The 72,089-nt window shown below is 43.4% G+C and overlaps 2 protein-coding genes and 1 non-coding gene across 11 annotated transcripts in view; 1 reads left to right on the top strand and 2 right to left on the bottom strand.

Moving 5' to 3' along the window:
* The window catches only part of TAL1 (TAL bHLH transcription factor 1, erythroid differentiation factor), an 11,510-nt gene extending 5,026 nt beyond the window's left edge, over positions 1-6,484 (bottom strand). Inside the window, exons 1-4 of one of the 9 annotated variants that reach the window (XM_055140247.1) lie at positions 5,705-6,137; positions 5,250-5,350; positions 3,704-4,016; positions 1-289 (exon numbers count right to left, since the gene is read on the bottom strand). The exon at positions 1-289 is cut by the window's left edge and continues 149 nt beyond it. In XM_055140247.1, the coding sequence (XP_054996222.1) occupies positions 1-289; positions 3,704-3,708 (294 nt within the window). In that variant the 5' untranslated portion in view covers positions 3,709-4,016; positions 5,250-5,350; positions 5,705-6,137. Of the gene's footprint in view, positions 290-2,106; positions 2,307-3,445; positions 3,603-3,703; positions 4,017-5,249; positions 5,678-5,704; positions 6,140-6,369 lie in introns of those variants that run through there. The other 8 variants (XM_055140251.1, XM_055140252.1, XM_055140246.1 and 5 more) reach the window with 8 other exon arrangements.
* Positions 6,485-26,427: 19,943 nt separating this feature from the next.
* Positions 26,428-71,846, bottom strand: STIL (STIL centriolar assembly protein). The gene is made up of 17 exons (XM_055139510.1): positions 71,773-71,846; positions 68,698-68,782; positions 67,199-67,306; positions 66,103-66,215; positions 65,707-65,894; positions 63,700-63,947; positions 60,835-60,918; positions 58,705-58,791; positions 56,512-56,662; positions 50,665-50,774; positions 47,576-47,690; positions 46,441-47,382; positions 41,972-42,134; positions 40,257-40,488; positions 37,318-37,528; positions 35,055-35,302; positions 26,428-28,110 (listed from the first exon to the last, which is right to left on the bottom strand). The coding sequence occupies exons 2-17, from the start codon at positions 68,739-68,741 to the stop codon at positions 27,324-27,326; spliced, it is 3,831 nt and encodes a 1,276-aa protein (XP_054995485.1). The 5' UTR covers positions 68,742-68,782; positions 71,773-71,846; the 3' UTR covers positions 26,428-27,323.
* On the top strand, positions 48,014-48,133 carry LOC129405430 (small nucleolar RNA SNORA26). Its single transcript, XR_008630575.1, has one exon. It is a non-coding gene; the product is annotated as a small nucleolar RNA SNORA26 (small nucleolar RNA).
* Positions 71,847-72,089: the final 243 nt, after the last annotated feature.

Below are 72,089 nucleotides of genomic sequence, written 5' to 3'. Positions count from 1 at the left end.
GCGGCACAGCTCGGTGGTGGGTACCGGCACCCGATGGCGCGCTTCGGCCGCTGCCGCCTCGCGGCTCTTGGTGTCCCGCGCTGAGCCGCCCCCGCTGGCTGGGCCGCCCCCCGCGCCGCGAGCGCCCAGCTCGATGACCGGGGGTTCCGCGGGGGTCGCGCGGCTCGTTTCCTTGGCGACGCCGTTGAGCAGGACCAGGTGCGGGGGGGCCATGCGGACCTCGGCCGCGTCCCGTCCCTCGAGCGGGGGGTCACTGCGGGCCGCCTCGCTCGGCGGCCGCTCCGTCATCCTGCGGGCAAACAGACAAGCGGACGCCCGTTCAGACCACCGTCCCCAGACAGCGTGGGTGCAGGCCAGGGGGAGAGACCCGGGCACCCAGACAAACTTAGGGCCACGTGTGCACACGCCAGCCCTCGTGGCCTAAGGTTGAGTGGAGGCCGGGCGCTAGGAATGGAGGGAGCCGGGACCTTTGGCTCGGAGAAGGGAGGGAGGGCGCTGGGAGACTCAGGGATGCCGCATGGGGAGCGCAGAGATGGAGAAGGGGACAGGCCGGGAGAGAAAGGAATGCAGCCCCAGAGAAAGAAACCCAGAGGGAAAAAAGGAAGGAAACGCAGAAAGGGGCGACAAGGCACTAGCGCCGTCCGCCTCACGGGAAGAGGAGGGGGCAAACCCCCCACCGTGTTCTTCCAGCACTACCCCCTCCCCCTTGGATTTTGGTGGGAAAGGAATCAGTCATCAGGAGGTGGGTATCTTTAGAGCCACCCTTCACCTCAACAAAACTTGCCCCCCACATACACCCAGATGCCTGGTGCAGTGCAAGAAGGGGACAGAAAGAAGCTCAGGACCTGTGCCCACTCTGCAGTGGTGCCAGGAAACCAGGCAAAACCTTGCGTGTTTGGCCATGCCAGATCCTCGGCACACTGCACAGCAGGAGACAGCGGGTATATGCGTGGAGAGAAGGTCTGTCCTCTGAACCCCATTCTCTCCTCTGCAGCTTTCAGAAGCCTCAGCGGTTCTGGAAGGGTCATAGAAGACACCTTGCAACCCCTGAGCCCAGAACTCCCCCCCTCCACCAGCCAGAAGGACTGATAGGAAGGCCCTGAAGGCTTCCTCCAAGCACCCAGCACTAGTCTCTGCCTCAGTGCTGTGCAGTCCCAGGAATCGCAGGCAGGGCACCCAGAAAATGTTTAAGTAAACATTGTTTGTGTCAGCAGCCTGGATCACCAGAACCGCAGAGCCCACGGCCCACAGGCCTATTGCCCTGGAAAGGGTTCAGTGCTCCCCTCCTGCTGTCTCCCATAATTCCCATGAGCTGAGGACAGCCATGCTCTGGGAGCACCCCACAGGCACTGTACCCATCCACCAGAGCTCATTTGAGTTCTAGCAGAGCATCTCCCTGCTCTGCTGTAGATGCTCCTGCACCCAGATGCCAGCAGAAACGAAAACCAAGACCAAGTCCAGAGTTTGAGGGATACTTATGAGCTTAATTAAAATATCAATGCACAGTCAACTAGATAAGGATTTATAAGGTGTTTAAAATATGATTCCTGCCCTGAGAATGATCAGGGTATTCTATAGCAGACAATTAACACATAAAAATTCATTTCAGTCCCCCTGCAAGGCCCATCTAATAAGGGAGCAGTCAGCATCCCGGACAGCCCCCCACACACACACACACACAGTTCTGCACAGCTCCTACCCTAGAGCAGACTATCCACTAAAACCTCCCCATAGCTCAGCCTGGCTGCACCAGACTTACAAGCCAATGGAGAATTCCCATTCGCCATTCAATATGGGCTCCCGCCTGGGGTCTGTCTGCACTCTGAACCCAGTCCAGAAACCACAAAGACCAGTTAAATACTTGCTGAATAGACTGTGGGTCTGAGACATTTTATCAAAAGCAAGTGTACATACGACTATGGCAGAGACAATAGATCGATGGCCACAGAACAAGACACCAAGGCACTGGCAGTCACTCGAAATGCACAAGATACTGTACACCAGGTCTGATCCTCCTGGCTCCCCACACCCTCACTTGGAGGTGAACTGCAGCCGAAATATACAGGCCCCCAGTGCTAGTTTCCCTACCCCACTCTCCCAACTCACCCTGGCACCTGCAGCACGTGCTTCAGTCCCAGCGGCAGCAGACACTGCAATGGCCAGACTGGGCTCCACTCTCCTTAGGGCACATTTATACCTTCTGGTTAATTCCCAGGCTCCAGGCACAGAAGCAGATCCCTGAGTGGGGGGCCCGAGGGAGCACCTATTCAAGATGAGTCGACTCTGGCCCCAAATGCCCTCTCCAGACACGCCTATAAATATCTATATGTGGGGACGCTCCCTGTGTGAAAGCAAAGATTGGTCCTCCGGGGTCTGAGGCCCGCCTCTCCCCGCCCCCCTATCCCCCATCCCACCCCCGCCGGGACCTCAGGAAAACCCGGCTAGCTGTTCTGCAGCCAGCCCAGGGGCTCTAGCTCGGCAGGAAGCCACCATAGAGGACTCACAAGTACGTTCCGTTCCGTTTGTTGAGGGCCAAGCTCCCCAATCGCCTGGTTTCGGTTAGATTACGAAAAGGCAGGCCTGGGTGATTGGTATTTGTGTGTGGGGAAGATGAAGTAGCCCGGTGGTTTCCTTGGGAATCAAACTAGAGTACGCAACCATTGTAATTCTTTGTGTGGCCAAGGCCCAGCTCAGACCTGCTGTACCTGGCCAGAACCACTGCTGCGGATGCTGTGAGCCTCTGACCAGGCAGCACCAGGGCCTGGGCAATCCAAACTCCCACACTGCAAAGAGCATTTTTATACGAAAACAGCCTCCCCTATACCCCTGGGGAGCCACCCGAGATACGGAGAGATACGCCCTCATACTGCCCCCATACCCCCATCGCCCCTGAGGAAGACTCAGACTTGCACAGTGACCCAAGTCAGCCTTTCCTGAATAGAACCATTTTCCTGCCACCTGGGGAGAAGTGGGGTGCTCCAGAGCACCCCACCCTGGGCTTTGGTCCCACCCCAGTTGGACTGCGCTAACACCAGTGACCTTCTTCCTGGGCCTTCCGTGGGCCTGCTGCCCACCCGGATACAACCAGCCCAAAGTTAGGGGCCCATAAAAGGGCTGCAGAACTGGACCAATGGGAGCGGCCTGGAGAAGACCAATGCGAGCTGTGTTTACAGGGCCAGGGAGGAAAAGGCCCAGCTAGAGGCCAAAGAGGCACCATGGGCAGCCAGAGCCAGCCGCAGCAGAGACCGGAGGATCCAGATCCCCAGCTCTGGGTTCCTGCTCCCCACTTCTCATCTGAGACTGGGCTCTCCTCGGTCCTGAACTCTCCCACCCCCACCCCAGGCCAGAAACCAGGGCCTTGCTGGACATTTCCCACCCATACCATTCTCCCACCCCTTCAAAACACACACACACACACACATACACACACACAAAATCACCTCACCTGGGGCATATTTAGAGAGAGGGACCTCTCTGAATAGAATCTCCTCTCCTCTGCTGAAGAGGGGGGGAGCCGAGGTCCAGATCGAGCCCCAGGTCTTAGCTTTCCCCCTCTCTTGCTGAGAGAGCAGCAGTTAGGCCGCCGTGTGGTCCTGGGCGGTCTGCCGCGCCCAAAGCGAGTTTCCAGGAAAGATGGGGGTGGAGAGAAAGAGGGAGGGCGAGAGGAGGGAGAGAGAAATGGGGGTCAATGGCTGGGAATTACCTCATGTCCTCGCCAACCAGTCCAGGGAATGGTAAACAGCTTTCTGGCCCAGCCTGCAGGTGTGGAGCTTCCCCCACCCCCTCCCATAAAAAGACCCCACACCTGACCAATCAGGAATAGCCAGGCTCGGACCGTGGCCACCCGTGGCCCACCGCCTGGAATAGCGTGAGACCCTGCAGCACGGATCTGTCTGGATCAGCGAGGCTGAGTCTGTTTCCCAACCACGGACGTGTCTACGCGGTTTGCTCCGAATCCGGGTCAGGCTGGAGCTTCGGTCCCAGAACAGAGCTGGCTGCTGCCAGACAGGAGTGGGCTGAAGGACGCGTGTCGGGAAAGAAGAATCCAGTCTTCAGACCCTGGTCCGTGGGCCAGAGCCTCCGAGGCCCCCACTTTCTCCATGACCCCCCACCAGCCCCCTCCAGCCCAAAGCGAAACCAGGACGCAATTCCAAAGGCGGTCCCTTCCCGTTCCCGGAGGAACGGAATCGGAATGGAGTCGGCGCGCCGAATGAGAGAATGGGGGAGGGGTGAGATGGCCGAGCGGTCCAGGTTCCTTCTTTTTCCCTACCGGTTAAGAGGGGGGAAAGAAAAGGGAACAAGGATAAGAAAGAAAGGGGGATTAAAAAAAGGAGAAAATTTAGGAAGTATCCAAAATAGAACGAAAGAAGAAAAAGAAGGAAGGAAGGAAAGAAAGCAAGATAGCAAGCTCTAACTATCCCTAAACCATTTTTGATTTGCCAGGGAATTCTAATCATTGCTTTCAGCAGCAAACAAGGCAAGGGTTTAAACACATTCGGTGCTGCTGCTTTGGCGGAGGGTATAGAGATCATCCCAACCCCAAGTCCTGTTTAATTTGTCTTGTCTAAATCATCGGTTTAGAACCACACATTGAAGCCTTAAATTAATTGCAAAGACTTCTTTCTTTGGGCCGTAGTTTTTTTTTTTTTTTGGGGGGGGGGAATCTAGGCATAATTCTTCCCTGCCGCTTGGTCCAGTGCTGGAGATTTTTATCCCCTCTGTTAATCAGAACGGAGAGAGGAGTGTGAAGATGCGGGGTCCACTTGTTAGGGGATGCTAGGTCGGGGTTCATTTCTGCTTTGTGACTGAGTCTCTGCGCTCTCCATTTTTTCTCCATACCCCAAACCCAGCAACTTAGAAAAAAAAAAAAGGGCGGGGGAGCGGCGTTGCTTTGTTATCCTTCCAAAGAAGCCATAAGGGACTGGCCGCTTAGCTCCTGGGCGATTCTTTTAATTAAAATTAAATGCTGCCGCTGATGAGTGATGGTGATATTAGCGACCACAATAACTGACTAAACAAAATCCTTTCTTTCTTTCAGAGTTAGGACAGCCCTGGCCGTTCTCTCCACGGAGCTCGGCCTGGTCGCCGACGCTCGAGGGAATGTCGCTCACCGCGGGGAAGGGATGGAAAATCGTTCTTCGGAGATGCTCCCTAGGGTCCCCGCTCGCGACGCGAGGCCTGGAGATCGCGCCCATTGTCTTTAGGGGACCCCTCCCGCAGATCCCAGCGGCCAAAACCGCGAAACTGACCAGAAATGGACGCAGCCCGGGTGTGGCGGGAACCGAAGTCGGCGGCCCCCAGCTTGAAGGCGCGGGCTTGGGCGGCGAGCGCTGCTCGGTTGGCTTCAAGCCTGCAAGAGCTTCCTACTCACTACCGACCCCCCTCAAATACCGAGTCATACAGTGGCCTCGAGACACAGCAGCCGCCGACAGGACTCTGCCCGTGCGAGCCAACGCTGGCTTCTGAATACATCATAATTTGGAATAAAAAGTGAAATCTCTCTCCCCGCCCCCAGGCCACCTCCATCCCTCGTTCGCTCGTTCTCCATCCCCTCCCCGAGACTGGTAAATGCACCTCTAAAGGACACCAGCACCCAGGCACCCAACAGGGTGCAGAGCCCCCCGCCCCCCCCCCCACCGGGGTCCAGCCCTATGGAAGGGAGGCGAAGGAAAAAACTCTATCCCACACTGCCCAGCCTGCAGACCTGGCGAGGTCCGCACTGCCCACCGCGGCACAACGAAATCCAAGGCCAGCGCTCTCGCGCGCACAAGCCGATTCCGCGGCGAGTGCACTCGCCCGGCTCAACAACGAACCGCAGCAAAGACGAGCCGCGCCAAGAGCACACGGCCCAAACGCACAGCGCCAGATCCACGTCGAGAAGGCCACGGTGCACCAGCACCGACGACGAGGAAAACGCAGAAGGGGCCCGAGGCACCCCGATCCGCGCACCGACCCCGCGCGGACACCAGAGCACGCGGACACGCCGCCTCCCTGCGAGGGGACCGCACCGGCGAGCCGCGGACATGGCCCACGGCGCGCGCACGCACTCGCACAATCTCACCGCATGCACACAACCACGAAGAAGAAATGAAAACCAACCACCGCCTCGCGCATTTCTGTATATTGCGTAAGGAAAAAGGGGAAGGAAGGAAGAGAGTCTCCGAGACGGGAGGGGCCGCGGCGGCGCGGGCGCGGCGGGCCAGGACGTCCGAGGAAAAGGCCCCCAGCGAAAGCGGCCCCGGGAAAGGCGCGGGCCCGCGGCGGCCAGTGGGCCCCGGGGGGAGGAAATGGACGGGGCGTGCCGTGGGAGGCCACGGGGTGCTCTCCCCCACCCACCCCAGAAAAAAAAAAACAGGCTAGAATGCTCACGTTTCGCCGCTACGGGGGGACGCGCGAGGCCATTTTGAGGCCCGGTCCTGCGTGCGCCGGCCCGCCCCCCGCCGCGGCCCCCCGCGCCCGCCAGCCCGCCCCCCGCCGCGCCCCGCTCCGCCGCCGACGCGCTCTAATCCCGCTCACGTTCGCGGCCTCGTTAGCATGGGCCGAGGCGCGCCGGGGCCGTGTGCGCCGCCGAGATAAGGCGCTGCCGCGGGCCCGCTCCCCCCGGATAAGCGCCTCGGCCATTATGGGCCAAATGATTCATTTTAATTTGGCAATTGCACCGCGGGCTGTGCGGCCCGGTGGCGCGGGCGCTGGGATCGGGCTCCTCGACGTGCGGCACAGAGGGTGGCGTGTGCTAGTCTCGGGCCCCGTCGCCCCAAAATCTCAGACCCTGGGCCTTCCAGACACCTTTTCTTCAGTGAGTCTCATTGCCATACTTTGCCCTTGCTTCCATCGGCCCCGACTCGGGAACCATCGCTCCCATCCATCCCTTCATCTCAGCATATACTCTTTCTCCACGTTTCAGCGGGCAGGTCTTCGTATCCCAGAAAACTCTCCAGCTCTTCCCTGCCCCTCCACTACTTCAGCCTGGTCCCCTTTCTGCTCTAAAACGAGCCTGCTTGCCTCGAATGGCAAGGACAGGGTTCAGACCAGCGGCTCTCTGCGTGCACAGCTTACAGGACTCCTGTGCGGAGTTTCAGCTGAGCGCAGAGTCCAGAACAGGATGCCTCGGTCCTGCAGTATTTTCACCATTTGAATCCTGCTACTGGAGCACCGTTCTTTTTGTTTGTTTGGTTGGTTTAGGGGCCACACCCGGCGGTGCTTAGGGTTTACTCCTGGTGGCGGGCTCTGGGAACCATATGGAGTGACCCGGATCAAACCCCCGTTGACCACATGCAAGGCAAACGTCCAACCCGCTGTACTACCACTCCACCTCACTGGAGCATTGTTCTAAGCACTCTACAAATAGAAATGAGTTTGTTTAGTTCTCATACAGGATCCTAAAGGATCGGTACTCTTTTGATCTCAATTTACAGATAAAGGGGAGGACGGCATGAGGAGAAAAAGTGATTGTTCCAATGTCACCTACTTATGAAGAGCAGAACCTGGGGTTGGATCAGTAATGGCACTGGGCAGTCTTTTTTTGGAACAGGTTCACTGGGTGAACCTGGAACAGGTTCCCAGGAAGGAGGGTCACTGGGATCTGGCCTGGGAGGAGGGTTCTAAGCTCCTAATAGCACAGGTACAAATCTCAGCACAAGTCACTTGATGCTGAACTTTAATTTCCTGTGTAAAATGGAGAGAGAATACCTACCTCACAGAGTCGTGGGGATTCAATAAAATGACCTTTAGAATGTGGTAGTGAAGGTGAAAATCTGTGGAAACCCCCCCTGTCCAGGTAACAGCATCTGCGCCCACATTGACATTTTCAGTCTCCCCTGCCCCTTTTTCTCTATTCTGCCCTTTCTCTTTCTTTTCTTGTTATAATGATGAGGGTCACAGAGTCAGTTGTGGTTTTCTCCAGGAGTTGTACACCTGGTTGTTGTGTCCCAGAAACTGTACACTCTGGGGCCGGAGAGATAGTATAGTGAGTAGGGCATTTGCCTTGCATGTGGCCAACCCTTGTTCAATCCCCGGCATCGAATATGGTACCCCAAGCACCTCCAGGAGTAATTCCTGAGTGCAGAGCCAGGATTAATCCCAGAGCATCACTGGGTGTGACCCAAAAAGCATTTTAAAAAAACCCTACAGAAACTGCACACTTTGTGGTGGCCCCAGAAATCCCACATAGCATGAAGCAGTGCCAGGGATCAGACTCAGGCCTTGTGGCTGCCTCATGGCTATACCACTGAGCTCTCCCCTGGCCCTTTCTATCTTTCTAGAGAAGGAAATGAAGAGATGTGTATCTTGGTCAAAGTTTCCCATGGCCAGGAGGGAAAGTACCCACATGTGAGTACTGAACTTCCCACCAGCTGTGTCTTTCAGCATCTCTGGCTGTGCCCCCTTTTTGGGCTTGAGAACTGGAGCATGTCTCTTGTCTGATTACAGACTGAGCCTAGTGAGTCCAGAATGCGTCCCCACAGGGTTTCCTCCATCAGGATGACTCTGAAAGTAAGCTTAGTTCAGTGCAGCCTCTCCCTCCTGCTTTCCTTGGGGAAATTGCCCCCAGGTTTTTGATAGAAAATCTTATTTCTGGTCTTGTTGCTGGGAGATCAGAGAGCCACCCATTGCTGGGCATGAGCTCTGGGTCACTTCAGTCCCATCTCTCACATTAACCCTTGCCTGACTCCAGCCCTGAGCCATCCTTACCAAGTCACCCTCTGCCCTTGTGCTGTAGCCCTCACGGCTGCCTCTCTTCTCAAAACAGCCATTTAAGACTCAACCTTTTCTGCCCCTTCTGCCCCAGGCTTGCTCATCACCAACACGCGCCCCCCCCCCCCCCCCGTCTGTCTCCGATGCCTTTCTTTGCTTTTATCACTTCATAGGAAGGGTGGGATGTCCTATGATTCAGAGCTCAGAGCTCAGAACCTGGGCATGGGATTCTGGTAGCATGTCTGACTTGCATGAGTGAGTCCATGAGTTTGATCCCCCGTAATGCTTCATTTCTCTGAGTACAATCCCCCCATTCCATCCCATGCAATGCAAACAACTGTGTGACATGCGCACACCACAACCCCAGCCTCCAGAAAGGAAGGGAGGGGAGCAACTACATTAAAGCAATGAGATGACTGTGTAGCTCAAAGCCCCATTCTGCCAGGTACCTATTGTCCACTGGGCAAGTCATTGTTGTTCTTTGAGTCTCTACCAAAAAAGGGGGACAGCTCCTGTATTTGGAGCCCAGCTAGAGAATGCTTCCTTGAGAAGTGGTGCCTTACTGAGGTGGGTCTGAGAGCTGAGAAGAGGTGGTACTCTGGCCCCTCGACAGGGACCGAGGATTGAAATGGGTCTTCATGAAGGGGACAGAAGGGCTCTGAACAGCTAGGGCAGGTCTGTACAATGGGTAGGATGGAGGGGGGGAAACGTGTTTATTTGTTTGGGATGGCTATTAAACCACCAGGATCAATGCACATTTCTAGGAAGTTCTATGGGTGCAAGTGGGAGTATAGGAAGGATGTGTAGAGACCAGTTCTGAGACCAATGTGGTAGTCTCGAGAGGGCTGATAGAAGAGAGGGCAAGAGATGGGTGAAGGGAGACATGTATATTGAATATTAAAGCAGATTTGTAAGAATGGGGTTTGAGAGGGTGGGGGAGCAGGAGAAATCCAGTGTCTAGCCCTGGTGCTGGCAGGAGAAGTAGTATTCCTGGAGAGGGCACCCGAATTGGTGAAAAACTTCTTCAACTCCCTGCCTTGTTGGAACTCCTTGAGGGCACCAGGGCTGCAGAAAGAGATGGCACAGGCAGACAGGGATCTGCACAGGCAAGAGGAAAGATCTGCACAGGCAAGAGGAAATGTCACAGTGAGCGGGGATGATACAGGTGAGCGGGGATGGCACAGGCAGGGCAGGGATGGCACAAAGTAGGTGGGGATGGCACAGGTGCATGGAGATGGCACAGGAGGATAGCATGGGGACAGGATGATACAGGTGGGAAGGGATGGCAGAGAGGTGGCACAAGGGACAAGGATGGCACCCAGGATGGGGATGGCACAGGGCAGATGTAGATGATGGCACAGATGAGCAGAATTGGCACCGGTAAGCAGATGGCACAGGTGAATAGGGCTGGCACGAGTGAGCAGGAATGGTACAGGTGAGTGGGGATGTCACCAGTGGGGATGGCACAGGTGGGTTAAGATGGCACAGGGAGTGGGATGGCATAGGGCGGGTGGGGGCTATGGTGCTATGTTCATGCCTTAGTCAGCCCTGGTGCAGCTGCGGCTCAGGGGTCTTCGTCCCCACCCCCTCCATTAGCGATTCTGATTCCGCCTGGACACTTTACCTGACTCTGCCTCACCCCCAACCCGCGGGGAGCGGGCTTATGACGTCTGCACCTCCCGGTCCCCAGTTTCCGACTGTCGGTGGAAAAACGGAAACTGCCAGAGCGGCGCCGCCCGAAATAGCATCTGGTGCCTGTTGGTCAGCGCAGTCCGAGCTGAGCTCCCGGAGCGGGTGACGCGGCCGCCAGGAAATGCCGCCCCTCCTCCAGTGCGGGGACAGGAAGCGGGGCTGGGGGCGCTGCGGGGTCTCCTGGACCCTGCAGCCCCGCCCACTGTATCTCCAGCCCACCCCGGGGGCTGCTTTCTCCCTACTCCCAAAGTCGAGACTTTTTAATGTTATTTTTGGGCTTCTGCCTCCCCTCTCTCTGGGCATCAGCTGACCCCTAAGCTTTCTTGACACCCCCCTTGTCCTGGGAAGGTGGTATATGGTGCACCCCTGTGTGACCCTGCCTGAGTCATCCAGTTAACCCTTACATCCCCAGGCAGGGACCCCCAGACTTCACTAGAGCCACTGACAGAGGTGTCCATGGGCCTAAGGGTACCAGGGTCAGTCTCTGGGTGGCCTGGTTCCTCACTTGCCAGTCACATTGTTTCAGGAAAGTTACTTCATCTCTGAATTTTATCTCCTCTGTAGAAGGGAGAGGGGATTGGCCTTGCATTGGAGCATGCTATATATTCTTTTTTTTTTTTTTTTTGCTTTTTGGGTCACACCCAGCGATGCTCAGGGGTTACTCCTGGCTTTGCACTCAGGAATTACTCCTGGCAGTGCTTGGGGGGCCATATGGGATGCCAGGGATCGAACCTGGGTCAGCCGCTTGCAAGGTAAACGCCCTACCCGCTGTGCTATCGCTCCAGCCCCCAAGAGCATGCTATATATTCTTAAACCCATTTAAATTTGATAATAATAAGCCCTGAATTTAATAAAATGTCCATTTCCCCCTTTTATCATCCATAACTGGCTCCATTTAGGGGTTGGCCCCCTTCCCTGGGTCAAACCATTCAGTTGGAGAAGGCCAAGTTTGGTGGAGGGTTGTACATTTTATTAAGGGGTTACCTTCTACACCTCAAAGAAAATGGTAACCAAAATACTAAGGCACTCCCCCCACAGACTGGGAGAAATTATTGCCCATCACTCATCTGGTAAAGGGGTAACTCCAAATATATAAAGCACTAATAGAAATATACAAAAAAAAGTCCAACCCCATTAAAAAATGGGAAGAAGATGAACAGAAACTTCCTCAAAGAAGACACACACATGGCCAAAAGACATATAAAAAATATATCACTAATCATCTATATCACTAATCATCAGGGAGACGTAAATCAAAATAACAATGAGATATCACCTCACACCACAGAAACTGGCACATATCCCAAAGAGCAATAACAACCAGTGCTGGTGTGGATGCGGGGAGAAAGAGTCTCTCATTTACTCCTGGTGGAAATGTTGACTGGTCCAGCCTTTCTGGCAAACGATATGGACATTCCTAAAAATACTAGGAATTGAGCTGCCATTTGACCCCACAAAGCTACTTCTTGAAATATACCCCAAAAACAAAATGGAGAAAAGACATTTGTACCTTTATGTTCCTTGCAGCACTATTCACAATAGCCAAAGCTCAAATGCCTAAGAACAGATGACTGAATAAAGAAATGATGGTGCAGGGGCTGGAGCGATAGCATAGCGGGTAGGGCGTTTGCCTTGCACGCGGCCAACCCGGGTTCGAATCCCAGCATCCCATATGGTCCCCCGAGCACCGCCAGGAGTAATTCCTGAGTGCAAAGCCAGGAGTAACCCCTGTGCATCGCCGGGTGTGACCCAAAAAGCAAAAAAAAAAAAAAAATGATGGTGCATATACACAATGGAATATGACTCGGCTATAGGAAAAAACAAAATCATGCAATTTTGCTGCTACACGGATGGATCTGGCAAACATCATGCTGAGTTTAGTTAGTCAGAGGGAGAGAGACCAACAGAGAATGATCTCTCTCATATGTGGAATATAAACAGTGGAATAACAAATGCCCAAAGACAATGGAAATAAAGAGCATGAGAACTGGTAGTCAGTAGGAAATATGCAATTGGGGGAGCAGAGGAATAGGACAGAAATAAGGTTACAAGTATGGTAGAGGGAAGTGTTCAACCAGGAGGAGGAGAAGTTGGTGCTGGCAGGTGGCAAAGTGCTATGCATAAAACACTATCAGTAATAGTGCTGTAAACACAGTGACAAAAATTATGTATATTTTAAAAAGTGCGTCTCATAGAGGCAGACTGGTGGGTGGAAGGGAAATGAAGGTGAAGGAAAGTAAATGGTGGTGAAGGATTGGTGTTGAAGCATTGTATGCCTGAAACCTAATCAGGAATAACTTTTTAAGTCACTAAAACTAAAAATATTTTTTAATTAGCAATTTGTGGTTTTTTGTTTGTTTTTAAAGAAGAAACTCAAGCTTGGAAAGGGGGAGATTCCCTTTTGCACTTGCAAATTTCAGGACTGCCACACAGCTTGCAACCAGGAAGAAGCCTCACTCCAGTCCAGTGATCAGCAGACTGACCTGCAGCAGCACCTGGGAACCCGGAGAAAGACAAATTCACAGCCCCACCCAGGCCTCCTACATCAGAAACTGCCAGTAAAGCCCAGAAATTTGTTTTGTTTGTTTTAAAATAGGGGCCACTCCTTGGTGAAGGAAATACAAAAATGGCTCAATCGCTCTTTGGAGAAGTCTTTGGTTGTACTTTATAAACACAGTTTACACATAAATACTTTGGTCTTTTGGGTCCCACCCAGGGGTGCTTGGGGGGCCACTCCGGACTCTAAGCTCAGGGGACCAGGTGATGCCTAGGATCACACCTGTGCCTCCTGTATGCAGTGTGCTCTCAGAAACAGCTCTCTCCAGCCCCACACAGATGTACTTAACTGGAAAATATATCCACAGGAACTCCTGTGCACAAATCTCAGCAACTTTATTCACAGTAGCAAAAAACTAGAAACAATCTAAATGCTCAACAGGATCTAAGCAAGTAAACAACTTTTGGTACATTTAAGTGCTGCTCTGCAACAAAATTTAAACAAACTATTGATATATATACAAGAATATCAAATAATGTCCAAAATGTGCCAAGTGAAAGAGGCCGGGCAGAAGGGTGCAGAGCATCTGAATCCACTTAGCTGGAATTCTAGAAAAGGCAGAGCTGGGCAGAGAGATGGTACAGGGGATAAGGCAGTTGCCTTCTACACAGCCAACACCATCATCCTCTGTACTGCATGAGGTCCCCCTAGCATCACCATGAGTGATCCCTGAGCAGAGTGAAGAGTAAGCTTTGAGCACCCAAGGGTACGACCCCCAAACAGAAAAAAATACAGAAATAAAGAGAAAGGAAGGCAGGGAGGGAAGAAGGGAGGGAGGGAGCAAAACTAATCCATATTGATGATGTTTCATCCGGGCGATAGGACTAACATACACTTTCTTGACTGTCAAGATGGTTGTAATTTACATGTCAAACTGTACATTTAGACTGGGTACTTTAGGGCTAAAGAGCGTATTGGGAATAAGACACTAGCTTCAAATGCTCCCAACTCCAGTTCAATTCCCCACACCCCATATGATCCCCTGAGTTTGCCAGGTGTGATTCCTGAGCACAGAGCCAGGAGTAAGCCCTGAGGACCACAAAAATAAAAGAACAAATAAAAATAATTAAGTTGAATGCAAATAGTATTGGTGACTGGGTTTGAATTTTATCCAGGAAGTCTCCCCTGCTCGATGCCGCTCCAACCTGTATTGATTTTTCCTCACCTCTTGCTGTCCCGATTAGCGTGATCTGGAGCTTTCCCTCAGTTTAACTCTGGCTGTTCAAGGGCCAGGCCCAGGGATCATTAGCACACATCGGGGGAATAGAGAGGAACTGAGCTGACAGAGTTGGAAAGGTGACAGACGTCAGCCAGGAAGGAGTCATTTCTTTCTCGGACCCTCAGTTTCCCCATCTGCACTAGGGCTGGGGTAAGGGAACCACAAGCCCATTCTCCCTTTTATCTCTTATCTCTACTCTGCTGCTCATCTCTACCATCTCTGTCTCAAGCTCTCTTTCTTTGGTTCTGCTCTTGTTCTTGCCTCTGGCCCTGTCAATCTGTCCCCGTTTTTAATCTCATTCTCATCTTTACCTCCTTCCTCTTTTTGGATCTCTGCTTGGGCTCTCAGTAAGAACTCCAGTTCCCCACAGGTACCCTGAAGCACTAGAGTATCAGTTCTCTGGTCACATGTCTAACAATTCGTACTGATAGAGACTCATCAGCCTGTGGGTCAGCTCTATGGGGCAGTGACAAGGGGACAGGACAGTGAAGATGGAAAGGAGAGGCTGAGTTTCTTTTATTAAAGGCACCACTCAGACCCTGCGGCTTTCTTGGTTCTGTCACACAGCTGTGTGGCTAGGAGGCTGCTCATCCCTATGGCTCTGGTCCTATGTGCCTGGCCCAGATCACCCATCATAGCAGAGTGCCTGATGGTGTGATCAGGATAGTCCCAAGCAAGTTAGATCACTTTCCTGGGACTCACTCAGTTTTGTCGTTTCTAAAATGTGGGTAAGGAGGCAGAGTGGTAGTACAACAGTTAGGACATTTGCCTTGCATGTAGCTGACCTGGGTTTGATCCTCAGCACTCCATAGGGTCCCCTGAGCCCTATCAGGAAAGATCCCTGAACACAGACCCAGAGTTAAGCCCTGAACACTGCCAGGTGTGGTCCAAAAACCAAAATAATTTTTTTAAAATTAAATAGGGATTAAAAAAAATATAAGAGACAGAGAGCCCAATGGACTGGAGCACACACTTTGCATGTAGGAGGCCTGGATTTGATCCCTGTCACTGCATGGTCTCCCAAGCACAGACAGGAATAACCCTAAGCACTGACAGGAATAACCCTAAGCACTGAGACAGAAGTAGCCCATGGGCACTGACACGGGGTCCCCAAACAAACAAACCAAAACACACACAGATTGGAAAGATAATGTTTTTATATCATGTGTAAGGATTCATATGGGGATATAGATGCTATGTCTGTAGATGAATATTTGTATATCATATATAATAGAAACTCTTATTTTTTTAAGAGTTCTAATCCACAGCCAGCTCTGTACTCAGGCTACAGAAACTGAGGAAGAGGCAGACCCAGAGTGACAGAATCACAATGCAGCTGCAAACAGGCTTGGCTGCAGGAGAAGAGTGAGTACTCTGGGGACCAGAAGAGACTATGCATGAGAGAGGACAGAGACAGAGAGGCAGAGATTCCCATCTGGAAGGATCAAATTAGATGTTCTACCTTTTTATTTTTTATTTTATTTATTTTGTTTTTGCTTTTTGGGTCACACCCGGCGATGCACAGGGGTCACTCCTGGCTCATGCACTCAGGAATCACCCCTGGTGGTGCTCAGGGGACCATATGGGATGCTGGGATTCGAACCCGGGTTGGCCGCATGCAAGGCAAACTCCCTACCCACTGTGCTATCACTCCAGCCCTGTTCTACCTTTTTAATTTAAAAAATTTCCTTACTTAATGTCTGGATATTCTATTTTCTGGGTGCCAGGGTGGGGGACACACATGACTGTTATTTATTCAAGGGCCATTTCTGCCATCTGTGGGGCCAGAATCAAAACAGAGTGGGCCCCAGGAAGGGCAAGCATCTTATCCCTGTGCTAGCTCTCTAACTGCCTTTCAATTTCTGTTTACTTTTATTGACCTTTTGGACAGGATATTCTTTAGCATGGCCTCTGTCTTGGACAGAGAGGAGAGTTCAGGTGTCAGGAGAGCAACGAGAGAAGGTGAACAGTGAGAAGTCAGAGTGTGGCTCATGTGAGGTGAGCATGGGGTGCCAGGGCGCATGGAATCCCTTGCCCTTCATTTCACTCATTTCACTCCACATTCACAGAGCATCTCCTTTGTCAGATAGCCTTGGTGTCTGGCCAGCAGAGGCCGGGAAGAACTGTCCTTTCTTGGCTCGGGTGCTCTGTACCAGCTCAGAACCCGGGTCCCGTCTCATGAGCACACTAGGCCAACTGCAGTCAACTCCATTTCCTGACACACCTGTGGATGTGTGCGCCATGGCACCATGAGGGCAGCTGGCAGGGGTGGCTTTGTTAACTCTCGTTCTCGGGCTGCTGTGCAGATTAGAGTGCAGATGTCCTGGTGCCGTCCAGTCATGCTGTGGGCTATGATGCAGCAAGTGAACAGTTTTGGTGTTGTGGTGAGTCCCATCTGACTTTCAAAGATCTCTCCTCTCTAAGAGGAGCCAAAGCAATAGTATAGCTGTTAGGGCATTTGCCTTGCACATGGCTGACCTGGGTTCAATCCTTTGCACCCTATATGATCTCCTGGGCCCAGGAGTGATCCCTGAGTACAGAGCCAGGAGCAAACCCTGTGCACTGCCTGGTGTGGCCCCCAAAACAAAAATCAAGCCACAATACAAACCTCTCTAGGGACAAGCCTATCTCCTATTCTCCAGCTCATTCTCATTCTACTTTCAGAACCCAGATTTGGCGTCTATGCCTTCACATGATCAATGAGAGAGAGCTGAGCAGGACTCTGGTATATGCTAGGGGACAATGATTTCAAGCATGGGGATAAAGTGCTTTTTAACAATGGTGGGCTATTAGTGTCTTCCCTTCATTATGCACCCCAGAATCCAGCACAAGACCTCAGAGAATGGTGAGAATATTCCACTTACCATGTCTCTGAAACACCACTGAACAACACAACCACGCATGGTCTCTACCCTGGGTACACAGAACCAGAAAACATGCTGACTATAAAAACCTATAAGTTCATCAGAAGACTAGAGAGGGAGCCATGGAAAGTACCCAAGAGGATTCTGGAAGGGCTTCTTCCATGACAGGGAGAGGATCTGGGGTGGGAAGGGAGGGGCAGTCTTTCAGCTGCATATTCAAGGGTACCTGGTGTTCTGAAACCAGGGAGAATATGGGGGCAAAGGGAGCAATTATAGCAAAGCAAGAAGGCTGAAAAGTGTGTGTGTGTGTGTGTGTGCCTGTGAGTTTGTGTGTGTATGTGCCTGTGAGTTTGTGCCTCTGTGTGTGTGTGTGTGTGTGCGCTGAACACTGTCTTTTCCTTATAATTAATATATAAGGGTAACCGGGAAGGAACTTAGCTCCTTGATACCTAATCTACTGACTCAAATGCCAGGCAGACAGTATAGTCTCTGGGGCTCAAAGCCAGGCTGCAGGTCCAGCTTGGTCCTTAGTGAACTGTGTAAACTGCAGCAAGCTCTTTCTCTTTGGGTTCTTGCACGTTCACTGGTACCATAAGGATGAAGTGATTTCTGAGGATCCTGCATCCTGGAGCCCCTCAGATACCTGATGTTATCTTTATCTCTGTTTTTAATTAGTCCCTCTTGACCTCTTGATCCCAGACCCCCCGCAGAGAGGCAGGACACATCACTCTCCCCAAATCCATCCTTTTCCTGGACTTCAGCCTTCGACCAGGAAGTGGGAAAACAGGATTTCCTTTGAGGATGTTCTCTGTGACCCAGACAGTTCCCGTTCAGGGAACTGAGAGGAGATAGAGAGCTTCACCCAGCCTTCCCAGACCTAATACCCCCTTTTATGGGGTTGGTGTTTTCTTTCCTTTCTTTTTTTTTTTTTTGCTTTTTGGGTCCCCGGCAATGCTCAGGGCTGACTCTTGGCTCTGTACTCAGGAATCACTCCTGGCAGAGCTTGGGGGACCATATGGGGTGCTGGGAATCAAACCCAGGTCAGCCGTGTGCAAGGCACATGCCATACCTGCTGTACTATAGCTCTAGCCCCGGGGTTGGTGTTTTCTTTACTCACATTGGACTTTGGGCTCCTCAAAAAAGCAGAATGTATGATTTAAACCTGATAAAGATATTCTGGTGCCTATTTTTGGGGGTGGGGGTGGGGGTGGGCCATACCCAGCAGTGCTCAGGGCTTACTTCTGCACTCTGCTCTGGTATCATTCCGGGTGAGACCCAAAGGAGCCATATTTGGTGCCAGGGATCAAATCCAGGAAGGCTGTGTGCAAGGCAAGGCCTTACTGGCTGTTCTATCTCTCAAGCTCCTCCTGGTACTCTTTTGAAAAGATATTGTTCAACATTTTGGTGAGGAAAATGGAATTCTTTTAAGCTCAATTGTGAAATAGAGTAAATATAAAAGGTGGGGGAAATTTATTTTATCTATGCCTGTGGACATCCTTCAAAACCCTTTAATGCCCACTCCACTGTCTCCTGCAAGGGCATTTTTCTCCTCTGCTCTTGCAAACTAGAGTGTGGACTTCTTTTGATTTCATTTCATACAACCACAATGTGTCAGGAACACAGGGGCTGATACCATCCCCTCAAGCATGTGACATTAAAGTCCAGTGCTAGGAAGTGACTTATTCAATGTCAGTAAATTTGGGGCAAAGCGATGAGAAGTATCTCATTGCTGTTGCTGGTTCTCAATTCAGTGCTTTTTTTGTTTGTTTTGTTTTTGGACACACCCGGTGGTTCTCAGAGGTTACTCCTAGCTCTGTACTCAGGGGTCATTCTTGGTGGTGATTGGGGATCATATGGAATGCTGGGATCAAACCCAGGTCAGCAATGTGCAAGGAAACTACCCTCCCCACTGTACTACGACTCTGGCCCCTCAGTGCTCTTCTTTTTGTGTACATTTTCCCTTTTCTCTCTTTAGGTCTCCTGTCATCAGAAAGATCATCTTTCTACTTCCTTATTGCTCCAGGTTCTGGAAAATGACACCTCCTTCTAGAAGACTGACAGAATAACTCTCCTCCTAGCCCCTTTTAATGTATTCTCACTTCCATTATTATTTAAGCTAGGGATGAGCTTGGTCACACCTAGCTGCTAGGCTAGATACGATGGGAAAACACCGGACTGATGGCCTGGTTATCTATGTTGGCCTTGGCTGAGTTTTACCTCATTTTGTACATCTTATAAGCCATAAAAAAAACCATTTAACTATGCCTGCATGACATACCTGAGTGGGATTTGGGTTGTGAAAATTATATATGGAAGAAAGTTGGAAAGTTCTCTGCAAAGAATGAAGAAATGTGCAGCCCTAAGATTCTATCATTGCATTTCTTTTTGCAGGGCTAGGGATGTGACTCCGTGGTAAATGGGCATGCAGAAGATCCAGGTTAGATCCTCAGGCACTGCACCGTAGCATTGTCTGTAGCACTGTTGTCCCGTTGTTCATTGATTTGCTCGAGCGGGCACCAGTAACGTCTCCACTGTGAGACTTGTTGTTACTGTTTTTGGCATATCAAATACACCATGGGTAGTTTGCCAGGCTCTGCCATGCAGACAGGATACTCTTGGTAGTTTGCCAGGCTCTCCGAGAGGGATGAAGGAATCAAACCTGGGTTGGCCGTGTGCAAGGCAAACGCCCTACCTGCTGTGCTATCGCTTCAGTCCACAGGCACTGAAAAAAAACAATTTTTTTTTCACCCATAAAAGCCTCTTGGTTAATCTAGGATACTATAAAAGGATCTGCCCTCATGAGTAATGCCTAGAAAATAAGGGCACATAGAAATCTTTTGTTCCCCCTAATTTCCTGGAGCCTTTGCTCTAGATTCTTAGTAGTTGCCACAATGTAAAATCACTGAAATATAAATTTAACATGAACACAGTGGGGATTGTCTTCATAAAAGCCTGAGATTTAAAAAAAAAAGCAGTCTCAGGCCAGAGAGAAAATAGAGTAAGATAGTTGCTTTGCAAGCAGACAATCTAGGCTTGATCCCCAACACCCTGTATGTTCCCCCAAGCTCACCAGGAAGTAATCCCTGAGCACAGAGTCAGAATTAAGCCCTGAGCACAGCCAGGTATGACCCAGAAAATTAAAAAAATAAATAAATAAAAAAGAGTATTTGGGTTGGAGCAATAGCACAGATGGTAAGGCATTTGCTTTACAAGCAGTCAATATCTGGCCTCTCATATGTCCCCTGAGCACCTCCAGGAATGATTCCTGAGTGCACAACCAGGAGTAAGCCCTGAGCATCTTTGGGTGTGCCCTCCCACCCCCAAAATAGTTTTTTTCTTGGTTGAAGGACAAAGGGAACACTTAGTAAAACAGCTGGAGAACGTTTTAATGAAAATTGTTGATCCAGCTCGACCCCTATTGTAGAAAGCGCTTCCTGAACTACTCAGGACTCAAAGTTGTATTTCTCTGAAGCTTAAACAGCTTGAGCTCAGAATGTACTGGAGCTTGAACCTGTGGCAGCAACTTACTCCTGGAACTTACTTCCCAAGTTTGTTCCTTAGTAGGAGGATGCCAACCAGCAGCTGGGGTCAGCCCAGTGACTGAAATGGCCGAATGCTTAAGCATGTGAAGTGCTCTCTGCTCAGTATCCTGGAAGAGCATTAAGAGGTGGAAGCCATCGCACTCACACTGCCGAGGATGCTTACAGGCTGAGTCACACGTTTTGGCTTTTCATCACACACTATTTCATAATGTGTGAGCATTTCCAGGGTGTACTCCTTTTCCTGTCTTACAACTAGCAAAGGGCAAGGCTTGTATCGAATGTGTCCTCATCCGCATCTATCAAGCTGAATGTATGCAGGGCAAAGGCACGAACAAGTGAGTTTGGGGTCATTGATCAGCAAGGAGCTCAGAGGTTGTGTGAGGGGGCATTTGATGATGTTGGGACATGGGGTCTACTGACCAGAATCCAGACTAATGGGTTTGATTCTTAGAAGCTGGGCAGTACAAACTCCATTGCTTCCTTATTCCATTTGAAGCAGTATACATATATATACTAACAGGCCGTGGGACTGGATGAGAGAAAAAAATATTCAGAAAAGTATCATCAGTGATGGCAACCATCTCAAGTCTTTTACCCTGATTTTCCCAGAAATAGGCCTCTATATTTGCTTAAGCAGGCACCAGTAACGTCTCCATTGTGAGTCTTGTTGTTACTGTTTTTGGCATACCGAATACACCATGAGTAGCTTGCCAGGCTCTGCCATGCGGGCAGGATACTCTCCGCAACTGCTTGCTGGGCTCTCCTAGAGGGACGGAGGAATCAAACCCGGGTCGGCTGCATGCAGGGCAAAAGCCCTACCTGTTGTGCTATAGCAACAATTTTCTAAATGACTTTCAATTAATAAAATAACTTCCCATAGTAAAATTCTTTAGAGAAATTTCTAGAGTAGTTTTCCGTGATGATCACTGTTTTCTGGACAGATGCTCAGTAGAAACACAAGTTAATTGAATTAATATGAAGTCTAAAGTCGTCTCCTAAACAGCATGTCCCAGAAACCTTAAATTAGGTGTGATTGTATGAGTAAAATGCAAACACAAAAGTTCATAAGTTTGTAACTGTACGTCACAGTGATTCTCTAATAAAAAATTTTTTAAAAATTAGATGTGATCATGAGCACAAAGATGTATGGATCTGTAACTGTACCCTCACAATGACTCTAATTAAAAATAAACTAATAAAAAAATTAGATGTGATAATAGTAGTGAGGGGATGAGTATACCCAAAAATTTCAAGTTCAATTTTTTGCGGGGGCTGGGGGTGAGTGGGCATTGCTATGCTTTGCAGTGCTCATAGGCTGCTCCTTCTGTGCTTGGGGAAACCATGTGTTGCTGGGGATGGAACCAAGTTTTCCTGCAGGCAAAGATGTGCTCCAGAGGCTGGAGCAATAGTACAGCAGTAGAGCACTGGCCTTGTACATGGCTGACCTGGGTTTGATCCCCAGCATCCCAAAACGTCCCCTCTGGACCACCAGGGGTAATTCCTGAGTGCAAAGCCAAGAATAATCCTGAGCATTGCCAGGTGTGGCTTCAAACAAACAAAAATAAAAAGAAGGATATGCTCTAGCTCTCAGTTCGTTTGGACAGTTTCTTGTTTAATGTGAACATTAAAGGTTCTTGTCCCTGAATATGTAACAAGCAAGTCTAATAAATATGCTAATTATTCTTTTGTTATAAGAAAAAAATGTGATAGGAATAATAGTATATGTGGTTATTTTTTGTTTTGTTTTGGAGGCCATCCCTGGCAGTACTTAGGGCTTATTACTGGCTCTGTGTTCAGGGATCAATCTTGGTGGTGCTTGGGGTACAATATATAGTACCAGGGATTGAACACTGATTGGCTACATGTAAGGCAAGCATCATACCTGCTGGACTATCTTCAGTCTTATGATGCTAATTTTAATTGTCCCTGTGGTAAGCCTTATGATTTACAAACTTCCCTCATTAAACACATAAACCTTGTGATTGTTCAAGAATAGTAAAAAATTCCAACTAAAACTTGTCTAAGTAAGTATTTCTACTTCTTTTGTCTATACTTTTAGTTTGGGGCTTCTTATGTCCTCATTCACGTTTGTGATTTGAGAGCACTATATTTGGAAGAAAATTAATATATTGAGAAGGAAATAGCTCAAGACTTAAGGTTAAACCAATCTATCAAGTATATTGAGGAAAATAGGCAGAATTTTCCAGGATAAGCACCTCAGAGATGTCTTCAATGATTTGACTCCAAAGGCAAATACAAACACAAATGGTACTACATCAAATGAAAAAATTTTTGCATGATCAGAGATAATGCAGGGGTTACGGCACTTGCCTAGCATGTGGCCCACCCAGGTTTAATTCCTGGCACTGTATATGGTCCCTTTAGAACTGCCAGGAGTGAACTCTGAGCACAGAGTCAGGAGTAAGCCCTGAGGTATGGCCCAAAAAACAAAAACAAAACCAAAAAATTTGGCATGACAAAAGAAACTCGAGCTAAAATAAATACATAAAATAAATACAACCTACTGATAGGAGAAAATATTCTCAAACTACATCAGATAAAGGGCTAATATCCAATATATATAAAACACTCACAAAGCACAAGAATGAAACCCCAATGATCTCTTTAAAAATTGGGGAGAGGAGACACTTCCCCAAAGAAAACATGAAGGCTAAGGAAAGTAGTCATTACTGACAGGGACAGGAAAATGCAAATCAAAATAACAATGAGATACCAGTGAGAATGGTTCATATCACAATCACTGGAAATAATCAGAGTTAGTGGGGACCTGGGGTTAAAGAAGATTTCATTTACCGTTGATGGGAATGTCATCTGGTTTAGCCTCTGTGTATTCCTTGAAAAAGAACAAGAGCTCCCATATGAGCCAGCTATTCCACTTTTTGGCATCTATCCACCAAACACAAAAACATCAATTAAAAAAATATATGCACACCCATGTTCATTGTAGCACTACTACAATAGCTAGGAGATGGAAAAATGCAAATGTTCAACGTGAATGGACAAAGATATTGTAGTATATATGCAATAAAATACTACAGAGTTCTAAGGAAAAATGAAATCTTGGGGCTGGATAGACAATACACCTGGTAGGCATTTGCCTTGCACATCGATGACCCAGATTAGACGCTGACCCAGCATCCTGTATGGTCCCCAGAGTCCTGCCAGCAGAGATCCCTGAGCATTGAGCCAAGAAAGTCCTGAGTATCACTGGGTGTGGCCCCAAACAAACAAACAAAAAAAAAGATGAAATCTTGCAATTTTTCACAACAATGGATAGAACTAGAGGGCATCATGTTAAGTAAGTCAAAGGGGAAAGTTAATCTGTGGCAGAGAAACAAAACAAGGCATTAGCATTGAATGTTGACAAATTCTTGACCTTGGATTACAAAACATTACTAAACAGTGGGACCAGAGGTGGAGGAATGAAGAGCTGGATTAGAGATGATAAAGGGACCAAGTGGTGGGCCCTGGGCACTTTGCGAATGGTGGGGTACAGTAACTGTACACCAATGTCATAAGTATTTACACTATTGTAATCGTCTCATCTAAACTATAAAAAGTAAACTACAAAAAGTTTAAAGTCTTTCTTTTCAAATATATTTCATGCATTACTATTGGATATCCTTTAGATTTACTTTTCTCTATGGATATTTTATCCAATAAACCTTCTAAGACCTGTGTGACATTTTGATTACAGAGAACACCTTTTTTGGTTAGAACTGAACACATGCTTCCATATGTGGGAGGCCAGGCTTGATCCCTGGCATCATACATGGGTCTCCTGAGCACTGCCAGGAGTGACCCCTGAGTGATGAGCCAGGTGTAGCCCCCCAGGACCACTGGTGTGACCAAAAACAAAAACAAAAAACGTATCTTTGTTACTTTTTAGCCTGTAATCATGTCTTTGAAACCCACTGCAATAATTTTGCTGAAGTAACACATTAGTAAAACCTTTGAAAACAAAACAAAGAAAGGCAATTCCAGGGTTATCTGGATAATGGTGTAACAGACCGCCAGTTACTTCACTAACATTCACTCAGGTTTTCCAGAAATGTGCAATATACATTATGCTTCTGGGTGAAACACCAGGGCTGTGTAAACAAGCACAGCCAAGGGCCATCAGCAACTTGTTGCTTCATTTACTTCAATAACAGTTCAGAGAAGAATTATTTACTAGATTATTTCTTATCACTAATTTGTTGCTACTGAAATAAACTACTAAAATAACTGAAGTATCATATAATGCTTAAGGAAGCAAGGGAAAACAGAGACTCATCATTCCCATTTATGGGTCTTCACTTGAACAGGGCAGAGCAATGTCCCAGAGAATCAACATTCCCTGACTCCTGAAAGCCATTACCATACTTGGGCTTACTTACCACAAGTTGTCTTATCAGTTTATGACCTCAGAGGCCCCAGCTGGGCTGCAAAGTATTGAGAGGGCCAAAGCCTATTTCTTGATAGTTTATGGATTGAACTAAGTTTATTTAACTTCAGAAGAGTTCTCACTCTGAAGTGAAGAACTTGATTCATTTGTATTCAGAAATAATTTTAAATTGATAACAATTTTTAAAAGTTTCTATAAGAAGGTGGGCGTGAGGAGGAAACAACTCTTAATCTCAACAATTCTGATGGAACTCCAGAAACTGTGCTCAGTGATAACCAATTTTAAGAAGTTACATACTATGATTTCACACATATCAATATTCTCAAAATGACAAAAGTCCGGTGGTGGAAAACAGTCCATCGGTAGTTAAAAGTTAGGGTGGAAGGGTATGTGTGTGTGTGAAAAAGGTAGGCAAGGAATTCCTCTGGTGTGACGGAATAGTGCTCTATGTTAAATTAATAAGTGATAACCTTTTCAGAGCTATATACCAAGAAAGTAAAGAAGAGCTATAGAAATTCGGGTGCTTGCCTTGCATGTGGATGACCTGGGTAAAATCCCCCACATTTCATTTGGTCCCCTGAGTACCGCCAGGAGTAATTCCTGAGTGTAGAGCCAGGAGTAAGCCCTAAGCAGTACCAGGTGTAGCCCAGACACAAAATACCAAAAATTAAATAAATGCTGTAGAAATATGTCAACCCTGAAATATCTATAGTTTGGTTAACAATATTAGCACCTTTGTTTCTTATTTAACAATTTCCTAGGACTATCTTCCTAGGGTAAGATATTGCTGGATAAAAGGTCCATCTCACTCTATTATTATTAAATGAAGCAAAAGTTCTTGAAACAAATTTAAAAAGATGTGAGAGAAGAGAGAAATAGTGTGAAGAGAGAAAAGGGAGGGGCTAGAACAATAGCACAGCGGGCAGGGCGTTTGCTTTACACGCAGCCAACCCAGTTTCAATTCCCAGCATCCCATATGGTCTCCTGAGCACCACCAGGGGTAATTCCTGAGTGCAGAGCCAGGTGTGACCCCCCCCCCCAAAAAAAAAAGACAAAACGGGTGTTTAGGGAGTCTAAAGACTTAATTTACTCATGCGATTTCCAAGCAGTGCTAAGGAGCTCAGAGCCACTCCCAGCCACTCTTGGCCAACCAGGCCAGAGGACTCACTTCTTGGGCCCAGTGACACGCTGCTGCTGAGTCCTGCAGTGTTGGGGCCATCAGGGCATTCCCAGTAGTGCATAAGAGCCACCAGGGTCACACTTGTAAGTGGTTGGGGGCCTCCAGGTTTATACCGGAGTGGCTGAGGGTACCATGTGGCATCAGGGAACCATGAGTTGGCTGTCTATGCATGGAAGGGACACATTGCTGTCCACTGAGCACCTCACCAGCCCCCTCCAAAAAATTATTTTTAAAAAGATAATCTTTATTGAGGAACGAGGATTTACAACACTAATACTTTTCATGCATACATCTAAAAATTTATTTTAAGTGGTAAAGAATATGCTATTGCAGAGGATAAAGGAAAAATCAAGCTAGACATTTTTATTAAGTTCTATTAAAATATCAAAACATCTGAAAAGCTCAAGGTTTATAAAACACTCATACCCAATAATCTTCTTCTTCAGTGATAGCTAGAGCTATTATGCTGAACATGTCACAGTAACATCAACCCATCAGATTGTAAAAATTCACATCCACAGGCTTTCATTAACAGGCATCTTAATTAAGAAGACATATGTACTTTGTTTTTTGCTTTTTTTTTTTTTTGGGGTCACACCTGGCGATGCACAGGGGTTACTCCTGGCTCTGCACTCAGGAATTACCCCTGGCGGTGCTCAGGGGACCATATGGGATGCTGGGATTTGAACCCGGACATATGTACTTTGTATAAAAGATTTTTTTTTCAAAAGGTTCCTTTTAAATTCAGTAAGTGATTTGACTGATTTAGTCAGGGACATGATAACTATATTTCATGTTCTTTTAGTGATAGTGGGGTACATACAGAAATAAAACAAGCTATTATTTTTTAAAATGTACAGTATAAAAAAGAGCAGCCTGATCAGGATTATATACTGTGCTGACATAAATAACTGATCTCAGGGTTTGCTCTTTCAAAGAAGGTCCCATGAATCTGCCGGGTCCAACGTGGTCACAGAACTTCGTCCTTATACGAGCCACACAGCACACATAACCAGGCCGCTTGCTGAGCTTGGTATTGGCTGCGACCAAGAGACAGGATGGATGACTCCTTAAATGACTGGGAAATCCAAACTACCCAAAGTCTCTGGCTTCCCTGAATATGTTCATGAGACACCCCGTCCTCTGATCTGGAGGGCTGAGGTTAAGTGCTTAAAATAATTTTGGCAACTGTCTGAGACGCTTTACATCTAAGAACGTGCCTACTGAATTCATACTGTTCATGTTCTTCAAAGTGTCGGAAGGCTTCAAATTTTCAGAAAAAATGGGAATGTCCCTTTCATTTTCTTTCTCAGGATGCTGGGTAAACTCTGCTTTCCCAGTTCGGAGGTTCACAGGAGGGCTAGGGTGTAGGTTCTTCAGTAAGAAATCTGGGTTTTCATTCCATTGCATTGCAGCTTTGGGCTGAATGACATCGTTTGTAATATTTCTCAAAACAGGCGCATCTGTGTGGGGCCACACAGTTTCAGAGTTGTGGCAGTTCACTTCACAGGGCTTCCCAGGAGATTCTCTCTGATCTCCAAGGTGCTCAGGTAAGGATGTAAAGTTCTGATTCAACAGATGTTCGCTTCTGCTCCCTGTATTGTTCAGCATCTCCTCTTCATCTTCACTATTATCACTGCTTTGTAGGAGTCCATATCTCTTCATATATTTCTTAGTTGCAAATGACATGTTGCTTGGTGAAATTAAACTAAGCCCCACTGTGCTTTTGTCTGTATTGATATGCAGAAGGCCAAAAGATGAGTCACCGTTGTTTTGGTTTGATCGAGCCAGAGACAGCTGTGACAGCTGACTTTCGTTTAAGTATTTCAGAGCTATAGCATTTGCCTCCATGCTCAAATCCACACCACTGGGGTTTAAGCCACTCATGCCAACATTAGCAAATGACATGTAGTTTAATCCAGAGATCACTGCCTCAGGGCTGATACGTGCCAACACGCTGAAAGACACAAAGGGGAAGGAGATCACTTATCTTACTGAATACTGTTGTTATTATTACCTGCATTCCATTCTATGAAAGTAACAAAGGACTTCAACTTTAAGCTCATAGTGCTTTTCATTTGAGTGCTCAAATATTTAAGCACTTATGGTCCAGATAAATATAACCTAGAAAAAAATTCATGATTTAGGGCTGGAGCGATAGCACAGCGGGTAGGGCGTTTGCCTTGCACTTGGCCGACCTGGGTTTGATTCCCAGTATCCCATATGGTCCTCTGAGCACCGTCAGGGGTGACTCCTGAGTGCAGAGCCAGGAGTAACTCCTGTGCATTGCCAGTTGTGACCCATAAAGCAAAAAAAAAAAAAAAAAATTCATGATTCAAAGACTGAAAGTAGGATACAAATTTACTTTCCAAGTGTATACAAGTCAAAATTTAAAAATAAAATGTAAAGTCCCATATTTTTTTTTTATTTTGTTTTGGGGCCACACCTGGCGGTGTTCAGGGGTAATGCCTGGCTCTGTGCTGAGGAATTACTCCTGGTGAGGTTCAGGGGACTATATGGGTTCGAGAAATCAAGTCCGGGTTGGCCGCATGCAACCTGCTGTACTATTTCTCTCCAGCCCCATAATGTAAAAGCCACTAAATACAAGTAAAGCAAAACAAAAATAAGATCAGATATCATTGGAGGTTTTGATAAGAAGCTTAGAATATCAAATTGTTCAGAGTTGAAGAAGATTCCATTGTAATGAATGAATAACCAGTCTCTCAATGTGAATATGGATGCATTTGTGTGCAAACTAGTTTTCTTTCATTAGATACAACCTACAGCTCATTTTTGTTGGCATTATCTCAATAACATTAACAGACTTGCTTTTTCCTATTTATCATATGTACAGTAAGAGGTGCTAATTATTATTATTATTTTTAATGTATCAACTATTCTGTTAAAAGCTAATTTAATCTTTGCAGACACCTTTGCTCAGGAAGGTCTTTCCTATCAATTATGTCAACTTTTTCCTGCTATCATTTCACACTTTCTGCTTAGCACTGATAGTAATCTATATACTTAACTCACATTTCTTATTTACTATCAGCTCCCACATAAAAGGTCCATGATACAGAAATTTTGTGTTTTTTCCCCTCAGTGCAGTATTCTTGGCACCTAGAACAGTGCCCAGCATCTTGTAGGCACTCAGTAAATATTCACTGAATCAATACAAGAGGTAGATATTTTTGTTAATGTAGACTTGAGAAAACTGAGGAGTAAGGATGTTTAACTTCCTTAAAACTAAACAGTTAGGAAAAGACCAGGTCTATCTTACTTCCTGAGTCACCAAAGTCACTATTATTTCATGAAACTGAAAGGGAATCTGCACTTAAAAGCATTTCAATTTCTTAAAAGAGTCTTGTGTATTTGTTATGCTAAATGCTATATTCTAGTAAAAGAATATATGACTTTCCAAATCATTCAATGAAAAAATCCAACCAGCTGTTATCTGAATTCCTACCTCAACAAAATCCAGAAAACTATTTTTTTTTTAATTCTCATAAGTACCTGAAATTTTGGAGAGGCTATTTCCAATCATTAGTATTCCCTGAAATAAGTAATGCCAACACAAAACAGTGGCACAGAGTATTGAATAATGCTGGTCTTCATAAATGCCTGGGAACTCTTCCTCAATCTTCTTGATACTTAATATTTTAGAGACTAACTTAAGATAGAAGAAATTCATCCAGACATTATTCTTTTGTAATAAACTCATAGTCATATCTTCTGTATAGTATCTTTGTCTGATTCCTCAAAATTATAAACAATTTCTATTCAATCAGAAAACCTGTACATATTAAAACATGTAAGTAGATATATGTATATATTTATCTATAGAATATTACTGTGAATGTGAGAAAAGCAAATAAAAACTTTCATTAAAGATGTTATTTAGGGAGGCTGGAGCAATAGTAAAGTGGGTAGGCATTTGCCTTGCACAGGGCTGACCTGGGTTTGATCCCTGGCATCATGTATGGTTCCCTGATCCCTGATCCCCGTCATTACACCCTTCAACAAATCCAAAGTGCAGAGCCAAGAGTAACCAGGTGTTCCCCACTCCCCCCAAAAGTTTTTTAGAAAAAGTAGGTTTAATTGAACAAGATTTTCTTTATAGAATGGTTAAAGGACCTACATAAATTCATTAAGCAGATAATATCAGTTTGGAAGCTTATTTAAGTTTTACTGCCTAACACATCCTGCTAATTCCAATTTGGGGACTGAGGGAAGCATCATTACTTTGAAAATAAAATCAATAATACTCAAAACCAGTGAATATAAACACTAGAGTAATTAAGATGAAAAGCAAAAGGCCATTCCACTAATCAAATCCTAAAAGCCCTGACAATAAACTATGTTAGACTCTCATTAGATGTGCAATCTAAAAAGGGGCCCATTTATGTGTCGCAAGAGGGTCACACCAAGACTAAGAGAAGTACAAGAATCATTCCTATTTCAAGATGAAAGCCTATCCTGCTTATTGTCCTGATTAGCCTCAACTCATCCCACACAGGGCTTGAAACTCTCTTTCAGATGGTCTTTTCAATAAGTACTGCAAGAAAGTGACCCGAGAGACTGCGTTAACTGTTTCAGATTCAAAAGGTTACTCCAATTGGGAATATTGGAGTAAGTGTCTGCTACCAGACAGAGCTCACCCCACTATCTCTGGCTTCTCATAATTTCTAGGTATGTCTGGGACCTTCTTTCCGTGCTCTGCTGCCATTAAACCCCTAAATCTACAATGTTCCAGACCAAGAAAGCTGAAAAGAAATCTTTCTTTACTCTCCCTCAGCTACTATTCTGATGGAACTGGATTCCAAACAAAAAGATGAATTATTTTTCACATAGATACAATCTGTATAGCAGATTTATAGAATTAGAAAATTAGTATGGGTAACAAAAATATTTTTTGGGGGGGAGGTTGGGGCCACATCTGGTGATGCTCAGGGTTACTCTTGGCTCTACACTCAGAAACCACACCTGGTGAGCTCAGAGGACCATATGAGATGCTGGGGATTGAATCTGGATCAGCCATGTGCAAGGCAAGCACCTTGCCTGCTATAAGGCGCTTACTTACTATCTCTGGCTCTTACAAGGATTATAAAGACCACCGAACTACAATTTATAACACAATTTCTATAAGAAAATGTGTCTTAAATTATGAGCACTGCCACACAGTTTTTTTTTTGCTTTTTGGGTCACACCTGGTTACTCCTGGCTCAGCACTCAAGAATTACTCCTGGCAGTGCTCAGGGGACCATATGGGATGCTGGGAATTGAACCCAGGTCAACCGAGTAGAAGGCAAATGCCCTACCCGCTGTGATATCGCTCCGGGCCACTGCCACACAAATTTTTAGCAAACAGTTATATTATACTCATATGTGTCAGATATGTGGGCTGGGTTGATAGCACAGTGGGTAGGGCATTTGCCTTGCACGCGGCCGACCCGGGTTTGATTCCTTCCTCCCTCTTGGAGAGCCCGGCAAGCTACCAAGAATATCCTGCCCGCATGGCAGAGCCTGGCAAGCTACCTGTGGCATAGTTGATATGCCAAAAACAGTAATAAGTCTCACAATGGAGATGTTACTGGTGCCCGCTCGAGCATATCAGTGAGCAACGGGATGACAGGGCTACAGTCCTATGTGTCAGAAGATAACAAGGCCAGACATACTGACAATAAGTATTATAGGACGACTAAATCTACCTATTGTAAATCTTATTAGTAGGACTTAAATCTTATTGCAAATCTTATTAGTACAATCTACCTATTGTAACTCAAGTTAGTAGGAATTTGTTCAATCAGCAAATTGAAGACCTATTAAATGTGGCAGAAACATAGGAATTCAGATACATGAAGTCCCACTTGCTGAGGCTACCACACTAACATGTACATCTATTAAGAAGAAGGTATTAGGGGCTGGAGCAATAGCACAGTGGGCAGTGCGTTTGCCTTGCATGCGGCCGACCCAGGTTCGATTCCCAGCATCCCATATGGTCCCCTGAGCACCGCCAGGAGTAATTCCTGAGTGCAGAGCCAGGAGTAACCCCTGCATATCGCCGGGTGTGACCCCCCCCCCAAAAAAAAAGAATAAAAGAAGAAGGTATTATGGGCTAGAGAGATAGCACAGTGGGTAGGGCGTTTGCCTTGCATGCAGCCGACCTGGGTTCAATTCCCAGCATCCCATATGGTCCCCTGAGCACCACCAGGATAATTCAGAGCCAGGAGTGACCCCTGTGCATCACCAGGTGTGACCCAAAAAGAAAAAAAAAAAAAGAAGGTATTATGAATGCAAAGACGATATTCTGGTAAGGAGTATAGGCAGCTTTAACAAAGGAAGTCATCTATAATTTTAGCCTTGAAAGATAAAGATTCTAGCAAGATAAATGGTTAGAAAACAAAATAACAGCACAGAACCTAGCAAATGTCTATAGTGAGTAGGCTAAAACTTAGTGAGAGTAATAGGAGATTAAAGGGTAAAATTAAGTTTAGAAGCTAGAGAGAGTACACTGGGTAAGGCCTTGCACACAACCAATGAAGGCTCAATCACCAGTATCACATATAGTCCCCTCAGCATAGTGAGAAGTGATTCCTGAACACAGGTGGCTGCGGCCTGAATAGTCTCCCCCTCCCCCCACTAAAAAAATAAATAACACAACCAAAAACCCCCTAAGTTTAAGGCAAATCATGGGAACAGATTATGTGGGCTTCAGATAGGCTGAGGACAGAATACTACAAACATAAAATGAAGATTAGTGACAGAAAATCTGGCTTCATGTTGGAGAAATAATTTCAATTTTAATCACAATAACATAGAACTTATTAATATCCAATAAAATATAAATGAAACATTTTAAGGTATTTTTAAAAATCTAAGTCAGTAGAGACTTTTAAATACTGCAATTTTAATAAAGGACAATTATCATGTAGCACTAAATTACATAGGCACCTCTATGGGCTTCCACAGCAGACTTTATTATTCCTTTCCACAGGTTTCAGAAATATTCTAATCAACTATCTGTGTATTTCTCCCTAAATCTAAGCTCTATGAGAGCAAAAATATCTTTACTATGGTATCTTCAATACTATGGGATTTCTCATGGTTAGCTCAGAATAGGAACTTAATACCCACATTAGATAAACATATTTTTGACCCTGCCAACAATTAGAAATTTTTCCTACAAAGATACTTGTACAAATTTCTGTAGAATGATGCCCACTTAGCATTGCTTGAGACAGGAAATAAGTTATCAGTCTAAAATTCCACCAACAAAGGACTGAGTATTTATTATGCAGAATTAGAAAGAACTAAGTGTAACTATTAACATCTCTAAGCCAGAACTAAACAAAAACATCCTCCAAATTGTAACACTATCATATACATAATATACTTGAGCTAGTATAAATTTCTAAAATAAAAAGTTACAAAAAATAACCTTGAGGAATTAAACTAAAGAGTCTGGGAAGTAGAGGTTTTTGCATCTTATCTGATATTCTTGCATATTTGATATTTTTAAAACAACCATAAGGGGGCAGGAGCGATAGTACAGCAGGTAGGGCATATTGCCTTGCATGAAGCAGACCTGGATTTAATCCCCACCATTCCTTATGGTCCCCCAAGCACCACCAGGAGTGATTCCTGAGTGCAGAGCCAGGTGTAACCCCTGACCATCGCTGGGTGTGACCCCAAAAGCAAAAACAAAAACAAAACAAAAATAATCATGAGGCTTCTTTAGTAATCGGAAAACAATAAGAAACCTTAACAGAAAACATACTACTTTATTAATATAATTTCCAAATTGTATTCTTTTTGAAAACAAGCTATGTACTAAAGTTCTTTTTTTTTTCCTTTTTGGGTCACATTCACCGATGCACAGGAGTTACTCCTGGCTCTACACTCAGGAATAACCCCTGGCGGTGCTCAGGGGACCATATGGGATTCTGGGAATCAAACCCAGGTCGGCTGAGTGCAAGGCAAACGCCCTACCCACTGTGCTATCGCTCCAGCCTGCAAAGTTCATTTTTTAAATGGAGAATCTGAACAGCTGAGTAGACACAATTGGACCAACCAGCAAGGAATGTTCAACTACCATCTTTAAAATACAATCAAAAAAGAAAGAAAGAAAGAAAGAAAGAGAGAAAGAGAGAGAGAAAGAAAGAAAGAGAGAAAGAGAGAAAGAAAGAAAGACTACTTTTGCATCTTAGATGGCATAAATGTATGCTGCATATCCAATATCTAGGACAGAACTTCCAGACTTTTTTGTTATTATTGTTTTGGGGCCACACCTGGTGATGCTCAGGGGTTACTCCTGCTCTGTATTCAGGAATCACTCTTGGTGGTGCTCAGAGGACCAGATGGGATGCCTCGAATAAGAACCTAGGTCAGCCATGTGCAAGGAAAATGTTCTACCCATTGGTCCCCAGAACTTTGACTTCCAAAACAGCAGAAATGACTAGAGGCTTATTGCTCTTTCTTTTCCATGGCTCCCAGAGCATTTCATTGGCATCTATATCCAGGAGACAACCCACAATAACTCTCACACATAATCATGTAGCCTCTTCCCCACATAAAGAAAGAATTTAAAGGACAGAGCTAGAAATACTCTTTTTCAAATCTATACTAGACCTGAAAAAAGATGAATTAATTGAATTGATTGGCAAGCTTATACCCTCTCTCAGGAGAATACAATACATCTAAAATTTATTCATCTTTTATTTTTAAATTTATTATGTTATTATTATGTTTTGGGACACACCTCGCAGTGCTCGGAGCTCACTCCTGGCAGGCTCAGCGGACAACATGGGATGCTGGAGACCAAACGTGGTGTGTGCAAGAAGCACCTTGCCTGCTATACTCTTTCTGGCCCCTATTTGTCTTTTAAAAGAAATTTAAGATTACCTGGCATGATCTACTTTATGGGCATTTTTCTTCACTTTAGTGGGAGAATCAATTTTTACTCCAAGGCTTCTCAACTGCTTAAGAGTTGCATTAAGAACACAATCTTTGTCCACCAGTCCTGAATCATTTCTTTTCTTCTTTGTATGACAAACATTTTGGGTTCTGGTGCATTCATGGCTGATAATAACAGCTTTAGAAGATGGCTGCTCATTTTCTTTGGAGGAGTTTAATAAGTGGTTCACTTGACCCTGACAAAAAAGAACGCATTTAGAGAGTCACTATTAACAATCTTAGAAGACAAAAATATGAAGAGCATATGTAGGACAAAAAACAAAAGAAAATCAAACTGCATATTATAAAACTTAACAAAATATCAGGTACATCTGCAAATATTAAGAAGCTTTTGCAAAGCTCATCCTAACAAAACCTTTCACCAGACTCTAAGGAACCGTGGAATGTTTTTTTAGAACTTGTTCCTTTCCTGTTTGTTTTTGGACTACACCTGGTGGTGCCCTAGGGCTATTCTTGACTCTATGCTCTGGGATTGTTCTTGCAGACAGGCAGGGAACCATGTGGTAATAGGGATCAATTCTAGGACTCCTACATGCAACATATACACTCCGATACACTAAGCATTCTGGCCTCAGTGTTTTTCATTTTTATTTAATTTTTAGTTTTTGGGCCATACTTGGTGGTGGCTTCAAGGGCTCAGGGGACCACATGTGGTGAGGGTATTCTAGCCCATCAGAGCTGCAGCTGCATGCAAGGCAAGCGCCTTAACTCCTGCACTATCTCTCTGACCCAATTGTGTTCATTTTAAAGCCAAAAGATTTTACATCATAGTATTTCTAGTGTTTTCAAGAATTATGGTAAACTATACACAAAATTTTTAAATTGTGCTTTCATCTGAAAATGATATTTCAGAGTTATAAATTAGATCCTTACTTTTTTTCAGAATTTGACTTTTATTAATCACTTGGAGTGAGTTATCCTGTGACTCTCTCTGCCTTCTTGACACTAACGCATACAGAGCACACACAGTTGCTAGCACCAGTCAAGACCCAGCAAGTAAACAACAAATATGTGTTCAATGGTGAATAAATAGGGCTCTATGAAGTACATTCAATTAGCCTTCAATTATATATATGAAGATGTCCAATATTCTGAAGTTTACATTTGGATAGGAGGTCATTCTATCTCAGGGTCATTTGACCTCTAAGTTCTAGCTCCATTCTCACCTTTCCAAAATGACTTTTTCACTATAATTATTCCTTTTAATCCTGTTGTCTTTGCTTAAAGGAATTCCCAGAATGTCCTATAATTGGTACTGGTGTTGGGACTGGAATGATAGTGCAGCAAATAGGGCATTTAGCTCTGAAATCCCATACCATTCTCTGAGCCCTACCAGGAGAAATTTTTTTGTTGTTGGATTTTTTGGGGATCTCACCTGGAGATGCTCAGGGGTTACTCCTGATGGTGCTTGGGGACCATTTGGGATGCCAGGGATCAAACCTGGCTCAGCAGCATGCAAGGCAAAAGCCCTACTCTCTGTCCAACTGCTCCAGCTCCACTAGCAGTAATTCTTGAGCAGAGTCAGGAGAAACCCCTGAGCATGACTGGTGTAGTGCAAAAATAAAAATCAAACAAAAAAAAAGTCACTGGTGTTTAAGTGCTATCTCCCCTAGGAAACAGAAAAATGATATTCATCTTTATAGTTTCCACATTACTTCCTTTACTTTCTTAGACTAACCTTAGATTTTAATTCAATAAAAACCAGCATATCTAAACATCAGATAAATTTATCATAAATATTTCTAATTTTCATAAATATACTTTCTCATTTTCAGAGTTCCAGTAAACATGCTTATTCTTTCTGGTACTAACTTTCGTTTGCATTTGGTACAAGAAGATATTTTGTATTGTGGGGTGGGGAGGCTGGGTCTCTCCTGCTGGTGCTCTGGGGAACATGCTGTGCTGGGGACTGAACCCGGGTTGGCTGCACGCAAGGCAAAAGCCTTACCCACTGTACTATTCACTCTGCGCCCCCAGCAGGATATATTTTTAAAATAAAGTTTTCCTCCTGATGATTGGCATGCTTACTGTAAACTACTAAATTTAGGTTATCATAATTTATGAAGTTAAATTAATGACATATCAATTTGGGGGAAAGTTTTGTTTACGTCAAGGTGCCAATTTGCTTAAAAACTTATGCCCCAACTAAATAAACACTTCACAAAGAATAAAACACTTCAGGTTTTCTTACCAATAGATCCTGGTATATTTTTGGGTTGTCTAAAGTTTGATGAGGCAAAGACTGCTTGACTTGATCAGTTTTTGGTTCCTTGGTTGTTACAGAATTGTTATTGGCGCCCTCTATTGGTCCATTCTGCAAGCACATGCTCACATTCTCAGCCAGGGAATGTGGAAAGAACACTGGTACACTGGGTTCTTTTCTCACAATTGGAGAAGAGCTGCTTGAAAAAATATACACACCAAGTGTTAGTTAATCAAAGCGTCTTTAACATATTTGAAGCACAGTAACATTAAAAAAAGTAACATTAAAGTCACAGCATTATGGTTTGTAACAATCGATTTTTTTCTTCAGTTTGGTACTATATACATTTTTTTTTTTCTTTTTGGGTCACACCTGGCGATGCACAGGGGTTACTCCTGGCTCTGCACTCAGGAATTACCCCTGGCGGTGCTCAGGGGACCATATGGGATGCTGGGAATCGAACCTGGGTCGGCCGCGTGCAAGGCAAACGCCCTACCCGCTGTGCTATCGCTCCAGCCCCACTATATACATTTTTAGAAGAGCTAAATATATTACGTTTTAGAATACAGTTAAGATTCCTGTCAAAAGAGCTCATACGCTGCCATTTATAGTCACCTTTATAATTGGTTATATTTATTACACAAGAAACAGACAAATTTGCTCATTTGTGCTAAATACAGAGAAGGTAGACTAAAAAATAAAACAACATAAACTAATAACTTAAGAGTTTATCTTAAGGAGATGGTTAGAAAAGGAAGAAATCTGGGTAAATTCGGGTAAAGAGTAAGAGGGATAAGAAGGGAGTAACCTTTTTAAAAAACATCTTCTTAAAAAAATAAATATACACACATATATGCACACTCACAGCTATACCTGCATTCTGAGAGTTTTTTTCTGGTACATCTTTGACTTTTTATTTAAAATGCTTTAACAGTTTATTCCTAAGTCTTTTTAGTTTGGGGGCCACACTCGCATATGCTCAGGGCTTACTCCTGGACTGGCCCCCAGGTTTTCTTCTTAGGAATGCCCTCATCACCCCCAAATAAATAAAAGTTTGCTTTCTTTAACTACAATGTTATTTTATTTATTTATTTATTTTTGCTTTTTGGGCCACACCTGGCAATGCATAGGGTTACTCCTGGCTCTGCACTCAGGAATTACTTCTGGTGGTGCCCAGGGGACCATATAGGATGCTGGGAATTGAACCCGGGTCAGCTGTGTGCAAGGCAAATGCCCCACCCGTGGTGCTATCGCTCCAGCCCCTACAATGTTATTTTTCTAAAACCATAAAGATAGGGCTTGGGAGACAGTTCAAAGGGCTCCAGCATGTACTTTGCACGCAGGAACCCTGGGTTTGACCTCTAGCAACAAAGTGCCTCCCTGAGTCACTTGTGATAAAACCCTAAATGGCTGTGTTCTCTCAACTCTTCTTTTTGCGTCACACCTGCCAGTGTTCAGGGCTTATTCCTGGCTCTATGCTCAGGGGTTACTCCTGGTGGTGCCTGGAGGAACCATATGTGGGGCCAGGGATTAAACTGGCATCATCTACCTGTAAGGAAAACACGCTTAATGCGTATGCTATCTCTGCCATCCTCTCTACTAGACCCTTGTGAGAAAAAGAAAATTTTACTTTCTCAAATGTCACATGTTTTTATTTATAATAGTTATCTATATATTGTATCTAAAGCAAATGTCTTACTCTCCTTCCTGGGCCTTGGTTTCCTCAACTACAAAACAGGAGAAATAACTTACCTATTTCCCTAGGTAGAAAGGTTTAAAGGCGATTCAGTGTCTAGCACAGACTGTAGAATGGATGATACATAGTTGTTTGCTTTCTTCAGCTACCAGTTCCCCAAGCATCAGAATGACTATTTTCTTTCTTTTTTTACTGAATCACCTTTTTACTGAATCACTGTGAGATACACAGTTACACAGTTGATCATGATTAGTCATACAGTGTTTGGACACCCATCCCTTCACCAGTGTACATTTCTCACCACCAACCACATAGGCTATTTTCAACTAATATGAGTAATTATATTTTAATGAAGATACCAAACCTCTCAAGTCTAGAAGCAGAAACCCAACCTGTAGAGCCCCCATCTCCAGCTGGACCTAGAATAATCAGAATTTCTAGGCCAGAGCCATACCACTGCAGTAAGGTGCTTGCCTTGCATATGACCAACCTGGGTTCGATCTCTAGCACCCATATAGTTCCCTGAACACTGAGCCAAGAGAAGCCCCTGAGTACCACTGAGTGTGACCTGACTATCTGCCTCCCCGCAAAAAAAGAATTTATATGATAAAGTTTCAGTATATGTATTTTAAAATTTTTCTTCAGATGTTCTGATTCATAGAGTAATACATATATATACACACACATATATACGTATATACCTCTCAGAGAGCCCGGCAAGCTACCGAAAGTATTCCACCCGCATGGGCAGAGCCTAGCAAGCTACCCGTGGCATATTTGATATGCCAAAAACAGTAACAATAGGTCTCACTCCCTTGACCCTGAAAGAGCCTCCAGTCATTTGGAAAGATGAATAAAGAGAGGCTGCTAAAATCTCAAGGCTGGGAGGAATAGAGATGTTACTGGTGCCTGCTCAAGTAAACCGATGAACAACAGGATGACAGTGCTACAGTGATACAGTTCTGATTCAACAATGGTCACACATCCAATGACTGACATCTGGGAAAGAATGTTAGAAATCTCTAGAAAGTTCAGAATTATAAGATACATAGGAATTATATTAGAAAAGAACCTAATCAAAATACTATTTAGGAAAAATACATATAGTTTCTGAGAATACACACACACACACACACACACACACACACACACACACACGCACGCACACACGCGCACATACACAGACCAAAAAAGGGAAGACAAAATAGCAGGAATAGTAACAAAGCCTTACTTGGATACAGAAACTGGACGATTAAATTCTTCTTCCACAGCAATGTTACTCTCTTCAAAACTGGGAATATCAACTGCCTTTAAAGAAGAAGCACTACCAGGAGGACTTGTGGCTTCATTATTAATATCAACAGAAAAATTCATATCCTCACTAGAAATCTTGGTATCATCTTGCTTTAGCTGAGATTCGGGCTCTTGATTATCCCCTGAAGCATTCCAGAACAAGCTAGCCCCTGGAAGTTAAATAATTTAACACAATAAAACAAATATCCAACTATAGAAATAATTACCTGATGAATCTTTTTTGGGTTAGACTAACTATATTAACACAATCATCTCTGAAATGTCATGAAGAGGAAAGTGAAAGGAGAAAAGTCAGAAAAGCAGGGTACCAAAAAAAAAAAAGTAGGACACAAAAGAAAAGGGAATGTTCCAGCTAGATCCCCCAAAAATGCGTTTCACATAAGCAGCTTCTGAGTACAATCTGGGGGTTATGTATGCATTGGAAGCTACTGAAAAGCAGGAGAAACTATTTTCTCAAACCCAACAGATTAGAATAAAGTCATCCCATTTTCCTTTGCTCCTCTAACTTGGCTCCTGTTTATTATTACCCATCATTCCCTCTGTCATCTAGGATTAGTCCTAGAGTCATTTTTAATTTTATCCATAATACATTTCATTCTGGAATAATTTCAGTTCCCAATATTTTGTACTCAGTTTCCCTTGATTTCATTATCATGATGAAGTTCTGAAATCAAGAAAAGAGTCACAGCAAACTGATATAACATCACACTGCATCAAACTGGAGTAGCTTTTCAATTCTCTCTCTTCCTCAGTTGTTGTATTCAATAAATTATCAAATCTATCAATAATTCCCTACAGAGACTCCTATTCTTTCTTATTACCACCACCCTAAGGATTAGACATCACACAAGGTCCTGAAAACCCACAGATATCTGAGAAGATTTTCAGTGTGGGCGTGAGTAATCATTTGAATATGCCATTTACATTATTAACAGATCTTTTGTAAGGCCTTAAAAGTTGTTTATCAAATGAAATAGACATTTTTTTTTTTTTTTTTTTTTTTGCTTTTTGGGTCACACCCAGCGATGCTCAGGGGTTACTCCTGGCTTTGCACTCAGGAATTACTCCTGGCGGTGCTCAGGGGACCATATGGGATGCTGGGGATCGAACCCAGGTCGGCCACGTGCAAGGCAAACGCCCTACCCGCTGTGCTATTGCTCCGGCCCCTGAAATAGACATTTCTTTTTAAGGGACATGATAAAGGTTTTCTAGAGAATGCTAAAAACAGTCGTTCCCCGCCCCTTTTTGAGGCATTAAGCCCATATTATATCCTCTATCCATTCTGTTCTGCCACTTTTCAATTCTACCTACTAAAATCCCACATACCCTTTAAGACCCAGATTAATTAATAGTGCATAAATGAAACCTTCTCTCAGACCAGATTTTTTTTTTAAATTGAGTTCAGGCTAGGAAATTGCAAAAGCAAATAGCATTTTATGTAATGTGGTCTCATATTAGTTTTCAGGTATGAACAGTTTTATTTTATAAAGAGTAAAATTATAAACAAGTTATATTCCCATCACCTTGGTTTTGTTTCTACTGAGACCATATATCAATTTCAATATAAATTTTTAAAAGAATATGAAAAGCAGTAACAAAAAAATTCCTTATACGAAAAAAGAATGAAATTACCTGTGCTCACAGCAATGCTTACACTTTTTCTCATGTGCAAACCAGGAGACTGTGCTTCCATGGAAACCAGCTCCATCTGCCCAGCAGACTGCATTGTGTCTTCAACAGTGGTTGTCTTAGGGGAACAGGGCTGCAGAGACTGTGCTTCCAATAAACGCTGAATCTGTATCAATTAAAAACATATTTTAAGCTGACAATGAAGTAATCAACAAAACTGGCATCAGAGTTTAACAATGGATTATAATACCCAGTTACAATGAGCTGACTTTTCATTATATTTTCTTGCATTTCAAGCAGACTTATTCAGTGTGAAAAATCATTTATCGTTATTGAGAGGCACTTTGGACTAAGTGCGAATTTAAAAATAAAAACATACAGGTGGTTTAGATTAACATTCCCAATTGACACTCATGTAGTGAAACCTGAACACTTGAGGTAAACATTTTATTTGTATTTCATTTACAAGTAAGAAGGAATTCTTTGACTCCACCTACCAAATGCCAGACATTTTTTTTAACAACACTTTTTAATCAAGGTTAATCAGAAATGCCCATGTTTCACTATGCTGAACTATAAATAGTAGTAATAGCTAAAAGGTACTGAGCACTTTCTCTTATATGATAGGACGCTAGGCTTTTATGGATGATTTTTACAAAATCATGAAGAGTACACTACTAAACACGTTTACAGATGAGAAAACTTGTGAGTTTTGAAAACAAAATTATGAGGCCAGAAAGATAGCTCAGGAGTTAAGGTGGCTGGTCCTGCACGCAGCCAATCCTAGTTCAATCCCTGGCACCATCTATGGGCCCTGAGTATCACGAGGAGGGACTCCCATGCACAAAGCACAGAGTAGCTAGTGATGTGTACAAGGTGCTTGCCTTATACACAGATGACCCTGGTTTGAGCCCTGGCACCACATATAGTTTCCCAAGTACCATTAGGAATGATGCCTGAGTTCAGAGCACTCTGAACCAGGTGTAGTCCAAAAACCAGAAAATAAATAAAGTGAGAATTTCACATACGAAAAAAATTCATCCCTTCAGAGAGGGTGAATGTCTGGCCTGGGGACATATAGGCCCGTGAAGTTAGTTGGTCTCACCTTGATACATGTATTTCTCACTGACTACCTACGACCATCTGCTTGTATGTTATAGCCCATGCATGATGGTACAAACATCCCAATGGCCCTTTAAGAAAATAAAGGTTTCCCACCTCTACTTTATGGTATACAATTGATTGGCTTTTAATAATAAATTCATAAAATTTGCAATCATCACAACTATCAAATTCCGGAAGATTTTCATCAACCCTTGCAAAAAATTGTTCCCATTAGGAATTACTCTCCACTGTGCCTCTCCCCAGCTCTTGGAAACATCTAATCTACTTTCTATAGATTCGCCTATTCTATATGTTTTCTATAATGGGAACCGTGCATTATGTGATCTTGTTTCTTGCTTCTTTAACTTGGCACAATGTTTTCAAAGTTCAACGATGCTATGTTGTAACATCTATCAGTACACTCATGTGTGATTTAATCACCTGAGAATTCTAAAATATTGGTCCTTAAACAATTTTGTTGTGCAAATGTTCAACGAAAACATTAGTAATACACAAATAAACTTTATTACTTTTGATGATTGACTGAGAACCCATTATATAGATTTGCCATGTTAGTTATCCATTCAACAGATGATGGGAATCTGGACTGCTTTCACTTTTGGTTATTATAATAATAATGCTGTATTAGAATTTTTGTGCAAAAGTATTGTATAATTCCTTCTGGGTAAACATGAGGAGTGGAGGAAACTTGCTTTTTTTAGCACTCTTATTTTTTATTTTCCTATATAGAACTGTATTCAATTCATCTCATTAATTTTAAGGGAATAACATGGTAAGGAAAATATTATCAATAAAATAAAATAATGGGTATATAACCTGTGGTACAAAACAGCATATATAGTGCACTTATAATGGTTTGATCATAGGCTTTGGTAATTTAGGATTAGTTAAAATTCTACTATAATGTCTACTGGAAAAGCTATTTAACTACTATGAGCTTTATTATCACCTAAACCTAAGGTGAGGATTTAAAATATTTTTTTTAGTGGAGTTCATGCCCAATTCAGTCAGCTTAATCATGGCCGAATAAATAGCAGTACTCCTACATTATAAAAAATTTTTTAAAAAATGTTTTCATTTGTTGAACACTTACTTAAAGTGTTCAAAAAACTTGACGCTCCAAGTTTAATCCCCAGCATGACATGTCAAGTCAACCCCACTCAAGAACTGCTGGGTGAGTCCCTGATGGTCCACAGCATTGTCATGTCTGAGCAGGATCCATCAGGCTTGCACCACTGGAGCAAATATAATGAAAAGTGGCTTCTGGGTATCCAAGAACAATGGGGAGATTTCCTATACTAAAACCAAAAACCAAAATACCAGGGTCAAGGAGCTAGTACAGAGAGCAGGATGCTTGCCTTGTATGTGGTCAACCTGGGTTCAATCACCAGCTCCACATACGGTCTGCCAAGCACTACCAGGAGTGATCCCTGAGCACAGAGCCAGGAGTAAACCCTGAGCATAGCTGAATGTGGCCAATAAATAAATAAATAAATAATAAAACAAAACAAAGGAAAAATTCCCCCAAATCATGCATTTTCCTCAGATGTCCTATCTAAAGCTTCATTTTATTTTTTTTTGCTTTCTGGGTCACACCTGGCGATGCACAGGGGTTACTTCTGGCTCTGCACTCAGGAATTACTCCTGGAGGTGCTCAGGGAACCATATGGGATGCTGGAAATCGAACCCGGATTGGCTGCATGCAAGGCAAACGCCCTACCCGCTGTGCTATCACTCCAGCCCCCTATCTAAAGCATTTCTATCTATCTATCTATCTATCTATCTATCTATCTATCTATCTATCTATCTATCTATCTATCTATCTTTTTCTCCTGGCTCTGCACTCAGAATTACTCCTGGCGGTGCTCAGGGGACCATATGGAATGCTGGGATTCGAACCTGGGCTGCCCGTGTGCAAGGCAAACGCCATACCCGCTGTGCTATCACTCCAGCCCTATCTAAAGCATTTTTAAGTAGAATTTGAAAAATGTCATCATCTTTGCAGAACGTAAACATGTAAGGACTATAATAAATTTTATTAACAGATGTTTAAAAACTTACACACATATAAACTAATTATGCATATATTTGCATAATAAAGTAGGGTGGTGAAAAAATATATAAGAAAAGGTACACTGGCTCAAAAGAGCAGTATACCTACTATGGAGTTGACAAATTTAACTTGTATCAGAATCCACTGGGCCTATCTATGTATTTACTTGTATTTATTAGAGGCTAACAAAAGAAGAATGCAGTTTTGTTGTAAGTCAGAATGTGCAACAAGACAGAGAAGGCTTGGTGTTTTACTCCTTACAAGTCTGGTTTTATCAAACTAGCAATGTGTCACTGAATAAATTATTTTGCTTCTCAAATTCTTATTTTACTTTTGTGTAAAATAAAAAAAATAGAATTCGGTTTCATTCTTTTTGGGGGAGAGGGGCCAGTTTGGGTCACACCCAAAGGTGCTCAGGGGTTACTCCTGGCTCTGCACTCAGGAATTACTCCTGTTGGTGCTCAGAGGGACTACATGGGATGCTGGGGATCAAACTCAGGACTATCAAGGCAAGCACCCTATCCAATGTCCATCTCTCCAGCCCTAGAATTCAGGTTTTTTTTTTTTTTAAATGTTATTGACTCACTGTGAGATAGTTACAAGCTTTCATGTTTGGGTTACAATTACACAATGATCAAACACCCATCCCTCCACCAGTGCACATTCCCCACCACCAATATCCCCAGTATACCCCCACTTTTCCACCTTCCCCCTGCCTCCATGGCAGACAATATTCCCCAAACTCTCGCTCTACTTTTGGGCATTATAGCTTGCAACACAAGACACTGAGAGGTCATCATGTTTGTTCCATTATCTACTTTTGGCATGCATCTCCCGTCCCGACTGATTCCTCCAGCCATCATGTTCTTAGTGATCCCTTCTCTTTTCCATCTATCTTCTCCCCTCTGCTCATGAAGCAGTCTTCTAGCTATGGGGCAGTCCCCCTGGCCCTTGTATCTACTGTCCTTGGGTGTCAGCCTCATGTGATGTTATTCTATACTCCACAAATGAGTGCAGTCCTTCTATGTCTGTCCCTCTCTTTCTGACTCATTTCACTTAGCATGATACTCTCCATGTCTATCCATTTATAAGCAAATTTCTTGACTTCATCTCTCCTAACAGCTGCATAGTATTCCATTGTGTAGATGTACCAAAGTTTCTTTAACCAGTTTTTAACACTCCTTCCAGTTCTGACATTTTGCAATTCTACTCCATAAATTAAAATTACCAAAGATGTTTTCTAAGAAATCATAATAGCAAGATTTTAACAGAATGAAGAAAACTCCAAGCAAACCTGTGCCTGAAGTAGCCTCAGCTGTCTGTCTTGTTCTGTCAGGAACCTGTAAGCATCAGGAGACAGTCCCATCATGCCATCGTCCGACCCAGTCTTGGGTGTCTGCATGCACACTGCACAAGGCCGAGGGTTACATGAATCCACATGCAAAGGCAATCTTGCTATGGGAGATGGTTCTACACTGCTGTGGGGAGAACCACCCATGAGTCCCTGAGGTCTCAACACCATAGGACTACTTGAACAGCATGCAGTACAGTACAGGGCTGGACATCCACTTGAATGAAATACTGAGTGCTTCTGAAGAACTTCAGAATGAAGGTCTTGAACAGATCCAACGGTGTTCATTCCTTGCCAAGAATTCATTGGGGAATATTGAATGTGGCCATGATGCTGACAGCAACTGCAAACATTTGTGGGATAGTAAGACAGCGGTGGGGGAGTAGGTACCTGCAGCTCCACCTGTCTTCCAGAATTATGAGTTGAAAAAACAAAATTGTGTGGGAGGGATTGTGGCGAGAGAGCAGATGGGCCGGAATTTAAAGCGGAAGGTCTGGTAGGAAACTCTTCTTTGTGTATACTTCCAGCAGAAACTGTCTGAAGCTTTCCAGCCGTGTCAGCAGATGGCTGCACACTACTTGGGCCTCGGGGCTTCCCTTTCCTACAGGCAGACGGCTCTTGCACTTTGCTGTATGTGGAGGCAGTAGTGCTTTGGTTCACTGGACACGCTAGCCCTCTCAAGGAAGGCGCTCCAGCTTCGGCTTGTGGGCTCTGTTTCTCGTTGTACAGACGCGGTTGTGATGGCTCTAAGTTTTCAGTGTGGTGAACCAATGATGGAGGATTTTCAGTAGGCAACACCTTCAATGGCTTAGGCGGAGGGTGTTCTATGAAATTGCCATCCAGAACAAGTGAAAGTTCAGGAACTAAAGGCTGGATTTTAGAAACCTGTAAGTGTGAAACAAACAGAGAGGCAAAACATTTTTTAGAAGATACATGCCTCACTTTCCTTGGAGCAGGTATTTCTCATATTCAGCTATTAGGAAGTATTTATTTGTGGGGCTAGAGCGAGTGATAGGGCATTTGTCTTACAGGTTCAATCACTGGCACTACATATAGTTCTCTCTAAGATTAACCATACCTTCTGACTCACTGGATGAGGACTAGGAACTGGTCTTGGAGAAAAATCTTCATCTTCAACACCAGAGTCATGATCACTTATTGGCATTTTCCCTGGAGACAATTTTTGGGAAGACCTAAGAGTAGTGGGGAGACAAAAAGTCTTCAATAATCTAGTTCATTCATTCTTTCTTTTTTAAATGGAATAAAGTGCTTTAATATGCTACCAAAGTATCTAGATCTTTTATCCTGTTATCCAACAACCACAATTTATTTTATGTTTTAAGCCAAAGTTAGCTGTCCAGTGAAGCTGGTCCAGTCAGACTCACACTGAATGAACTATCTTCTTTTAGATTCATACTTAATGAAACTTCCCTCATTGCCTAATTTTGGTACATTTAAAAGTTATTCTGAATGTCAGAATAAATCAAGACTGTCACTGAGCCACCCTTTCCTGTCTGTGCCCTCTTAAGGCTGATGGTGCTTTCAGAGGTTAACACAGAAAGGTAAAGTAGTCTCCAAAAAACCCAGAGAGGAGATTGTACAAACTCCTCCTTGGATCCTGTCTGAAGCCACAGCTCTCCTCTCTGCCACCAACCCTCCCGCTCTTCCCACACCCTACCAAAAAAAAAAAACAAACAAAAAAAAACAAACAAACAAAAAAAAAAAAACAAAGAACATCACTGAGCATCTACTGAATAAACTTTACCTTGGGGAATTTATTAAAAATAAATAAGACACAGGACCAGCCATCAGAAAATTTACAATCTGGCAAGAAAATACACTCACTGTATCAAACAGTATATTTAAAAGAAAATCAATTAAGGAATTACATTTTTCTATGACTTTGTTATCTGTGATGGGAAAACATGGAAAAACTATCTAGGACACCCCCTCCCATTGACATTTAATTTGTCACAGTCATTGTTACAGGTGACATGGCCCAGGAGGACAAAGTCAAGTTTCAAGAGCTGAAAATAGTTTAAGACTGAAATTTAAAGTAAATGCATTAATAGGAAGGGTTATAGAAGAGCAATGAAGGGCCAGAAGCTAAGAGAGCTGAGACATTAGTGGCATCCTAGCCAATCTAAGGGAGTCCTAGCTTATCTCTCTAGCCGGAAGAACAAAAGAACCCTCAGCTAGGTCAGAAGATGTCCACAGAAAGGCCTCTACTCTGAACCCTGTCAGCTGGAAAGAACACAGTGGTATTTCTGTTCCACAGCCCTGCAAAGAAATAAACCAAATGTCTAAAAGATGTGTTAAAGCAGAAAGGTATGTAATAGTAAAGCAAAGTTCTCCCTTAAAAGAACAATATGGAGAATTCAGAATAAGAACCCAAGTACCTCTGTGCAAGTTAACATGACAAATAGAACTGGTGACCTGAAGAGGGTGAGGAGGTCACAGAATAAACATACTGCCAAAAACTAGATGCAAATGAAGAGCAAATGGCAGTATGGACAGATAACAATCATATCATCCTGTATCACCAGAACTTTCTCAGAATTAGTACCCTTGACATTAGATATAACACCAGAGAAAAGAGTATTAGACAGTGAATTGGTGGAAGTTTGGATCCTCTATCCAGCTTCATTAAGTAGGAACTAAAAACAGGAATTAGGAGTGGGAGAGATAGTAGAGTAGTCAAGATGCTTGTCTTGCAGTACCCAGATTCATTTCCGGGCACCATATATGGTCCCCTTGGGATGACCAGCAGTGATCTCAGAACACAGAATCAGGAGCAAGCCCTCTAAAGTGTTGAGGAAAGTGGTACATGATACTGGGGACTGTACTTGGGGTCCTAAACATGCAAGACATATGCTCCAGCCTTTTGTGATATTTTTCCTGACTCAAATTATATTGTTTTAAGTTCAACAAATTTGTGGTAACTTATTTTAGCACCACAATAAACCAATGGTCATAATTTCCATTTTACAAGTGGGATACTTTAGTTTAAAAGCAGGGTTTGGACACACAAAAATATATCATTACCTGAATTCTCACCTACCATATCATGCACCATCTATAAACAATTGACATCTACTTGAAACTTATAGTAAATTTTTACCAGTATAATCAAGTGGTAAGGACAAATGAGTGAATGTTGCTAAAAGAAAAAAAATGCTATTTTCTCAGTAATCCAGAATGAAATTTTTATATTAGCTTGTTTTACATGAAAGATACTAAACACAAAGTATTAGAGGGGCCCAAAGACAGGTTAAAGTAATAGTCTGAAAGTAGAAAAAAAAATTATAAATCAACTGCTAAGGCAACTTAAAAGTGACAATAGTTTCTGAACTACAGAGTCAAAGAATAGAGAAGCATTATTTTTACTTTTGCTATGACAGAGATCAAGCAAACCAGAGACTTCACACATGTAAGGCATTCCTTTTACCAATAAAAAATACTACAAGAAAAAAAAAATAAAAAATACTACAAGACGCCTTAAAGTAACTCTGAGTTTAAATTGTTAATTTGGCAAGTATAACATAGGTTAATAGACCTCTCATTTAAAGTAAGAACAATTGCTTCTCGGCCTTTTGGCTAAGATCAAGTGTAAAGTGAGAACATTCAACATCCATCATTGGCCTATATATTCTATTCTATGCCTGCATTTGTTTTATTTAGGAGTTGGGTTTTTTTTAATGTTTTTATTTGTTTGTTTGGGGGCCACACCTGGCAATGTGCAGGGGCTACTGCCAGTGCACTGCTGCAGAGTGTTCCTGGAGGTGTTTTCAAGGCCATGCAGGGCTAGGGATTGAACCAGCCTCCCACATGCAAAGTATGCACACTAGTCCTTTGAGCTATCTCCTTAGCTCCCTACATATAAATTCAGGCCAACAGATTCCAAGCACATTACTTGGCACACAAGAGAATGGGCAGGGTAGATAAAGGATGTGGAGGGTTGACTTTAAGCATCAACTTGATTAGGCCACAGTACTAGCTGAAACAGCTCATCAAAAATTAATGAAAGCAGGGAAGGGTGTTTGAGTACTGTATAACTGACATAATCCTGAGAACTTTGTAACCCTCCACATGGTGATTCAATAAAATTTAAATTAAAAAAAATTAATGAAAGTATTAATTAAGCACGCAATAGTAAAGTTACGTTACCTCTTAATTGGAAAATTCTTGGAAATTTTGTTGAAAAACTCTGTTTCGGCATTTTGGCTCTCGGCACTCAGTTCAAACTGGATTAGATTTTTGTCCGAAGGTTCAACGTTCTGAAATAAAGTCGGTATGTTGAGAATTGACTTCAACAAAAATGAAAAAAAAAAAAGTCATTTATAGGAAAAGTAGCTCTAAAACACTAGAGGAAGATTTCTGTAATTTTAATCTTCTTTTATTTTATTGGTTGTTGGGCCACATCCAACTGTGCTCAGAACCTACTCCTGGCTCAGCACTCAGGGATCACTCCTGGAGGGACTGAGGGGACCACATGGGATGAAAGGGATTGAACCTCGGTTAGCCACATATAAGACAAGCACCCTACCCACTGTACTATCACTCTAGCCCCATAATCTTCCTTTAAAAAAAATTTTTTTTATTGAGATATACTTGACATAACATTAATTTCAAGCGTACAAAAATTTGTTATCTGTATATAATATAATGTATATTTCTAAACCACTTTCACAGTCGTGCGACACATCATAAGACACTCCCTACTCATTTTCCATAATTACCACATCACATTTGATTGAAGGCAAAATGGCACTGATGCCGCCTGAACCCCTCACACTCTCCCGAACCGGCTCACCATCTCGCCTTAAAACAACATGCAGCTCAGCACACCAGGCATGGAACTCTACGCGTGATCCCTGCTGGAACTCTGCGTGATTCCTGATGGACATTGCTGGCTGTTTTGCAAGATTCAGACAGAATGGCGTTTGTGGGGCATGCAGAAACCACAGCGATGGCTGCAGCATCGCCACCTGCCCCAGTCAGGTCAAGTCACAGCGCCGTGGAACACAGAGCCATGATGGCAATGCATGTAGTGGCTCATCCACTGTGGGGTGCTGTCAGGTCACCAGGTGACCTGGGACTCGGCGCAGGTGTCTGACCTGGTACAGGCCCTCTGTGATAGGGTCTTGCTCTGCCAGCTGCTCAATAACCTCTGGGCACACTCCATCAACCTCAAGGAGATCAACCTCTGGCCACAGGTGCTGCCCAGAGACGCAGGCAGGTGCATGTTTGTCAGTGTGCAGATTGTTACAATATGCCAGTGAGCCAAAAGCTTACATTCGGTAGACTGGGACCACCTGTAAAGGCGATTAGAGGCCGCCCGAAAAGCCTCCGTCCCTCTCGAGAGCCCAGCAAGCTACCAAGAGTATTCCACCCCACACGGCAGAGCCTAGCAAGCTACCTGTGTCGTACTCAATATGCCCAGAACAGTAACAACAACGGTCCTCATTCCCCTGGTCCTGAAAGAGCCCCCAATATGCCATGGGGCTATACTAGCATGCGACAGGGACGAATGGAGGCGTTACTGGCGTCTGCTGAGCAAATCGATGAACAACGGGATGACAGTGATGATATAATGCAAAATGCTCACTACAATGATTTCTAATTAATATATTCATCATCATACAATTATGAATTATTTTAGTGATAAGAACTTTGAAGATCCATTCTAATAATTACTTTCAATATATAACACACTACCATAAATCGCAGTCCATGCTACATATTTTTTTTCTTTATCCTGTAAGAATTAGAACAGACCTAACAACATAGCATGTATTTTCAGTCTGATGTTGACTGAATCCCCAGATGCGAAACCCATAGATACAGGGTGTCAATTGTGCTACTTTTTATTAAAGATTCTAAATTATATCAGTTTTATCTTTGTTTGACTTATTTTACTTAGCCCAAAGGCCCTCAAGATTTATTGTGTTGCATACAGTTAAGACTGTCTTTCGGCTGAATAATATTCTTTGTGTGTATACATAACGTGCATGTGTATGAATATATCTAATTTTATTACAGTTTAAATTATCGCAATTAAAAAAAATTTTTTTTTATTTTGGGGTCATACCCAGCAATGCTCAGGGGTTACTCCTGGCTCTGCACTCAGGAATTATTCCTGGCAGTGCTCGGAAAATATGTGGGATGCCAGGGATGGAACCCGGGTTGGCGATGTATAAGGAAAATGCCCTATCCCACTGTACTATCACTCTGGCCCCAAATTATTATAATTTTTTAAAAACTGAAGGTCTGGTATAATGCTTTATGTAGGAAAGCAGGGCTATTTTTCTAGCAGGATATACTTACTATTGCCTGTGTCACATTTTATAGCTGTCAAAATATTCCATTTATTTCCTTATTTGTTTTTTGGGCCATAGCTGGAGGTGCTGAGGCCTTATTCCTGGCAAGCCTGGGGGACCATATGGGGTGCTAGGGATAGAAGCCAAGTCAACTGTGTGCAAGGCAAATGCCCTACTCACTGTACTACCTCTCTGGTCCCGTTCTCAAGACATTTCAAACTTTATTATTGTTATGTCTACTAAGGTGATCGGTAAAAAGTGATCTGTGGTGTGACTACATTGTAACCATGACCATATAAGAAGGGAAGAGAAGCGAATAAATGTTATGTTCTTACCAAATGTACAATACTGAAATTGAGCCAATAAATAATCTACAATGGCTTTTAAGTTTTCAGTTGGAACACATCTCTCTCTTGAAATCCAAAGCTAGAAATAAACTTTGAGGAAGACATACTTTGAGGAAGGCATACTGAAATTTCGCTTAGATAGACCAAAAGTAAGCCTGGTGTTACCAAAAGTAACCAAAAATGTCAGTCAAGTTGTGAATGCATAGGACAAGTTCTTAAAGGACATTAAAAGTGCTACTCCAGTGAATATATGAATGATAGATAAGCAAAACAGACTTACTACTCATACAAAGTTTTAGTGGTCTAGACAAAAGATCAAACCAGTTACAACATTCCTCCCTCCCCAATTTTTTTTTCTTTTGGTGAAACAAGAATTTTTATCGAAACTTACTAAGACAGATGTGAGGGGAGAAAAACAGAGAAGTGTTCAAGAAAGAAAACCACATATTATCAATGTGCATGAAATAGCCTTAAGTGAGGAAAGATGTCCTGTAGGATCTTCCTCACTAGAGATGAGTTCACCTTTGGTTTCAAAGGACAGGGTCTCTGTTAGGAGATAATGTAGATGAGCACGAGTAGAAACCAGTGCTATTTAACATTCTAAAAACCTAAGGCCTTTAAATAAAGTTATGCTAACCCTATCTTAGCTGGCTCTGTGAGTACAGTAACAATGCCCAGATGAGGACTGTACATCTATTTACAACATAGCTAACTCAGCATTTTAGGCAGACTATAAAGACCTGTAACAGTAGGTTTATTTAAAAGATTCACCTAGCACTTACCCACCCCCAAGAACTCTGATGGAGATTACAATGAGATAAATATTTTCATGTCTGCTAATTCTTTCTGTAGCCTAGGGATCAGACTGTTATTTCAACTTTCAAGTCTTATTATGTAGAAATACATTTCCTGGGTCTGGAGAGATAATATAGAGGGTAGGGCACCCGCCTAGAATGTGGCCAAACCTGACATCCCACATGGTCCCTCAAGCACCGCAAGGACTAATTCCTTAGTGTGGAGTTAGGAGTGAAATGAAACCAAAGTGTTCTCCGAATGTTTTAAATGACACTATTATTTCAAGGATCTACTTTTCCATTTAAAAAACAAAACAAAAAACAAACTTAGATTTTTGTTTGCTATTTGGTGTCACACCTGGTGGTGCTGAGGTGGGTTGTCTATGTAGCTCAGTGTTTGGGGTACCACATGATGCCAGGAACTGGGTCTGAGGTTCCTCGATGCGAAACATGCTCTCTAGCCCACTAAACTATTGCCCCAGCCCCCTATACTATTTTAAAGTATATAATAATCTACTCTAAATGTTAAAATTACAGACACCAGTTTAATGCTATTCCAGTTTATCTTAAAAAATCAAGGAAAACACTAAAATCACAAGCTATCTCTCAATACAAAATAACAACATAAAAATTAATTTTAATCAATTAGTGTCTCACATGTGGCAGGTCCTGAATTTAATCCCCAGAACCACATAGTCCCCTGCTTGGAGAGGCTTTTGAGCACAGTGTTAGAGGTTGCTCCTAGCACTGCTGGTTATGCCCCATCACCAAAATTTAATTTACAAACAAAATTAACCACAAATGAAGTTAACTTTCAACAAGACTAAATACACACAGTTTAACAATTTATTATTTTAGGGGGTAAAGACTGCTGGTAAAGGCAAGATTGACATGCAACTCTAAATCATTAATGGGGGTATGGTGCCGCCAACAGGTCAGTCAACCTGTACCTACGGGAGAGTACATCAGCAGCCTGATGGTGACTTCAGGCTTTCTGACAAAAGAAAATTGCTGCTGGGCCTTTGGCCGGACCCCGACAACTTGGGACCAAGTTTTCCAAGAAATTAAACAGCCAAAAGTTAGGTATGTGGGAGCCATGTCCACAAACCACCTCCAGTTCAGCTACGCAAGCTCATTTATTGGCCTTATTTCAGAGATCCATAGATTAATCTCAAAAAAGATCAAAAACCACAATTAATCTTGGACTCGTGCATGGCTGAACAGACTGGGGTAAATTGGAGGGGAGCAGGTTGGCCTGTGCCTCCCCCAACAGCTGCTTGCTTCCACAATCCAAAATCGCCGCCATACCCCCCAACCTGACTCTACCGTATCAGGATGGATCTCAACAAGACATAATCTGCTGAAAATTCAGGTATGTGGGTTTTGTGACTGAGATCTCCAGGCTTTCAGAGTTGGGGTGGACTACCTCCCCCCACTTCCCAATACACATGGAAGCAATGGGAGTTACCCTCACGAACCAATTTCAGCACCACTGTGTAAACTCTATTACTGGCCTTCAGAGACCCATAAATAAATCTTGAAAGAGATCAAAAGCCAGAGACAAAGCAGCAAGTCCTAGAAGATAACACAGAGCTGGAAATCTCTCCAGGCCCTATACCGAGCCAATTTCACCAGGGCACCCTAGATGGAGCAGGTGCAGTCTCCCTGCCTACTCCAGATGGAATCCTGGCGACCAAGAGCTTCCACAAGGCAGGCCCAGGTGGGTTTGAACCCATGTGGGTTCAGGACTAAATCTTCATGCCTTGTGGCGGGAGAGGTGCCGGACTGTCCCTCCCTGGCTCCCCGCCCGCTTGTTGGCCTGGCTGTCACACCCACAATGTGCCTCCGGGTGCCATCTTAGGGTACCAACAGCCCTGGTCCAGAGAAGCCCAAATGAATCCCAAAATGGATTAGTGCCCATTTCTGTAGAAATTTCTGTAACCCATTTCTGGAACCCAACCATCTACAATCTAGGCTTCTAGAAGTGCACGGCTATGGCATCCGTGATATTAAAAATTAGCACTGTAGCACTGTCGTCCTGTTGTTCATCGATTTGCTCAAGTGGGCACCAGTAACATCTCCATTGTGAGACCTGTTGCTACTGTTTTTGGCATATCAAATTTGCCACAGGTAGCTTGCCAGGCTCTGCCATGCGGGAGGGATACTCTCGGTAAGTTGCCAGGCTCTCCGAGAGGGATGGAGGAATCGAACTTGGGTCGGCCTCATGCAAGGCAAACGCCCTAGCAAGGGACAATAAATGATCCAGTATCTGCCCCTAGCAGGCAGGCTTGAATGGTGGTGGGAAAATTCAAGCAAAAACATAATGTTCAAATGGAGAGAGAGAGTATTGGGGAAATTGTCTGCCATGGAGGCAGGGTGAAGACTGGGATGGTGGGGGCGGGTTATACTGGGGACACTGGTGGAGGGATGGGTGTTCGATCACTGTACGGCTGAATCTCAAATATGAAAGCTTTGTAACTGTATCTCATAGTGATTCAATTTAAAAAAATTAAAATAAATCATCATCAATGAAGTAGTACTCAAATCACTTACTTTGAAAAAACGTAATGTTTCCTTGCCTGTTAGAAGCTGGAACTGAAGGTCAGGAAACCTATCATCACAGTGCAGGCATTCATAAAACTCAGGATCCTTATGTGTCATAGAATACAGAACTATAATGAAATTTCCAGATTCTGAAAAAACTCTGAACAACAAAAAAGAATTAAAATTTATTGAGAATAACAGAAGCATATTCAACATAGTCCAAAGTACTCAAATTATGGCTCTTGGTCTTCTTAGTAAATAGTTCAACTCTTGGAAAAGAAATGAGGCTATAGGATTTTAGTTGTTGTTTTTGTTGGGGCATGATGGAGGAGTTATAGCCTTCTTAGAAGTATCTGGGGTCTGGGGGACCACTCCAGAAGATACTGGGCACTGCAGTACATGTCTGACAGTTCGTTGCTCAGCCCATGCCTGTTGGTACTGGGAACCACGAAGGCTACAGTCTGGTCCTCTGGGAGAATGGAGTATCAGGGATCACACTTCAGGCATACTAGGCACGTGGTCCAGATTGTTGAGTTATTCCTTAGCCCTACTCTTTTTTGGGGGTAAGGGGGGTGGAAGCCAGGGTTTTAGGGCCATACTGGTGATGCTCAGCAGTTACTCCAAGCTCTATACTCAGGAATTACTCCTGTCAGTGCTTGGGGACCATATGGAATGCTGGGGATCAAAACCAGGTAGGCCACAAGCAAGGCAAGCATCCTACCTGCTGCACTATCTTATCTCTCTGGCCCCCATTCTGCTGTTTCAGCAGTTTGTTGAAATAGTTTCTTCACTAAGTAGGTATCTCTACTCTGTGGGTCTACTGTTTTAACTTTTTCCAAATTCCACACAACCTTTGGCTACCATAGCTTTATAGTAAATTTTAAAATTCAGGTATGTAAACCTTTCAAATACTCCTTTTACAATTTTGTTTTATATTTTCTTTGGGGGGGAGGGGGAGGTATACCTGACTTTGCTCAGGGTTTGCTCGTTAACTCCTGTACTGAATTACCCAGAATTTTTCGGTTTTGTGTCATCATACCATGTAGGACACAGGGCTAACTTCTGGCTCTGTGCACAGGGATCATTCCAAGCAGTGCTTGGAAAGACCCTGTGTGGTGCTGGAGATTCAAACCAGGATAAGTCACATGAAATGAAACACCATATACATCTCTCAACTGTTCTTTTCAATAACTTAATTGTATAATATAAAGATAAAATAAAGATAAAAATAAACCTTGACATTTCCATTAAATGACAAAGCTAAGTGGTAAACAGTGGTATCACATACAAAATAATAAGATTAAATTAGGAGTTAAGTTTCTTATTAGTTCTAATGCCGTAATTTAGTTCAGGAAGACTGATCATATTATTTGCCTTAAATGTTTCTTAAAATATTATTGTTGCATTGTGTTACTTGAAACATTTGTAACAAATTCAAGTCATCACACTGAAAACTAATTTTGTTTGCATTTTATTAATTAATTAATTTTGTTTCTGGTTTGGGGGCCATACCTGGTAATGTTCAGGGTTTACTCCTGATTTTGCACTCAGGGAAAACTATTGGCAGGGTCAGGGGACCATATGGGATACCGGGGATCAAACCCAGGTCCACTGTATGCAAAGGCAAATGCCCTGCCCTATACTATCTGGCCCTCTAATTTTTTTTTTTTATTACAGGGACTTGAGGCCCATTCCCCTGACCCTGAATGCGACAAGGACAAATGGAGACATTACTGGCACCCACTCGAGCAAATTGATGAACAACAGGACAACAGTGATACAGGGATTATGCCTGACCATGCTTATACTATCAGGTAGTACACAGAGAGCAAACTTACAGCCCAGCACTTGCTAGGAATGTGCTCTGGCACTTGAGCTATTTCCCAGTGCTTCTTCATTTGTAAAATAGTATACCTGAGTAGATACAATCTAATATTTTCTCACACTGCTGCAAAATTTTATCTTCTATATTATAGTTCTATGGTTAGAGAAATTAACTCCTTCCTATTTCTAAATATAGTGACACCTCACCTTTTTTGTCTGATTATATTCAAATTTAATAGAAAAATTTTCTTAATTTGCTTGGTTTTCTGATATAGGAATATTCTAAAAGGCTAAGATACTTAATCAATTCTAAACGAGTACAATAAAGTATTAAAGGAGAAAAAATAAAAATAAAATACAGAATAAAACTTCACTTGCCTGTCCTGAATAGAAGAACTGAACATGTAGCGCAAGCAGCAAGCCCATACTTGAGGACTATAGATATGTATTATTCCCGACAACCAACTTCAAGAAAAAAGATAAATGAAAAACTATAGTCATTCACAAACCAATACTTTATATTATATTCTTTCTAAGGTAATATGGCAAAGACTTTTGGCATTCATCAGCAACAAAGGAAGAAACTAAGGAATGAAGGGAGGGAGGGAGGGAGGGAAAGAAGGAAGGAAGGAAGGAAGGAGGAAAGGATTTTAAATAGTATTATGCTGAGCCCTGAAGACAGGAGTACTTGCCCCTTTTTGCAAGGGGGTATGTAACCCAAGAAGTACCTTGGGGGGGCTGGAGCAATAGCACAGCGGGTAGGGCGTTTGCCTTGCACGCGGCCAACCCGGGTTCGATTCCCAGCATCCCATATGGTCCCCTGAGCACCGCCAGGAGTCATTCCTGAGTGCATGAGCCAGGAGTAACCCCTGTGCATCGCCAGGTGTGACCCAAAAAGCAAAAAAAAAAAAAAAAGAAGTACCTTGGGGACGTGGTGGACCCTTCTGGCTATTCTCTGCTGAGCCCTCGATTCTGAGAGGGCCTGAGGATGCAGTGTTGCTGGGAGACCATGTGGTGTCAGGGATCAAACTAAGGTTGGATACATATATGGCAAGCATCTATCCTCTGTACTATATTTTGGGCCTCTTTTTAAGGATGCCTTAAAAAGGGAGATGGTTCAAAGGGCTGAGGCACATGCTTTACATGCAGGAAGCCCAGGTTGAAAGTTTAGCACTCCCCAGAGCACAAAGCAGGAAATAGCTCCCAAGCACTATCAGGTATGGCTCTCCCGCCTAAAAAAAAAAAAAAAAAATCAAAGGGACCAAAGATTAGTACAGTCAGTAGATCATTTGCCTTGCATATGGCTGACAAATGTTCAATCCCCAGCACCCTACATGGTCCCCAACCCCTGCTTAGAAAGAAGCCCTGAGCATTGAAGGTATATCTCCAAAACCAAAAATATAAAAACAACTAAAATACAAAAAGAAGGAAAACATAAAAAGATGGCTGAAGAGATATTACAGCAGGTAAGATGCTTACCTTGTATGCAATGCGCCTAACCCAGGTTCAATGCTAGTACCCCATAGCACCACCACGAGCGATCCCTAAGTGCAGTCAGGAGAAACCCCTGAGTATTGCTAGGTTTCTCCTGCACTCTTCACTCAAAAACAACACAAAAATATAAAAAGAGGGGCTGGAGCGATAGCACAGAGGGTAGGGCGTTTGCCTTGCACGCGGCCGACCCGGGTTTGATTGCCAGCATCCCATATGGTCCCCTGAGCACTGCCAGGGATAATTCCTGAGTGCAGAGCCAGGAGTAACCCCTGTGCAGAGCCAGGTGTGACCCAAAAAGCAAAAAAAATATATATATATATATATATATATGTGTGTGTGTGTGTGTGTGTGTGTGTGTATAAAGAAAACAAGAGTTCCCTCAAGAATAGGAGATCCTGATGGATAAAGAATGAGGACTTGGGGCTGGAGCAATAGCTCAGCGGGTAGGGTATTTGCCTTGCACACGGCCGAACCAGGTTCAATTCCCAGCATCCCATATGGTCCCCGAGCACTGCCAAGAGTAATTCCTGAGTGCAGGAGCCAGGAGTTAACCCCTGTGCATCGCCGGGTATGACCCAAAAAGGAATGAGGAGTCTAGGGTTTCAACTTAGATTAAGAAAAATTCAATTTTTTGTTTCATAAACTACAGTGTCTTTGAACGTCAAATTTAAATTTGTTTTAACCGATTCTGCTATTAAAATAAGCTCAGGATGGACTGGTGCATTAGTACAGAAGGTAGGATGCTTGCCTTGCATGTAGCAGATCCAGATTTGATCCATGGCATCCATGTGGTTCTGGTGCCAAGCCCTGCATAGGAATGATCCCCCAAAAAAGAGGCAGGAGGAAGCCCTAAGTACAGAAGATGTGTGCCCAAAAACCAAAATATAACCCCAAGAATCACTGGCCTTTGTTGCTATATAAGATAATCGAAGTAATACATATTCATGCCACAACTGATTGACATGCTTATATATAAATGTAAGTAAAGATTACCATAAATAACGCAACACTTACATTCCCACTAATGGTAGAGAAGAAACTTTGGGATCAGATTCCAGCAAAAGTAACAACTTGCGAGTTTCATCCATGGTAAGATATCTAAGGGGAAGGTATGCATATAAAAACAAGTCAAAGTGTGTTCTTTTTACTTGAGCAAGATAATGAGTGTCGCAGCAGCATATTCTGGGCTGTGGAGATGGTTCAGATGAATGTTTTAATTCACACCCTGTATAAAATAGGTGAAGGCATGGAACAAGATTTCAGTAAGACGAAGAGGTTTACACTATTCATTATCTTAATGTTTCAATTTATTAAAATGGCCACTGGTTCTACAGAGGTAACTCAGAGGGCTGGAGCACACGCTTTGCACGAGAGACTCAGGTTTAATACCCAATACCATATGCCTCTCACCCCCACACAGGCTAAGCCGAGCCCTGAGCACTCTAGAATGTGGCCCCATAAAAACAAATAAAATTGCCACATAAGTGTACAGTCTTCTAAAAAAAGCTTTTGATTTATCTTCAGGAGCTCTTAGAAGTGGAAGAGGGGCTGCAGTGATAGTACAGCAAGTAGGGAATTTGCCTTTCACACAGCTGACTGGGGTTCGATCACCAGCATCCCCAAGTCTACCAGGAGTGATTCCCAAGTGCAGAGCCCTGAGACAGCTGAGTGTGGTCCCAAAATTTGAAAAACAGAACCTAAATAAGTGGAAGTACAGGGGCTGAAGAGAGGGCTCAAAGAAGCAGAGCTCAGACCTAACACTTACAAGGCCCTGAGCTGAGCCCTAGACCACATGCCACACTGCAGCTCTACCAGGTGTGGAATGGGCATGGCTTTGGTGGCCCTCAGCTCCCACCATGCCAAGCCTCACTAGAAATGGCTCACAGGTTCCCCAACTTCTGACTGTGGTGAGCCCTATTTTTAAGAAAAAATGAAGAGTGAAAAGCTAAGAAAAACCAAAGAGCTCATACAATGAGAAGGACTTAACTCATACTGTTTATTTTGAAAGTGAAGATTGAGATAAAAAAGGAATCAACTGAAGCGGGAAAAGGCAATAAGATCAGCTCCTAAGCACAGTCCTACTAATACCTGATTTTAGCTCAGTGAGAACCTTTTTGGTCTTCCAATCTCCAAAATATGAGAGTAAACATTTGTTTTTCCCACAAAAAAAAAAATTATCAACTTTTAAATAGTAAGTTTTGTTCCAAAGGGGTCAATTTATTTTAATCAAAGTATTAAAAATCAGTCTTGTCTACTAGTTTTATCTAGTCACCTGGATGCTTGAGGCTTTATTTTAATGTTCCATTCAATTAATGTTTCATTCAAATTCATTATTTTAGAATATGCCAGCACCTTTTCCTTCGTGCCATTCAAACACAAAGGTCAGCATGTAAGACTCAAAAATGCTAGAGAAATACTACAGCAAGCAGGGAACCTGTCTTGCATGTGCCAATCCAGGTTTGATCCTATGACTGCCTAAGGTCTATGAGCAAAAGTGATCCTTGAGAAGATATGGCCCCAAAACAAAAAACAAACAAAAGACTCGATCTAAGCTCTATTTTACTATTTCAGAGACCCACAGAAAACCCCAATATTCTCTTTTTCATATCCTCTTCTAAAGAGGCATTTTTCAGAGGATGAAACTTGGAAGCGAATATGCCCTGGCAAGCATTTTCGGCTCTAGAGACCGAACAGGAACTAGGGTGGAGTCAGCAGGAAAGGAAGCCAGAAGAAACTGCATACACTCTAAAGCAGAGAGAGCCTACATTGTCTAAAGTGGTTCAGTAAACAATGGATAAAGACAGCGGATAAGGAGGCAGGTCCCTGAGGCAGGTCCCGCTGATGAACAGAACCAGCACTCAATGCAGTTTGGTCTGCATTCCCTAAGGCAATTCTAAGTGGTCAAAAAAGGCAGCAAAGGCTAAGGCTCCAAGTCTATGAGGAAACTCCACCCACAAATGTTTAACAATTTGGTATGCAAAAGCATTATCCAGTGCTATAAATTTTTATTTAATTACCTCCTTTTATCTGCAATGCTCATTGTTCACAATTAAAATTGCCTACATACTATAAATAAATTCTTCAGCTCCTGTTAGGCTCAAAGTCAGAAAAAAAAAAAAGGACAAAGACCTAGACCGAGGGAAAATATGACAGAATATAACCAATTTCAATATAATTTTATGCTACTTTTTCTTGGGGTGGACACAACTTCTAAAGAAGAAAATTTTATATATATATATATATATTTACCATTTTACTAATTTTTTATTTTATAAAGTAGTTCACAATATTTGATTACATTTAATATTCAAACACCAATCCCACCACCATGACACCTTCCCACCACCATATTTCGGGTGTTCCCATGCCAAACCCAATCCCTGCTCCAGAGCAGAACTGAAACAATATAATATTTCCTTCTAAGGTTGGTTACCTCCTACTTTGAATCCCATCAAATGTGGTGCGGTATTCTTGGACTATGGGTAGGGTGTGTCCTATGAAGTTTTGCATGGCCACTAATGCGGTCACACCCATCCAGGGAAATGTTCACTCCTGGGCGAGGCTCAGCCCAAGAATGTGGGGAGCAGCCATGAGCAGGGCAGCAGTTGAGTTCTGGAGGTTTTTGGCTGCCGGGGCTGGGTCCCTTGGAGTGGGGAGGGGGTCCTCTGGGGTGCCCAAGACAGGTTGTAAAAAGAAGAAAATTATATTGACTAAAAATAAATACTTTCATTTTTCACTTTTCCTGGTTATCTTACCAATGTAGATTTCTGGTATGCAACTGAATGCATAATTCTTTCATGTTATGATGAGAATATACTCATGCAACTATTATTTTAAGTATTGGATTAATGGATTGAAAGATAACAATCGTTTACTTACCCATGCTTATAGGTACCTTGAACTTGAGAAATATTCAGCTCGCTGCCCAAGTTCCTTGCCAGAGCTGTTGGAATAATGGGGATAGGCTTGACAGGTGTGCATCTGAAGCCATTTGCGATAGTCACTGCTGCACAATTCAAGTCATACTCCACACAGTCCAAACTCTCTGCCACAGTGATATGTGCTCTTAGGGAAAGCAGTTTACCACAGTCCAAGGAATCTTTGCTACACACATGGTGCTGCAGAGCCTGAGGAGTCAATAGCACACATTTATTTTACTTTTTGGGTCACACCTGACGATGCTCAGGGGTTACTCCTGGCTCTGCACTCAGGAATTACTCCTGGCAGTGCTCAGGGAACCATATGGGATGCTGGGAATCGAACCCAGGTCAGCCGCATGCAAGGCAAACGCCCTACGTGCTGTGCTATCGCTCCAGCCCCTCACACATTTATTTTAAAACTTGGAAACTGGTTCATTGCTCTAAAGTTTTTTTGTTGGTGCATAACTCAAAAATTCAAATGTTTTGGGGTGGGAGAGGAAGCATGGGAGGGAAGGTGCACTACTTGCTCTGCATGTGGCTGACCCAGGTTCAAACCCCAACACCCCATGTGATCCCCTAAACACCACCAGGAGTGATCCCTGAGCACAGAGGACATAAATAAATGTTTCTAATTTGCAACACTGAATCTTTCATTTCTTCCATGTGACCAACAGATGAAAGGAATAGGGCTGGAGCAATAGCACAGCGGGTAGGGAGTTTGCCTTGCACACGGCTGACCCGGGTTTGATTCCCAGCATCCCATATGGTCCCCTGAGCACCGCCAGGGGTGATTCCTGAGTGCAGAGCCAGGAGTAACTTCTGTGCATTGCCGGGTGTGACCCAAAAAGCAAAAAAAAAAAAAAAAAAAGATTAAAGGAATAATTAAATCCAAGCAAATAAAAGTTGTTATATCAAGCTCCATAGTACATTTCTAAGATGATGCTGTAGTACTTCAATTCTTATTGGGCAATGTCATTTTCTATAAAATTCAGAACATGCAGGAGGGAGTCGGGGAGAATGGATATTAACTTAAACTCAGCCTCAGGGAATCTGAAGTCCATTTCCCTTCGATTCTTTCTCTTTATTCCAAACCATTCTCCTTCCATAGTTGCTTATGCCCACGATGTTCTTCTAGTCTCACTGCCATCGCTCTACCACAGACTAATGCACCTCTTCATATAAGTACACTTCACTACTGCAATGGGTTAACTAAATTCTCTGATTTCAGTTGCATTTATCAGATTATCCCTGATTTAATAGTATTTCATTTTTCTAGAAACTCTCGGCATTTATATAGGCCCATACCACAAAGTACAAATTCCTTAGGCTGACAGACAAAATATATACATAAAATCTGGTCAAACTTTTACTTCATGAATCCAGCAAAAACCTGTATCCTAAATGTCACCTGAACACATTTTGCAGTCTCTTGGCCTCACTGTTTCCTCTTCTGAAATGCTACCCCTATGATCCAACACCTAGGATTCCTGCTCTTAGAAATCACATTTAATTGTATTTTAAGTTGATGGGCAATCAGAAGTTATACTTATTAAATATGGGTTTACTAGAATATAATAGTACATGGTTCGACACTCATGTTGAAGAATAATTATACCTGAAACTAATAGAATACTATATGCCAATTATGACTTTTTAAAAATCTGCCATATGGGTACCATGCTAAGTACAATAAGTCAGGTAGACAAAAACAAATACTTTGCTCATGTGTGGTCAATAAAGAAACAAAACAGACCATGTCCAGTGAAAACCAAACCCCAAAGACAGAACTGAGGTTACCAAAGGAGACTACAGGGAGCAGCAGAGAAGAGTGCTGTGGATAGCAGTGGGGTATGGTGAGGAACACTACCTTCAAACATAAACATTTTCAGCATGTAAACCAATGCTATCTCAATTTTTAAAAAAAGGAATAAAAAACCAATAAGAATCAAGTATCAATAAATCACACCTTAAAAGTTGAACTGAAGTCATCTGCATTATGAACTATTGTTTCTCTTGAACTCAGTCCTTGAATTTGAACTTTACATGGAATCACAAAGTCCCCAGGAAGAGAAGCAGTAGGCTTTCTTTCTAAACAGTCAGGCACTTCTCGACCAGGGTCAAAGCGATCTACTGTCAATGTCACACCTTCTTCATCTGAAGAACAAAAATAGTAATTATTACACAACTTGTTTGTTAAAATGTGATGTGATATACAGGGGGAAAATAAACCCTAATCAGTAGATCAGTAAACAAGTTCCATTATAACCATAAAATAACTTATTTTTACTAATAAACTTTATCATAAATCACTAAGCTTGAAACTCTATTATAACTATAAAAATAACTTTTTAAAATATATTACCTTCATCTACTGTGAAAGACCCAAGTAAAAAGCATGGCAAGTTGTTTTTATTCTGCTTTGCATGACGACAAGCAAGTCGGATGATCTTTTCAGTTACTATGAGTTTTGGTTTTCTGAAAAATAACAAGTCTTGTATAAATGTGGTGAGTCTAATATCCTAAAAGAACCTCCTTCGTTGAAATGTAGTCTAAAGAGTAATATGCATCTTTAAAAGTATACAGAGAAAGAGGGGCCAGAAAGTTGGCTCAAAGGGCTACATGCAGCACATGCTTTATGAATGACTGTTCCAGATTCTATGCCTAGCCTTGAATGGTGCCCTAGGGCCGCTGGGAATGACCCCACACACCATGGTAGCAGAAGCCCTGAGCATTGCTGGATATGGCCCCCAAACACACAAAACCAACATATATAAGCCAGAGAAATAGCAGACTAGGACCTGAATTTGAACGCTGGCACCACAAGGCATCCCGAGTACTGCTGAGGTAGACTGGTGCTTTTCAGTACTATTGGGCTGTAGCATTGAACCAGTAGGCCCAGTTGGTCAGGTATTGCCAAGATTGGCCCTGCAGCCTTCTCGAGCACTGCCTAGGAGACCAACCTCTATCTGAAAATAAACTGTACAGAAAGATCTCTATAGGGTCAAAAGTAAGGAATAGGAAAGGTTGCTTGTAAACCAAAATCGCCAGTAGTATTACTTCTCAAGACATTTGCTCAAATTTTATAAACCACAAGACTAAAGAAACTATGAGGCCGTGAGGCAGAAGAGATAGTACAGGAGATAAAGCAACATGATACGTGATGAAAAGCCTTCAAAGTTCTTAGTATATTTTGTCTTTTTTTAATTCCTATCATTTTTAGAATTTACAAATATTCTTACAAACCCATTTATAGAACATTTTAACCGCAAAATTAGTTACTTTTTTTTAAAGCATTAAAAACACAGATTTAAGAAGGAATAGAAGGGTTCATTTTGTCTGAGTGGAGCCTCCAAATAGGAAAAGAAAATTGATTAGAAACATGAAAATCAATTTTGCCTTATGCATCCTACTGATTCTATTTTATACTGATGTGATTCGAGGAAAGAAACTCCTTATACCTGCAGTTATTGAGATGTATGTAGATGAAATCTCCTATTGGGATTGGATTCCAGAGAGCACGTTTTGATGGAGGAAAGTGGAAAGGTACCATCCTGCTTGAAGGAAACCTTAAAAACATTTAACAAAAAACAAACAGTAGAAATTTTTAAGAAACAATTTAACCTTAAATGAGGAGCTTTCCAGACTACTTTTTGTAATTGTTAAAGAGCTGGACTATTGCTAAAAGTTAAAAAATTAATAAAAGCATGGGGCCATAAAGATATCTCACAATCCCTGTGGGAAATATAGGTTTGATACCCATATGTGCAACAAGGTCTTTCAAAGAACGTAGTTAACAAATTTTCAAAGAAAAATAGGTAGCTTAAGACAGAACAGAAGGGACAAAACTGAGTGAAGGAAATATGATAGCCTCTTCAGACTATGTTTCCCATTGTCTTCATCAAGAACATCTGTCACAAAGAAAAACAACAGCGAAATAGAAGTAATTATGGATGCAATTTAGTTTAGTAGGGGAAGAAGAAAATCACAACAGCATTAATTGTTCTTCCCTAGGGGCAAAGAGAACAAATGAACTGAACTGCCAAACAACTCAAGCCAGTCTACCTGTCCCCAAAACAGTGACATACTGACAGGTGGCAAACTCCCCCTTTCTATTCTGAGGAAAGGCTGAGGGACATTTATGGAAATTCAGTATGTTTAATATGATATGTTTCCCTTTAAAGAATTAGAGTTTAGAAGAGGGAAAGGATCCAACTGCTTTCCCATAACCAGGGAGTGAATTTTAGCCTAAGTGTTTGGGTACTATTCCCCATATTTAATAAAAGAATTTTCTGTGAAAAACAAGGGAATAAGGGATGAAGAGACTGACACTTTTATATACTGAGTGACTATTATGTACCAGATTCTTTAGCAATTTTATTTAAACCTACATAATAATCTCATTATGCCTGCTCTTTCAAGCCTGTGTTCTCCCTTGAACAAGTAATTCTCTTTTTCTGCTTTTTCCCATTCTGGAGAAGCCTGTGCTCTCCCTTGAACACATATGTATTCTGCTTTTTCTCCCCTCATGTCTTTCTAAGTAAATTTTGTTCAATAAAAACTATCTTAGGGCTGGAGTGATAGCACAGAGGGCAGGGCGTTTGCCTTGCACACGGCTGACCAGGGTTCAATCCTCGGCATCCCATAGGGTCACCCAAGCACTGCCAGGAATAATTCCTGAGTGCAGAGCCAGGAGTAAGCCCTGAGCAACATGGGGTGTAACCCAAAAGCAAAAAAAAAAAAAAAAAAATCTTGCTTCACATAATTATCTTTTTTTAGAGATTATTAGCCCTAATTTACATATTAACTTTTATTAAGTTCTCCTACCTAGTAATTAGTAGACCTGATATATCAACCCAGGTTTTTCTGATTTTAAAGATTATTGTTTTTCTTCTATTATAATATACTTTCCCAAATAACATGAAAAACTGAAAAAAAAAATTGAAAAATATTTCTATACCTGTTATTCACCTGGGCCCCTGCAAAAGGATATGCAGACTCCATGGTTGTTGGCGATGATTTATTCAAATCAAATGCACAATAACCTAAAGAAGCAAAGATAAATTAATGAGTAATAAAACAAAACCAAAAAACCCCCATGAAACCCCCATGATTTATTCATGTATTAACAAAATTATAGGCAAAATTAGTTCACTTACACAAAATGTCATCTTATGTACAGAAGATAAAATGCTTAGGAATTGTGATCATTTTTATGCTTTATAGTCATTTAATATATGAATGTTAAATGTCAAAAATCAGATGGGCCAGACACGTAATGCGATTTGGATAAGACCGCTGGACTAGAGCTGTTTATGACTGGATTCCATTGGACGTCAAAAGAACACCTGGCCACCACCTACGAGATGGTTAGACTTCATCAAGACCCTGAATGAACGTTTTGAGTCTCTTTGTGTTCCTGAAGCAAGCAGACACCCTTGGGCTACACTAGCACACAATAGGGATGGATGGAGACATTAATGGCACCTGCTCGAGCAAATCGATGAGCAGCAAGTGATAGTCATTTAACTACATATTAATATCAAGGACTAGAGAGATAGTAGAGCGTATAGGGTTGTTTGCTTTGCACGTGGCCAATCCAATTCTATCCCCAGCATCCCCATATGGTTCCCCTGAGCACCACCAGAAGTAATTCCTATGTGCAGTCAGGAGTAAGCCCTGAGCATTTTTGAGTGTGACCAAAACACACACACACACACACACACACTCTAAAACAGACACACACATACATACACATCAAAAGAGACACACACACACCAAAACAGACAGACTGACAAACAGACAGACACACACATGAACGCGCGCGTTCATGCACTTATTCTGGGAAGTAAAACCTACCAACTTATCCATTCATTTAGGAAAGCATAAAGATTTTTCCCAAGATTTTTTTTTTTGGTGGGGAGGAGAGGTGGTCATACCCAGTAGTAGTCAGAGTTTATTCTGATGGTGTTTGGGGCACTATATGTTGTGCCAGGGATGAAACAGGGATCAATCATGTGTAAGACAAGCATCTCACTTCCTCTACTATCTCTCCAGCATCCAAGATATTTTCGGGGGCCGATTTGATTCCCAGCATCCCATAAGATCACCTGAGCGCCGCCAGGAGTAATTCCTGAGTGTGCATGAGCCAGGAGTACTCCCTGTGCATAGCCAGCTGTGACCCAAAAAGCCAAAAAAAAAAAAAAAAAAAGTCCTTAAAGATATCTGGACTTCAACGCAGCTTCTACTCAGGCTTTGAATTCTGAAGTTTTTCTTGCCATGAATAACAGTACATAAACTGATAATAGTTCTTGCAAGTATATTGCAGCACTGTAGCACTGTCATCCCCTTGTTCATCTATTTGCTCGAGCGGGCACCAGTAACATCTCCATTGTGAGACTTATTGTTACTGTTTTTGGCATATCAAATATGCCACGGGTAGCTCGGCAGGCTCTGCCATGCGGGCGAGATACTCTCAGTAGCTTGTGGTGGGCTCTCTGAGAGGGACAGAGGAATTGAACCCGGGTCAGCCATGTGCAAGGCAAATGCCCTACCTGCTGTGCTATTGCAAGTATATATGGTGCTTTTTCTTCATTAAAGAGAAAAGTCTTAAATCCATATTTGGCTTTTTTTTTTTTTTTTGGTTTTGGGGGGCCACACTCAGCAGCTATGCTCATGTGCTCAGGATTTAACCCTAGCCCTATTTTCAGGGATCATGACTGACAGGGCTTAGGATATCATCTGAGGTGCTGGGGATCAAACCCAGGTTGGCTTGTATCTTTCCGGCTCCCTTGTTTCTTCTTTTATATACATTACACAAGTCAATTCATTTCTCATTTTAAAACAGTGCATAAGCGACTAATTACTTTGACTTAAGACACACAGATGGAATCAAAGCTGGGGCCAGAGATAAGTACAGAGGGGTGAAGATATCCACAGCCTGTCTTTCATGCAGTCAATCCCTGGTTGGCATAGGTTCCCTGGAGAATGGCCAGAAGTGATCCCTAAGCATTCATGGTCAAAAGTGAGCCTTAAATAATAAATTAAATAAATCAAAGCCAGTGACACTACAAACCACATTAACACACCTATTCCTAGAATTCTTGTCAAAAAAAGGCACCTAACTGCACCAAGACATCCTTACCTCATCTTCCTGCATATAAACTGTCCACAACCTTACTTCCTACATATAAATAATTTCGGCTCTCACCAGTTGTACTGTTAGAAGGGCAGTTCTACCAAAATTGGATCAAATTATTCTGCTTGAAAAATTGATAGCTATTCTTTATATATCAAGGATGTTCACAATCTAGTCGGATCTTATTATAACCTATCCTTTATCCATTCACTCTCCATCCCAAGCAAGGGGAACCAATGCTTGCAGTTCCTCGAGTTCTGAGTATGTTCTTGCTGTTGTTTGTTACCAGCAAGAACATACTCAGAGGCTGGGAGAGGCTGCAGTGGGGTTTTGCGGTTTCAGAGGTGGAACCCCTGAGCGTGGGGCATTCAGGAGCTACACCCGGGCCCCAAGACTGAGCATCTCTGCACAGGACAGTCCACCCTTTATTTGGCTTATGCCCTAGTAAAAACCTCGTTATCCTTGAGCACTCCACTGGCTTTCATCCTTAAACCATCTCTAGTCACCAAGATGCAGTTCCTACCGCCCGATTTCACACTTTGCTCAATTACTTCCAAGGAGACCACGAACTCCAAACAAAACCGCTTCCTTCCTAGGTAGCAGTCCGGGCTAGGCATGGGAGAAACGCCAGCGAGAGCTCGCAGGACTTCAGTCCTCGAGAAATGGTCACAGCCCGAGCAGCTTCCAAGGGCCCGTAAGCGACTGCAGACTTCTGTCACAGTCCTACAGACGATTCCAGGGAATCCGTGATCCCCTTAAGCACTGGTCTCCATCAGCCGCCCTTCGCGTTACAGCTCCCAGGTTCCGGGAGGGCCGAACGCTCCACCCCAGCCCCGCAGCAGCCCGAAGGCTGCCCACCTCCGGTCCCCGGGACCAGAAGCACAAGGCCCCACTCACCGCGACTTCAGCCGAACCGGCGTCTGTTGGCTGGGCCGGAACATAGGTTAGCTTCTAGGAGCGCCGCCGTCGCCAACTCCGCCCCACCTGCCGGACGTTGGGGTCGCGGGAAGCGAGGCGGCAAACACAACCTCGCGGAACCGAAGCCCGCGCCGCGCCCGCTGACTGGTCAGAAACCCGGCCTCTCAGCGAGCAGGGGCGGTGCTGGGGGCGCCACGCACAGCCGCCGTGACGTGATTGCTCCAGCCAATCATTGCCCCTTTAGGTCTTACTGTCGACCAATCGCCTGTCTCTCCGGAGAAGGGAGGGCGTGTCCG

Source organism: Sorex araneus, chromosome 5 (assembly GCF_027595985.1).
Source record: "Sorex araneus isolate mSorAra2 chromosome 5, mSorAra2.pri, whole genome shotgun sequence".
NCBI lineage: Eukaryota > Metazoa > Chordata > Mammalia > Eulipotyphla > Soricidae > Sorex > Sorex araneus.
The sequence above is the reverse complement of the archived record's forward strand: the minus strand, read 5'-3'. Positions and strand labels throughout refer to the sequence as shown.

What these genes read in the sequence shown, in the direction of transcription:
- STIL (XM_055139510.1), bottom strand. Translation starts at nt 68,741, where the DNA reads ATGGAGTCTGCATATCCTTTTGCAGGGGCCCAGGTGAATAACAG. An exon ending in ACTTCAGTTCAACTTTTAAG is followed by an intron (nt 63,948 to 65,706) that starts GTGTGATTTATT and finishes TTGACTCCTCAG; the next exon opens with GCTCTGCAGCACCATGTGTG. An exon ending in TCTCTACCATTAGTGGGAAT is followed by an intron (nt 58,792 to 60,834) that starts GTAAGTGTTGCG and finishes TTTTTCTTGAAG; the next exon opens with TTGGTTGTCGGGAATAATAC.